This window comes from Watersipora subatra, chromosome 6 (genome assembly GCF_963576615.1).
Source record: "Watersipora subatra chromosome 6, tzWatSuba1.1, whole genome shotgun sequence".
Classification (NCBI taxonomy): domain Eukaryota; kingdom Metazoa; phylum Bryozoa; class Gymnolaemata; order Cheilostomatida; family Watersiporidae; genus Watersipora; species Watersipora subatra.
This window is the reverse complement of record NC_088713.1, coordinates 18279422-18351510: the sequence shown is the minus strand read 5'-3', so window position 1 is coordinate 18351510 and position 72089 is coordinate 18279422. Positions and strand designations below refer to the sequence as shown.

At 33.4% G+C, this 72089-nt stretch overlaps 3 protein-coding genes across 6 annotated transcripts in view; all 3 read right to left on the bottom strand.

Annotated features, from left to right (window-relative positions):
• Positions 1-18368: 18368 nt before the first annotated feature.
• LOC137398462 (microfibril-associated glycoprotein 4-like) lies at positions 18369-35179 on the bottom strand. Of its 4 annotated transcripts, XM_068084577.1 has the most exons (11): positions 35110-35179; positions 33929-33990; positions 31052-31379; positions 28239-28386; positions 26892-26981; positions 26306-26487; positions 25319-25379; positions 22709-22927; positions 21910-22046; positions 19533-19662; positions 18369-19014 (listed from the first exon to the last, which is right to left on the bottom strand). In XM_068084577.1, the coding sequence occupies exons 3-11, from the start codon at positions 31079-31081 to the stop codon at positions 18863-18865; spliced, it is 1149 nt and encodes a 382-aa protein (XP_067940678.1). In that variant the 5' UTR covers positions 31082-31379; positions 33929-33990; positions 35110-35179; the 3' UTR covers positions 18369-18862. The 4 variants fall into 4 exon arrangements, with proteins under 4 accessions (XP_067940678.1, XP_067940677.1, XP_067940679.1 ...); XM_068084576.1 differs by lacking the exons at positions 33929-33990; positions 35110-35179 and adding an exon at positions 31604-31716; XM_068084578.1 differs by lacking the exons at positions 33929-33990; positions 35110-35179 and adding an exon at positions 31604-31716 and having other exon boundaries at positions 19560-19662.
• Positions 35180-46791: 11612 nt separating this feature from the next.
• On the bottom strand, positions 46792-48315 carry LOC137398089 (fibrinogen C domain-containing protein 1-A-like). The gene is made up of 3 exons (XM_068084196.1): positions 48265-48315; positions 47586-47712; positions 46792-46943 (listed from the first exon to the last, which is right to left on the bottom strand). Exons 1-3 carry the CDS (start codon positions 48313-48315, stop codon positions 46792-46794), a joined length of 330 nt encoding a protein of 109 aa, XP_067940297.1.
• Positions 48316-59579: 11264 nt separating this feature from the next.
• Positions 59580-72089, bottom strand: part of LOC137398088 (microfibril-associated glycoprotein 4-like) — a 15055-nt gene continuing 2545 nt past the window's right edge. The window contains exons 2-8 of the mRNA XM_068084195.1: positions 71169-71258; positions 70591-70772; positions 66079-66139; positions 62551-62769; positions 61767-61879; positions 60373-60523; positions 59580-59731 (exon numbers count right to left, since the gene is read on the bottom strand). Coding sequence (XP_067940296.1) covers positions 59580-59731; positions 60373-60523; positions 61767-61879; positions 62551-62769; positions 66079-66139; positions 70591-70772; positions 71169-71258 — 968 coding nt within the window. The remainder of the gene's footprint in view (positions 59732-60372; positions 60524-61766; positions 61880-62550; positions 62770-66078; positions 66140-70590; positions 70773-71168; positions 71259-72089) is intronic.

Sequence of the window (72089 nt, the reverse complement as noted above, 5' to 3'; positions counted from 1 at the left end):
ACAGTCAGTATTAGTGCAGACTCATAATGGCAACACACAAAGTCGCTTATATAAAAGCCGAGCCCTCAGCTAGAGCTTTGTGAAGTTGTTCTATCAAAACATGAGAAAAGGATTACTGAAACTGAGTGTATTTTTCAATTTTTTAAAGTGCATCGGTGGTGGGCCCTGAGAATATTTTGTGGTCCATCAACAAAACTTCATTACAATTCAACATCTTTGAGGAAGTTAAAATGGCCACGGTCAATAATAGGTAAGATGGTCTTAACTGGCTCACTAGAAGGAAGCAACCTGCTGAGCTCGATCATAATTTTGAGTGTATATAAAAAGACACATCCAATGTATCAGGATCACGAGCTCCTCTGTTACCATCACTACATAAAAACAAAAAACTTACTACATTTGCCACTCTAACTTCAAGTCGACCCATCATGCCACTTGGACTTACATGTATGCCAGATTTCTTTGTATACTCAGGAAGTGTTTGTTCAAGGATGACAGAACCAAGATGATCACACCAAATTTTGTTCAATCCACAAGAGACATCTCATCAGGGAAAATCAAAGTTCTATCACTAAGTATTGTTTTGAGAAAAGTGGTAATACTAACTAATAAAATAAAATTGAACATCTGGGAACATGCTTGGCATACTATTTACAGAAATAATCTCAAAAGATGTGCACATAGCACAGTACAAAGCCTCCACTGTGTCTATTAGGTAAAATCTCCAGTGAATTATGAGCTTGATGTTGAGAACAATATGCCCCAATCAGGGTAAAACAAGGTAAGTGGGACATTTCATTCTGAAACCTCAAACCTGGTCATGTTGCTGATGTTGCTGACTCAAACACATTGTTGGGCAAATACTTCAGAGCCCAACTACCAAAAGTATTTTTGGGTAAACTAGTTGTACGCGAAAGCTAGCTTTAAGATAGTAAAACTTTAGAGTTAGGAAAAAATTCTATCAGTACATGGGTGCAAACATTTGCTAATTCATTAAAGTGTTCAAAAACTACAATGTAGCTCCATTAGGCCTGTTTGATGAGTTCCCATAGTACATGAGTTCATGCTCACAAATAACTACCAGTTGTGCATTCTTACAAGTTTCAGTAACCGACTTTATTATTCAACATCTCCATCATTTTAATTGTGTCTTCTCATTGGCACCCTGGTCTTACAGATATTGTCAATCTTCCATTGGCATCCTACCTTAATGACAAACTGTCCTTTTCAGGATTTCAAATAGCGGTGAATCGGACATGAAGCGTTACTCATAACTGTTTTTAGTTAGATAATCAGGATTGTATTTATTATCTATCATATGCTCTGAGAAAGTTTTTTAAGTTCTGCCAAATCCACCTCTCCGGTGTTTTAGATTTGCTACAAGCAGTGCTACTGTCTGTCATTATACTAACAATTGTAGCTTTTAAGTTCGTTACAACCATTTTTATTTTCCATAATTATAATGAAGTTAGCTTTTAACTCTTGTCACTAGTTAGTTAGCTAGGCCATTTCAAAAAAAATGGTTTGCATTGTGGTAGTTTTTCAAACTTTCCCTTTATACAAATCATAAATAAATTCTTATTTTAAAGTAAGTTCAATTTTCCATAATTTTACTACATGTTTTTTTGGACATGTTCATTGTGTAACTTTGGACTTTTATCAATAATTTTTTTATTTATTGTTAAGAGGGACTTAACTGTTTACTTCCAGGATGAATTCTATACTGAGCATTTGATCCACACACAACAGCCAGTTTTTGTTACCCTTCACTTACTCTAACTGAGGCACATTACATACTTAATAGTGTCTGAAGGGTATCTCTTCACTATTGCGAGTTTTAATATCATACCTTATGTTCAACTCAATGGAGCACTTGCCTGTTTTTTACTAATCACCTTGTATATATTGTCAATGTTTGTGTACACTCTTTGTGTTTGTATGCATGATTGTTCTAGTTTGCCTGACAGAGGGAATGACTAAAAAACCTTAGCAGATAAGCCGTCAAAAGCATATATACGTTTTTGCCATCCATTTACCTCACCCAAATGCTTACATAAACACACACACACGCACAAACACGCACGCACACACGCAAACACGCGCACACGCACATACACACACATACATTGATCTCAACTTAAGTCAGTTTCCACATGTTGCACGATTGTTATAATCCCTTACTAAACAAGTACAAATGATCCAGAAATGTAAATTAACTTATATTATATAATTAATGTATCCTTTTTTATACCAACCATATAATACTCGTAGATCAATTTAAAATTAGTAAAGGAAAATATAAAAAGCACGGAAAGAAAACTTCTAAAGCAATAGTCAGCGGTGTTGTAATTATTAATGAAACCCAACTGAAGAAAAGAGACCAGCTAAGGGGATATGAAGTATTTACATGTACCCGAGAATAATGTACTACATTTTCTGCAAGCCAATAAACGCATGGTGACATCTTCTGCTGTCCAACCAAGATTATTCACTTTCTAATGACTATCATGTTGTACTTTTGTTCCATGTGCTTACATCTTATTGAGACTACAAAATTCTCAATAAATGATGGACTAATAGATTTGGTCCATCATTGGCTGTCAACTATCAAACCAACAGTTGTCATTTTGTTGTATGGATCTACATCTTGACAATACATCACAAAATCATCAAAATATAATTAACAAATATATCTTTACAATTCGAAGATTTCTAAAGTTTTAAATACATAATTTTTTTGTGGCAGAATGAAAATGGGGGAAGTTTTAAAGATATCAAAAAGTTCACCAAAGTTTACACAATTTACTGATAGTAAAACTTTTTAATTATTCAAGCAATAAGTGATTATAATGAAAAGTAGGACCTTTTATTTAACCAATCTCAAATTGGAAAAATATTGTTTCATCCTGTCTGTCTGTTCATTGAATATTTGTGATTTTTTGTGGAGCTGCTAGATAAATTTTGTCATTGTTAAACAAATGATTGGTTGTGACATGTTATCATGCCGAATAAAGTGCAATTATAATGGCTGACAACACAGGCTGGCCTGCACTAATAGTAATAAAATTATTCAATTCGTGTGTATATTTATCAGTGTGTTCATTTCTTGCTAGTCAAAAATACTCAGCTAACAACAATAACCATGTTTCAATTACTGTACACTCAATTTCAGAAATGTTGCATGGTACAAATTCAAGGGAGAGGCAAACCACCAAACATTGAAATGAAACAAATAAATTGCAACAATTCCTACAATTACAAAATATTATTTTTTTAATAAAGCTGACTTCGTCAAATCTAGATAAACGCCAAAGTTTAAACAAAGTGAATAAAGTGAATCATATTCTCTAACATACAGTGGTGTTCATAATAATTGGACAGCCTAATAATTTCATAGCAATCTTTCTTTATTTATGGCATAGAATCCCTTTTTTGTAACCTTAAACCATACATATTATCCTACAGGATAAAAATATTCAATGGTTATAAAAATTCGCGATTTCGCGAACAGTCAATTCTGCGAATTATTAAATTCCACAAAAAATTAGTTCTATTTTTAATCACAAGGGCGAATAACTGCTGCCTCAAAATTAAAAAGTAGCCGCTACGCATAAATACTAACTGTTGAAGTTCAAAAACCTTTGTAAAATCATTGATGGGGCTTTGAGTTAACCACATTGCCAGTGCATCACATTTCTTTATAAAATTGTTCAAGGTTGTCACAAGATATGCAGAATGGTGTCATCACAAAAATATCCGCTAGGCAGAAGTACTAAACGTAGCCAAGTTCCAAACCTTCTTTAAAATCATCACCAGGGCTTCGAGTTTTATTGCGAGTTGCATCAAACTTCTTTACAAAATTATTCAAGGTTTTCACAAGTTATTCGGCATGGCTTCGGAAACGCAAAAATCTTTCCTACACTCTTTTTACATTGAAATCAACTCCATCAATCTCTAATACCATAGTTGAAGACGATAATGGTTCTGATTTAGACATTATGGTATGTATTTGATTTGCAGTGCAGATAGGTTTTTCCAAAATTAACTGTGTTAGTTAATTCTTTTGTTTAAAAACTGATCGCTTTCATCAAATACTTCAGTTATTGTTTTTGTACTTCATTAACACTTATTTTTTTGTTTTTTGTGTGTTTACTGGAAATTGAGAATAAAATATAATATATTCCGATTACGACAACTAGAGACAAATAGTAATATTCAGCAAGGCCGGAATATTGGCAGAGAAGCAACCAGTCAGCCTAGACCCCTTCATCAACAACAACTCCTTGATATCTCTGCAGCAAATATGATTATATTACGTATATTTCTTTTCATGTATAGATATATTATAAGTTATTACAAACTTGAGTGTACAAATAAAATATTTAAAATACAAATGATATTTTACAAACAATGAATGGAAAAATATAAACAGTTTAGTCCATATGGCAGGTGTCTAGCAATTAAATTAAACTGGTAGTCTTGATAAGTGAATACTAGCGTATAATGGTGCTCTCTGACTAGTTATTTTGGTAATAGCAGCTCTATATCACTGGCACTGTCTTGGGTAGATGTTATAGGCGATTGTCCGCTACTACATAGCTGGTAAGGAAGTTATCATCAGAATTCTTCTCGTGGCTTGCTATTGCAAAGTTCTGCCGGTTGGCCAAAACTTTGTACTCGTAAAGGCTATTTTGTTCCTCTTTTAAAACAGATATATTCTCTTCGTTAGCAGCTGCGGTCACTTTTACCTCAAATTCAAGACCTCCCTGAATGGTTGGTAATTTTCGAAGAATGACATCTACTACCCTTGCAGTCATTGTGCCTACAAGTATGATGAAAAATCTCTCTCTCACACTAAAACAAATAACAAAGCGGTAAAGACGGAAAAAATAAACACTGCATTTTACCGAAAAAATAAAGTAAAATTCAACTAATTTAGTAAATGGTTCCGACAAAACTCATTACTTACCGCAAGTTGTTGGTTCATCAAAGGCCACAAAATCAATGAACATTGGTGAAAACCTATGAACGCAGCAAGAAATTTATAGCTTGGCACGATCGACTCGTAGTTGCAAGCTAAATAGAAACTGAAACACGCAATGTGCGCATGCGTAGGGTTAACTCTATTGCTAGCCACAATAGAGTTAAATCTTCATAGAGAGTGACAGTGTTCAGCCGCGAATACATTAATCCGCGAATATGCATGAAATGGCAATTTTCGCGAAACTTAACCCCGCAAATAAATTCATCCTCTAGAGTATAAATATTTGAAATGCAAACTTTCTAGACATTCTGTCTGCTTCCAAAGCTACAATATGGTGATAAAATATGTTTAATGTGCACCCATTATATCCTATCAGGTCAGTCTAGGCTTATGATGTCATATTAAATACTAGCAAGTTAAAATACTCTGAAGGAACTTAAAAACACCACCAAATGACCTTTATAGATTTATGCTCCAAAATTATGTCAACTTAACTTGCGTTTTTAACAAAGTAAAAAAAATTGTTTTGTAATTTTGGATCACTTTACATCAAAAATGGCAAATCGTATTAAAATTTCACTTAAAACACAAATACTAGTTAGATTAACATAATATTCTTATCCGGTAAGTTCTGAATTTTCTATTATTGGACATATTGTCATAATTTGCATAATACCAATGAAACATAATATGAATTACCAAGCAAAATTTTTCCATGACCAAAGAAGAATATTTGGGTTTATCACCTCGTATAATGTAAATCAACAATATAATCAAATGAAAGATTGGACAACAAGCTGTAACATAATAACAAACTCAACAAAAAACTAGTATATAACATGAATATGGGAGTTACTAGTTTTAGTTACTCTTTGTTTCTCAAAATAATAAGTTTGTGATTTGACAGCTATATTTATTTCAGAAAGTTGAATCTTTTGAATGTAGCAGCAATTACCTTTATTTGATCTTCTAATAAACTATAGTTTTTAAAATAATTATATCAATCAAGCAAACTCTTTATTTTGTAGGAATTTAACCCAGAAATCCCTTATGAGATTGCAAGGTACACCATGAATGCATCTGACAATTCATTAACATTATGTACAGGAGACAATGAAAATGCAATTTTGGCATCACCACCTTGGTTAGCGTAATATGCGTGCTCACAAATTTTCTCCATTTGTACCTACTCAGCACTGCTAAAACGCTGCGCCTAGAAAACAAACGAAACTATTTCTTGCTTCTACTCAGCTTAACACTAGCAGATATTGTTGCTAGTTGTGCATACACAGCAATGTACAGCCCGCAACCACCTAGTTTATTGCAAAAATACTACTATACTGCAAGCATTTTCTTGCAAGGAGTAGCATTGACTGCCGCATGTGGTCGCTATAGCTTTTTTGTTTTGGTGAGTTATGAACGATACTATGCAGTTTGCAAGCCTTTCAAGTGCCAAAACAGTTTTGTTTTGAATCACTTTGGTAAAGTTGTAGTCGTCATCTGATTCATAAATCTTTGTACTTCAATGATAATATCTAATATGTTTAAAGATTTGTCATGCTTTTTGAATGGACAGCTTCCTCCAGACATTCCTGATGTTTAAAGGATTCTGTTCGTAGTTCTTTTTTCCCTTACAAGTACTGGTACCAATAGTATTAACCACAGTATGGCTCAGTGCAGTGTTTCGGGAAATTAAGAAAATGAAAAAAAGATCTTTGCAAAAAGAAGATAAATTTTTGATAAAAACATCATACTATATCACTGGTAATATTGCCATGTTTTATGTTACTGTTGTTCCTCTTTTGGTGCACCTAGTCATATATTTCCTTGCTTCCGCTGAACAAAAAGTTATATTGTATGTGAGTTTACAGACTGCTGCTGCTCCACAAACACTCTATGGTGGAGCTAATATTATTTTCTATGTTTACTTAAACCTTGAATATATAGTACAAGTTAAGAGTCTGATGACATGCATCTGTACTTCTAAGGTGCATCCAGTTGAACAGACACCGTAATTAGAACAATATCGCTAGCTCAAATGGAGAGTGAATGTGACAATTAGTGTGAAATGGTAGTTTACAATGTATATTATTTGTTCTTTGGTCATCTCATCTCAGATTCATCAGCTACTTAGTACATGTAATTCTAACTATTGTTTGATGTTGTAAGTTTATATTACTGTGGTTTGTAATAATAAATTTTTATCCACTCTTTGCAACGTCCGACTCCGTTGTTATGCAATCCCAGCATCATTTTTCTGTGAAAGTTTTAACCAAGATATGACAATTATTCTGTTTTGTTTAGTTTACCCATTTAATAGTTGACCTCTCTAGTACAACTTAATTAAAACTATGAAATAGGTATAATATCAATATTACGCTTAACGATTAAACTCTCCTAATTTATATCAATGGCAGCACATTTTCCTACTTTGACACTATCATAATAATAATAATAATAATCAAAATATAGTGGCTGATAAACTCTACATAAATATATGCAGTGTTCGAATTTATAGCCACATTATTATAATAGAAACACTATTGATGTGTAATTTTTTAAATCAAGTGTTACAAACATACAAACTTTTGACATTGACAACTCGGTTTTCTGTATGGTAGGAGTTATTGATTTTTTTAATAAAAAAAGTAGACAACCCTTAGCTTGGTATTTTTACACTTAACAGAGCACAGCTTGTAGCAATTTTTATAGCTAATTACCACTTAGCTGTTGCAATTTGCTACTGCAAGCACCAGTAATGAATAACTGTAATGGGTAACTGTGATGAACTAAATTAGATATTCTTTTAATGATAGCTGATTAACATTACTGATATCTATACCTACAATACAGTAGAAGCACTACTTGATGTGTATTCCATAAAACTGAGTGTTACAAACATACACATTTTTGACAATGAGAATTTGTGTTTTTATTGTTTCCCATGACCAAACACGAGCTGAGCAAATGTTTGAGAGTTTTATGATAACTGCATGCGCACACAACTCACGAAATTTATTTATCAAAAATGTCGCAAACCCTTGTACCGAAATCTCATCAACAAATTTAACTGTTTTTCAGTGGTGTAGTTTAAGTATAATATCAATACGAAACACATAAAAACCTATTTAAATATGTTAAAAAGTCTTTGTAAATTGTCGATATATTCTTAAAACATACCCATCTGATCGGATTATTCACAAATAGACAGATTACTTTGGCCTAAACTTGTCAATAAAACTTGCCAAGCCTTTTTTTGGTCAAAATTAAGACCGGCAAACAAAACTCCGAGCGACAGAGAGTAGAAGAACCATTAAGTCGTGCGAATTTCGCACAAAAAAAACGAGCAGATTTCACCAGTCTCTAGCATTGTCGAATTGCCGAAGGTTTCTGTAATTCAAGTAGAATTACAGAAACCTTTTTCAGAAACCAGAAATCAGTTTTTTTGCCGATTTCCAGGTAACTGACATTTTGGACACTTTTGAGTACTTTGGTATTCTAACCGATGTCCAAAGCAGTAAAAGTAAAAGAAATGACGATGATATTTTTTTCTAACAATTCTTATGAAATTATTACAATATTTAATTATAAGTTTGGATGACTATTGCAGTGTTATAGTCACACTAACGACATCGATGTTGGGCAATATTTTACTGTTATTATTTTTTCTGAATAGTTCTGTTAAATAGATTTTTAAAAAATCTATGTAAATATCACAACTTATTGATATTGTTAGCTATGACATTTTGAAATGCAAACAAAAATGTGCATTGGTTTTCTATTATTACCGTATTACTATGTTAATAATATTGCATGTTCTAATAATATCAGTGCATTTTACTTCAAATATTGCATTTCTTCTATTGCAAAAGAAAGATATAAACACATAATCTTTTCCTTTCATTATTGCTGTTTGTGGTACATAATAACACCTACACCCAAAACATTACAGTTACCATTGCAGTTATCTTATTGCACTGCAGTGCCATTTGACTGCTAATATTGTATTTCTCAACCATCAGTACACTTTCTTTTTTCCAATATCACTTTGGTCATGGGCTGTATGACAGGGGAATTTGAAACCATTGAAAGGTCAATTGAGACCATTGAGAACCATTGAAACCATCGAGATGTCATAGGTCTCATTGAAACCTATGACATCTCAGATTCATAATGCAATATACAAACCAAGTTTTGTTCAAGTATTTGTTGTATTTTTGAAAGCTTTCGAAAAAGTCCCATTATAGCAGTTACTTGGCCATGAATGAAATATTAAAAATGAATACATGTTTTTCAAAACATATTTGAACGCATAGATGCAACTTTTTTGTGACAGACTCTTTAAAGCGCACAGAAAAATCGAATCAAACAGTATCATGTTGTTATCTATAATACAGGATGTTTGTAAGGGAGCCAAGAGTCAAGTGAAAAAATCTTTGCATTAAAAATTTATCCTCAATAATAATCAAGTTGAGCCATAGTGTGTCATCTAAGGAAAATAAGAATTTCTTTAGTCTTTAATATCATGGTGCGCTTGGAATAAAGTCGCTGTATTAACACAAATTGCCAAAGTATGCAAAAGCTGTTTGTTCGATACCCATTTATGGTAATATTTTTTTCCAATGTTTCTTGATATAGCCCGGACAGGGTGATAGACACAGCTTTTGTAATTGCCAAAAAAGTGATTTGCTGTGAGGAACAAATTGTCAGCAACTTAATTTGGACCAAAAAACCTTACACAGTCATCCGGAAAATTATTTTTTTAAATAGATGCGCATTTATGGGCCTTTCAAAACGCGACAATTTGTGTAGCAGCGACAAACGACAAATAAATTGGGTCCTAATTAGTGCGATTTAAACTCGCAGCTTTCAACAGAAGCCTAGGCTCGAGATATTTGAGTCAAATTACATACATCAAAAGGAGAGAGTTTTGCAGACGACTGGTCCCGCTAAGGATTTGCGGTAATGCTGGCAAATTAGCGACTAAGTGAGATTGTATGGCAGAGGACTGATGCCAAAAAGGAATAAACTGATTCCTTTGCACCGGTGATGCTCGCTTAAGAACTGTTATGAAAAAGTGTGAAAACCCAAGTTTTGTTATTTTTCACTTGCCCATCTGACCTACTTTAAAAAATTCTAATGCCGAAGAACTTCCGGCAACCTAACATCAATCACAAAACAAGGTTCAAAATACAGAATTAATAAATGTACTTATATGATTTGATTACTAATAGCTATAACAGATAGTAGAAATTAACACTAATTTAACTAGAAAAGTTGTTGTAATTTTAATGGTTTTGTAACCTTTTGGTCTAATAAAAAACTATATAGTATGTACTCTGTTGAATGAGGGGCGTAGTCACGCTGTAGTCAATTAGTAATTTTGTTCATAGAATCAAAAGTCAGAGTCCAAAAAGAGTTGTATAAAGGTAATTAGAATAAAACTCTTGAAAGGTTATCCAGACAGTTTAGATTAATATTTAGAAATATGATAGAAAAGTGCAAATATAAAAATTTATACAAAAATAAATAGTCTGCTCATTGAAACCTATGACATCTCAGATTCATAATGCAATACACAAACCAAGTTTTTTTTTTCAAGTATTTGTGGTATTTCTGAAAGCTGTCGAAAAAGTCCCATTATAGCAGTTACTTGGTCGTGAATAAAATATTAAAAATGAATCCATGCTTTTCAAAATATCTTTGAAACCATGAATGCAAATTTGTTGTGAATAACTTTTTAGGGCGCACAGAAGAGTCCAAACAAACCGTTTTTGTTATTATCTATGACACAGGATGTTTATAGTAGAGCCAAGGGTCAAGTTGGATAATCTTTTCATTAAAAAGTTATTCCAAATAGTAATCAAATTAAGCCATAGTGTGTCATCTAAGGAAAATAAGAATTTCTAGCAATAGTGCTCACACTCAAGCCTATACATTAATGTATAATTGTTTTGATAGCTGCTACTGTAGTGGGGGGTCTAAGGGTTAAGGAAGTGAATTCATAGAATGAACAGCTTCATCTATTCTCTGCATTTTTTGAAGTTTTTGGAGGGTAAAGGAAACACAGCTGCCAGACTGACATAGTCATTAGCTTTTGTTCCATATGCTTCATCAGCAACCAGCCCCAGAAAAAAACAGGTACAGTTTGCATTGCGGTACAAATAAGTGAGACAGTTAAGACCGAGTAGTCAGACGCGCAGCAGCCCACCTGCTACCTACACCTAGAGAGCAACCAAGACATGAAGAACTGTCAATTGTTTAAAAAACTTACAACTGATGGGAAGTGCAAAAATCTGAAGGAGAATTATGCTTGCTTTTGCTGCCTCATTGAAATTCCATAAAAATGCAGAATTTGCAAGTGTTCAACATTTGCAAAGAATAATCACCGTACACTCCTCAGTTGAAAGGCTGAAAAACCGCCTTCAGACATTTTTCAACGACATAATTCTCAGGATAAAGTCCCCGCTGTCAACAGCAACTACTGCCTGTCTGGCTAATCAACCTTGCCCATCCACATCGTGCAGCTGGACATGAACTCAAAACCTCTGACTGTTTTTTTTACAACGATGGTTCTAATGCCTCATTGATCACTCATGCAGCTGCCACCCGCAAACATGATCACAGGGTCTGCTATCTAAAACTTGATGTGCAGACTGCAGGCAATGTTAACTTGTAACACAAAACCATGTCTATGAGGTCGTTCTTCAAACAGCTACTGATTTGCCCATCACTGTTGAAGCTTATGAATTAAATGGAATCATGAGTAGGGTATGTAAGCTCGAATTGTAGATGCTGATTCAACTCTTTTCATAGAGGAGCGCCCGCAAGCTGGCCAAGAGTGAGTGTGTAGAGCTTTTTCAGGGTTGCAATTACACTGGGTTTCATCCTAAAAATATCTGGATGGGACGGGGAGCAACTTGTAAATTTTTGATGAGCCTCCGTGTTTATGTGTACAAAAAAGACATCCCAGACTCAGTCTTTCTTGTCATCTAACTTTCTTTAGTATTCACTAAATAGCCGCTGTATGTGATGTTTCTAGACCCAATCCCACATAGTTCTTTTCTTTCCCCGTGCACTTCACCAATGTGTAAGAGTCTCACATTACTCAGTTTATTTAGGGTTAAAACATGGGTACTAAGTTGATCAACAGGTGTGGTGCTGGCAAGTGCCCTGCTACGGAGCACACATATTCATGTGCAGAATAGCAGGAGTTGCAGATGATGAAACGAAATCTCTGGCATGATAACGTAAATCAGTTGTGGAAAACATTTTTCTTCTCTCAAAGATCCAAATGATCTTCCTGACAACTAAAATAATGCCCCTGCTACCCTTCAGAACAATAAATGAACCCTACGGGGAGACCCGCAATGGCCTAAGGTCTACTCGGGACAAATACAGGACATTATGAATTGTAAGCTGGCAAGGATCCTCACTATGGAAGAGCTTACTAATTGGGAAATACCTCTTTTTTACATTAGCTAGCGAGTCATGCAAAATCCTAAATACACATCGACCCCTGTTTGTATTGCATTTAACTTGAATCAATTTGTACAGGAAAAGTCGCTGAACTCATTCCTAGCAAATGGCCCTGACGCTTATATAAATACCTTCCTAGGCATCATCTTTCATTGGCATCAGAAATTTCTTGTTATGATAGCAGATATTTGCAAGATGTACAACTTCATACATATTGGACAGGCTGAGCAACACAGTCATCATTTTCTCTAGCGAAACCTGGATAATCGGCAACCAGATACTTATATCATCACTACAGTAGAAATGAGGATTAATCAGATGCTGTAATGAGTGCTGATGTAATCTACAAAACATTGGAAATCGTAAAGGATCAACATCTTGATATATCCAATTTGCTGAAACAATCCACTTATGTTGACGATACTGTTCGCTCTATTGCCTTAAATAAGACAACTGAGCCTTTGAATTGGCGAGGAACACAACTTGTGTACTTGTGTACGAGCCTATCACTGTAGGCTTCCCTTACCAGCACTGTAGAGAGTTAAAACCCAAGATCTCTAGTCAATTAGCCGCTGCCATCGTTACATCCTAACTGTAGAGTTCGGAATTTTTAACTATATGATTCCTAACCTAGATTTTGAATTTAGGTTGGGACACCCTTCTCCCAAGTGATCTGACACAGCGCTAGGAATGCTAATTCTACGAGCTGTAATAGGTCACTCAGCAGGAGTTTGATAAAAGCCTGGTTTCCCAGATTGACTCTAAATTTGCTACAAGCAGCGTTATTGTCTGTCATAATACTAACGACTTTCAGCTTTTTTGATTCGTGTCAACATTTCTATTTTTCATCATTCTAATGGCTTTAGATTTTAACTCTAGTCACAAGTTAGTTTGAAAGGCCCCTTCAAGAGATTAGTTTGAAGTGTGGAAGTTTCTCAACCTTTTTCTACACACATCATAAAGAACATATATTTTTAAAATATGGTCATCTTTTTCGAGTTTTACTACATGTGTTTTGGGGCATGTTCATTATGTAACTTTGCACTTTTATCAATGTATTTTGACACATTTGTTAAGATCTACCTAACTGTTTTACTCCCAGATGCAATCTTCAATGGCCAATTAATCCACACAAAAGCTAGTTTTTATTATACCTTACCTACTTTAACTAAAACAAATTAGTGTTAGTAGAGTCTGGAGGATTTCTTAACATTTAAAGTTTTAATATGATAGCATATGTTTAACACAAATGATGAATTTGCCTGTTTTCTACTAACAACCTATTTCTTTTAGTATTTGTACATTTTGTGTGTGTTTACATTTTATATGCATAATTATTCTAGTTCGCTGGATACAAGGCATATCTAACCAAGTTAACACAATCAACTGACGGAAGCTTCTGTATGTGTGTTGTCATCGGTTTATCCTACGCAGATACACTACATACCACCATGTTTCTATAAGTACACACATACATGTATCTTAACTTTGATCAGTTTCAAAATTTAGTACTGTTGCGGTAAATCTTCACCTGAAATTTAAATATAAGTAAAAATATATAATGAATAGATCCTGTTTCTATAAAAATACATGACAGAATAAATTTAAAATGAGTAAAAGATAAGACCTAAAAAGTGCAGAAAGAAAAAGTAAAAAAAGCAGTCAGTGGTGTCATAATTATTATTGAAAGAAGATTGAAGTGAAAAAAAGCTAAAAGAGATGAAGTATTTAAAACCCCGAAACAGTGTACATACTATATCCCTGCATGTCATTAAATGCATTAGGGCACAGGAAGATGTGCTACCGAGTTTTTTAGTGTCTTATGACTATCATGTTGTCCTGTCGCATGCGTTTACATCTTGACATCTTACATTACAAAATTGTCTATATACGATGGATCGATGTATTTAAAAAGTTTTAAAAAATTTTAAAGTTCTAAAAATATAATATGTTTTAATACGACATGCTTAAACTGGAGAAAGTTTGAGAATTTTTAAAAAACTCACTAATTTTTACACAACATAATAAAAGTAAAGTTTTGTACACATTCAAGCATCTCTTTGGTCTTAATAAAATATTTAAACTCTTTATTATAGTAATTTCAGTTTGGTATGATATTAACTCATAATGTCTGTCCATTAAATAATTTTATTTTCTTGGTTGAGCGGCAATGGAAATTTTGTCATTTTTAAACGAATGATCAGTTTTGGCATATAATAATGCCAGATGAAATGCAATTATGTTTTCTGACATGACACAAACTACCCTGCACCTATAAACAAAATAAATATTTTTTTGAAAACCTTTTTTTTAGAAAAATTTTTGAGAAAGTTTTTTTCGAATTTTTTTTAGAAATTTATACTACTCAACTGTGCATATTGATCACGGTGTTCATTTCTTGTCAGATTATTGTACACTCAATTTAAGCTATATTGTCTCATACAAATTCAAGGGAAAGAACAACCACAGAATAATAGGTAAATAAAACAGTTCCTACAAGTAATAAAGATTAATCTTTTTATTTAGCTGAGCTCATCAAAATTGGAAAGTCTGAATAAATGGCAAACTGTAAACGAAGTAAATAAAATTGATCATCTTTTATAACATATTTGTTTGTCTACTTCTACTTTACCTTCTTTTGATGATAAAAGAACATTATTTGGGTTAATGTTGTAAAGCAAGAATAAAATCAAAGAAAATAATTGACAATACGGCGTAATGTAATGACAAAATAACCAAATAACTTCACTCCAAAATATGCACAGCACAATTTTCACATATCTTTGATTGTGTGGTAGTATAAGTAAATGGTTTTAGTTACTCATTTTCTTAAAATAGTTAACTACTTATTTAAAATTATTCTCTATTTTAGTTTATTGAATTTAGTAAATTTAGTGGTTATTAACTTTAATTAATATTCTTGTAAATTTTAATGTTCATAATATATCAGTTAAGCAGTTTTGCTTCTTTGTAGGAATGTGACCCGGGAGACATTGGATCAAATTAAAAGGCACACACCATGAATGCTTCTGACAGTTTATTACCATTATGTTCTGCAGGCAATGCTACTGCATTTTAGTTGTCATCATTTCTGTCAGTGTAATGTGCATGCTTGCAAATGTTCTGCTTCTGTATCTACTCAGCATTACCGAAACACTGCGTCAAAAGAACAAACGAAACTTTTTCTTGCTTCTACTCAACCTAACATTAGCAGATATAGTTGTTAGTTGTGCATATATAGCAATGTACAGTCCAAAACCACCAAATTTATTGCAACAACATTACCATCTCAAAGTGATTAGGAACATAACTATTTTTGGACTGAAAAGACTTGCAGACTGCATAGTATCTTTCATAACTCGCTAAAGCAAGAAAACTACGGCGGCCATATTCAGCAGTTAGGGCTACTCTCTGAATGAAGGTGCTTGTAGTATTGCAACAACATTCCCATACTACAAGCACCTTCATTCAGGGAGTAGCCCTAACTGCTGCATATGGCCGCTATAGTTTTCTTGCTTTAGCGAGTTATGAAAGATACTATGCAGTCTGCAAGTCTTTTCAGAACAAAAATAGTTATGTTCCTAATCACTTTGAGATGGTTGTCACTGTCATCTCGTTCATAAATGTTTGTACTTCAATGAACATGTCAATTGTATTTGAAGATGTGTCATGTTTTCTGAATGGTCAGCTTCATCCAGATACTCCTAATTTTTACGGAATTCCGTTCGTAATTATTCTCACCATACCCATATTCATACCACTGGTGTTGACTACCACTGCTGGTTCACTGCAGTGTGATGGGAAATCAAAAAAATTAGAAACCGATGTTTCCAAGAAGAAGATACTGTTTGATAGCAACATCAAATTATATAAGTGGCAATATTGTCATGTTTTATGCTATTGCTGTTCCTGTTTTTGAGCCTCTAATCTTCTACCTATTTGCTTCTGCTGAACAAGCAATCCTACTGTATGTGATTCAATAGTTTGCAGCTGCTCTACAAACACTCTATGGAGTAGGTAACATTGTTTTCTATGTTCACTTAAACCCTGGATATCTATTAAGAGTTAAGAATATAATGGCCTGCATCTGTACTTACAAGATGCAGCCAGTTGAGCAGTCATCGTAATCATATCATTCTTTCTAGCTCAACTGAACTAATAAACTGTATTTTTATGTTCTAAATAAACATTTTGTGCGTTTTTTCTATGTGGTTAAAAACTTAGGCGATTAGAAAGAAGCAATTTATACAACACCTTGACAGACAGTTGTCAGCAAAATACTGAAAGTGAATGTGACAACTTGTGTGAAATGGCAGTTTGAAATGTTTATTATTTGTTCTTGGTTATGTCAGCTATGATTCATGAGATACTTAGTAAATGTAATAAATGTTTGATGCTGTAAGTTTATATTAGTGTAGTCTGTAATAATAAATTATAATATGCTATCGGCAACCTCTGATTCACTTCTATTGCAAACTTAACTCAGAAATTTTATTCAGAAATGACAATTATTCCGTTGTGCTTGGTCCACCTTTCAAACAGTTGAGCTTTTGAAAGTAACTTAATTAAAGCTATGAAATATGTTTGTATAAAAAATATTTAGCAAAACACAGTCTCAAGTTTCCTGATTTAAATGAATGATCGCAAATTTTATCATTTTACTGCGAAAAACTTAAATAATAATCAAAAGATTGTGGTTGATAAACTCCACATATATATAAGCAGTATTTATGTTTAGAGCACAGTTTGTAGCCATGCTCAAAATATAATTACCCCTTAGTTGTCTTAATTTGCTAACTCAAACATCCAGTGCCTTTCACTTCTCTGATAATGTAGAAAATTAGCTATAGTTTTAATTATAACTGTTTAACCAGATGAAAGGATGTAACCTACACTTTCAACTCATTGAACCTGAAGAATATTTAGCACTACTTTGAACTCAAGTGTCACTGGTTAGTTGGTGTATAAAACGTACATCTGCAAATCTTTGCAAAGGTTTCTGAGGAGATTATGTAGGAAGTGTGATGTTTTGTACAACGGCTACTACTAAATATTCCTGCAAAAGAGGTGTTTTTCAGTGCAAACCTAAAATTCCATTTTTCATATTTTTCTGAATGATATAAAATATGCCAATCCTAGCTAAAATTTTAGCAATTTTTACATCCGTAAGGACAGTGGTATCATGTGCAACTAGTACCTGGCTGACGGAATAGAATATGTATGTAATGTAGCAACTTTTTCAGGGCTCTATGGCTCTTTTTCTGCATCAATAAATTTACTCTCCCACATTTAAACTTTTGAAACAAATTCATTTTTTCCCAGTGTAACTATTTTTAATAAAAACAAGCTAGGCTTCAACTTCAAAGCAATTGCAGCCAGAAAAGAATTATTTTCTGAAACAGTATCTGTATGTATGTCTGTACTTCACGAGTCATGCCATGTACTCGCTTGTAAATGTTATGTACTGTTTAATGTATCTGGCTCAATGGTCAGTCAGAAAGCTTGGAAACAAGAAACTGATTTGTAGTGACTTTTAGGTAAGTATTTTTCTTCATATCTAAATTATTATATTTATAAATAGCATTCGATGACAGTATTCATGTTTTCTTAAACTAAGATTTTCAGAGCATTCAAACATTCTAAATTACAAAAAAATTGGATTGATCAAGTTTATTGTTATTACAAATCTTTGCAGCTTTGTTTTTAATAGTTTAAAGCAATTCTAGTTACCATTAATATTGTATGAGTCGTATGTTACTAAATAGGCGCTCCTTCAACTGTAGCAAATTGTATTTCTGTAGCTGAGTCGCTATCACTTGTCACACTTAATTACTTATTTTGGTCTACAAGATGCAAAGATACTAGTGACTGAAAAAAATCACTACCATATTCACGATCACCACTTATATTATTATAATAAATATATACTTTAGAAAGAGTCATGGCACTATGAAAGAAGTGTTCATGTCAGGTTACAGGGAAAAAGTCAAGATATGCAAAAAAGAGCCATATTTGAAACTTTGAACCTTTGCTTTTAATAGTTTAACACAATTGCAATAGCCAATTAGTTAACAAGTTACCATAACACTAGGGACTACATTATTATCACCAAGCAATTTTATCGCATATATTAATATAATAAACATCTACTATTAAAAAGTTCATAGAGTAGTGAAATGATTAGCTATCAAAGATAACCACGAAAAGGAAAATGTTATCTGATGTTGTTATCACAAAATAGTGCTAAATAGAGACAATAGATACTTAACAGTAGTCCAAAGTTAACACGCAACCAAGTAACAGTTCTAATTTACAGAATATTGCTATAGGTATTACAAAACCATTACCTTGTTGTCAGTGTGCAATATTGACTATGTTTGTTGACAACTTCTTTGTACACTAGTGCCCGAGTTTTAAAGTAATAACTTTGAATGAATAACCAAAACCTTTCCATTTTGCCCAAACGATGCCGGTACCATGTTCTGCAATGCCTCCATCTACCCAATTTCCATTAGGGTTTGAAAAATGGCAATTTTTATACCACCAAGCTCCTGAAAAATAATATTCAGTTAGAAAGTATAAGTTTTAAGCGTAACAATGATGTAACTACAAACCTTTAAACCCAGAGCTTAATATATTGCAAATATTATACAAATGTTTGAAACGCAAATCTGTAAATTAGAGTGTAAGGTGTGGTGATTGTGAACAATTTTTGTTTATTTCACTTTATGTTGTATAATGCGTTCTCAAAATTTGTAAGTTCAGAGAGTTTGCTACACATTTGCTAATTGAGCTTTTTACGCTGAAAGAAACAGGAAAATATGTGTAACTATATTAATTAGATGTACATCTCAGCATTAGATAGAATAATAACTGAGATAAATATAGTAGTTTTATAGTGCTTTCTGTAACTGTTATCTGACTGACTTAAAAATACTATTTAGGGAATATATGTTGTGGGCAAAATTTATTCCTGTGATAGTTGAACCTAGTGCCAAGCTCTGCTTAACCAAGAATTTCTTAAATCATAACTTTAATACAAAATATTAGGTGTACAAATTACTCTCACCATGATATGCAACGGCGCAGTTGGTACCTTCTGAGTCATTTTCATCATTGTCATTATCAAATGTAGAAAATTTCTTCCCATTATGTGGTACAATCAAAGAGTCACCAGCATTTCCGGTATAACCAGCAACCTGCAGGTAGAATACAGACTTTTTTTAAATAGAGCGTAAATACCAGTTGTTTGTTTACCCATAACAAAAGCTTTTATTATACTAATGTCATAAAGGCTATCTAATACTAACTGCATTTAATTATCTAGTTTTCTCTAAAAGAGCATTTCAGTAAAGCTTAGCAAGCAAATCATAAAGATTTTACAGATTAAAACACTATTTTCATTCTCACTTGGTACCTCACTATGTTGAAACAATATAAAGGATTATATCAGTTTTAAAGATCAAACATTCAATCTGTGAGTAATGCAGTTGGTGTAAAATCAGGGGCACACAAACTTTATTGGTCATTGGACAACATTCAAAATTAACAGAGTTGCATCTCTTTAACTTTTGATTAAAAAATATACAAATTTAGATGCATGCAAACACTGCACTAAAGTCTTTTCCAATTATACTTAACAAAACATAAATTAGGCATAAGAAACCATCAATGACTTGTTCATAATTCAACAATTTTGAAAAGTTTGACACGTTGACAACGCATTAAACAACAGCGGTGCATCTTAGGTCAGTAAAACGCGCATACAACGCATGCGCAACGTACATACAACGCAAGCGCAACGTACATACAATGCATGCGCAACGTACATACAAGGCACTAGCAACGCACATACAAGGCACTAGCAACGCACATACAAGGCACTATCAACGCACATACAAGGCACTAGCAACGCACATACAAGGCACTAGCAATGTACATACAAGGCACTAGCAACGTACATACAAGGCACTAGCAACGCACATACAAGGCACTAGCAACGTACATGCAAGGCACTAGCAACGCACATACAAGGCACTATCAACGCACATACAAGGCAGTAGCAACGCACATACAAGGCACTAGCAACGTACATACAAGGCACTAGCAACGTACATACAAGGCACTAGCAACGCACATACAAGGCACTATCAACGCACATACAAGGCACTAGCAACGCACATACAAGGCACTATCAACGCGCATACAAGGCACTAGCAACGCACATACAAGACACTAGCAATGTACATACAAGGCACTAGCAACGTACATGCAAGGCACTAGCAACGCACATACAAGGCACTATCAACGTACATGCAAGACACTAGCAATGCACAAACATTGCAGATACAACCCCCATACACTAGCATCGTAACAAAAAACGTACTAAAGAGCTCAGGGTTGTCATAAACCAAGGAGTTGTAATGTTTTAGACCTGTTTTAAAACATATGATAAATAGAATACTTTGTGCAATGTTTTAGGCATAATTCATTAACAGACTATAAATATAAATATTTGGCACTGTTAATTACTTGTGTCAGGGCTGTATCCACAATGTTTGCGCATTGCAAGTGCCTTGTATGTGCGTTGGTAGTGCCTTGTATGTGAGTGTATGCGCGTTTTACCGACCTAAGATGCACCGTTTCCCATTAAACATGGCGTTGTCAATGTGCTGTACATGATTGACGATGATTTGTTAAAAATCTAAATGCTTGCTTACATCAGAAAGGATAAAACGAATGCATCGTTTATTTACTAAAATTATGAATTATTTTTAGAATGATTTTGATTTAGTTCGACTAAATTTTTTGTAAACTAGTTTTGATCACAATTTCCTTCAAAAAACAATGTCAACCACTTTTTATGCAAAATAATATTCACGTGATAAAAAAATGTTCACATTTTAAAACACATATGAAATTCATTAGTAAAAACACACTGGTAAAATGCAAAGTAAGTCTACCCATTATACCACTCATTACAGCCAATTAAAACATGGCCAAATAAGGTAAGATATATGCGATTTGATTTGATATGAACTTACAAAAAGTCTGCATATTTATACAGAACATACTGTTTTTGCCTACACACATGATATTAATTGTTTATGATAAACTATAGCCAAACAAAACATATTGTTTGTTAATGACACACTATAGCGACAAATGGCATATTGTTGTTTAACAAAAATATAGCAGCACAAAACATGTTGTTTGTTTATGATACACTATAGCAACACATAGCATGTAGTTTGTTTATCATCAAATATAGCGGCACATACTATATTATTTTTTGTTCATTTTAAGCTATTGTAGCTCACAGCATATTATTTGTTTATACTAAACTCTAGTAGCATACAAGCATTTTGTTTAGGATATTTTATACAATAACAGCCAACACATTGGTACTGATGAACTAAATGTAGTATTTTGTCAAAAACACTTACATGAAGTTTGTATTCCTCTTCAGCATCATCAATGTAAAATTCTGAGTAGTTGGCAGTCCTTGACTCACCATCATGTGCTTGTATATAAACACTCAACTTCTGGTTTCTTTGAGTCAGATGATAAATTGAGTCTAAACCTATTAGCAAAAATAAACAAATATCTATACTAAACATAAAAATATGGTACAAAATAGTCCATACCTTTGATTCAGTCAGTCATACTTTGTGTCAATACATATTGTGCAATGAGTAGTATGCTTTTTAGAACGTTTTTTGTAAGGAAAATAAATTTAAAGAAATTTTTTAAATATATACATTAGTGTGGGTTTATAGCGAGCTTAAGAAATCAGTTCTTCTCAAAACATTTGGTCACGAAAAAGAGGAGACATATTTTCTATATTTTTCTATCTAGTTTAATTACTAAGCTTATTAATATTGTTTTGGTATGCTATAACCTGTTTGACGTTGTGTTGTGAAGTAAGTTTACCAATTAAAAATGTAACAGCATTTGAAGTGCAGAAACTAAGAAGTAACGCTATGTCATTTTGAATTGATTTTTACACAGTACTGAAATACAAATCATTTAGTGATTTTAGTTAGGTAATGTTAGGTAATTTTTAGGTAATGTTGTCAAGCCAAGCCACCTTAACAAAAAACTGTATTTAAAGCTGACTTGAAGCAAATACAAATTGGAATTTACCACCGATTAGATAAAAAAGCTACATCATTTAACTGCAGTTTATGGAAAATAAACATGGAAGAAATATCAAATGTTTTTGAATGATTTAGCAGTTGTTACCTATCCAGTATTCAGATTTGAGATACCCAAATCCATGAACATACTCCCTCCATCCTCTGTAGAAGTCTACACTACCATCTATTCTCCTCTGTATGATAGTCCAACCAGAAGCATGATCGAACTCACAGACAGCCTTTATCACTCTCCATGCGGAATTAGGACACAGGAAGTATATTGCTCCAGAATTTCTCTCCCCATTGTCAAACGCGTCTTGGCAATCTGTTGGTAAAAAAATTTTATTTTTACTTTTTAAAATATTTGTATTCAAATAACGGAAACTACACAAATTCTGGTACCCAGGCTATTGTAAATAGCAGCATCAAAATTGTAATGATGTATTCTGCATATATATATATACCGCTTCAATTGTTAGACTGCACAAACTGTCTTATATACAAGTACCTAACTAAATGCAAAATTAGTGAAGTTTTATGCTCAAAATGAAATTATGAAATAAGTATTCATAATATTCTACGATGGTTAATTGGTTTTCTTTGTTATTTTGTCATTACAGTGTTAGGGAATTTTTTTCAGATTTTTGTCCATATTATTCTAACGTTCTACAGACAGTTAAAAAATAAAATTTACCAACATTATCACAATTTTTTAAAGAACATTGGTATTGAATGTCCGAGAAATGATCTATGAAGGTTACTTTTTAACCTGTGAACATAAAATTCTGTAAAACATAGACAAGCAAAATAACTGGAAAGTTATTTTGCAACATTAATTTTATCTACGAATGAATGTCTAGGAAAGGTTACAGAAAAGTTAATTTGAAATGTTGGAGTGTAAAAATCTATATAACATTTACCTGTATTGTCAAGAGAACATTGTGGTGTCTACTCTCAACTGAACGTCACAACCATGTTATGACAAAGTTTTTCTTATGTTGGTTGATAACATCTTTACTGTAAAATTTTACTCTTCTTTCAACAACAAAATTTTTTAAATGAAAATAGATGAAATGAAGCAAAATAAAAGTTGCATTTTTTTTTCATTACAAATAAAAAAGCAAGCAAAATAATGTAAACAAATTTGGCTAACATTTAACAACATATGTAAAGAAAATCTAGGGTTATTTCAAATTCCAAATTTCATTCTTAATTGCAAACAGTGCAAAAAGGTTCTATTTGAATTTATTCTCCGTTAGAGTGCATTTGTTGTAGCGTATTATAGGGATAACCAAGTCAAATTTAATTTTTATAGCTATATTTTGATCGTGTTTCATATAATTTTTTGCTATTGCATCATGTTACTTTTTGTGTATTTACAAAAAGTACAGTTTGAGGAATAAATAATGTGGGAAGTTTATATTTGATATATTATTGTATGGTTGAACAAAAATCATTAAAGAAGCTTTTTGTAAAACATCAAAATGTTTGAAAGTAGGTAAACATTTAGATCTCACTGATGTTCTGCACATAACACTCCTACTTTTCATAAAGTAATAGGTTTATTTCTTTTGCATTTTGCATCTCTTAATTCATCTGAATGCTAAGATTGCTAAAGATAAACTGCCCTCACTATATTCAGCAAGGTGATGAACAAGTATGCTGCAAGACACCGTAGCAACAGGCAAAAACAACAGGTTATTGAGTGCAACTAAGCCACATCATGACATCCCAACAGGTCATTGAGTGCAACTAAGCCACATCATGACATCCCAACAGGGAAATAAGTGCAACTAAGCCACATCATGACATCCCAACAGAGAGTTCAGTGCAACTAAGTCACATCATGACATCCCAACAGGGAATTGAAGGCAACCAAGCTACATCATGACATCCCAAAAGGGAATTGAGGGCAACTAAGCCACATCATGACATCCCAACAGGTTATTGAGTGCAACTAAGCTACCTCATGACATCCCAAAAGGGAATTGAGGGCAACCAAGCTACATCATGACATCACAACAGGTAATTCAGTGCAACTAAGCCACATCATGATTTCACAACAGGGAATTCAGTGCAACTAAGCCACATCATGACATCCCAACAGGGAATTCAGTGCAACTAAGCCGCATCATGACATCCCAACAGGGAATTAAATGCAATTAGCCAAAATCATGACATCCCAACAGGGAATTAAGTGCAACCAAGCTACATCATGACATCACAACAGGAAATTCAGTGTAGCTAAGCCACATCATGATATCGCAACAGGGAATTCAGCGCAACTAAGCTACAGTGTGACATCACAACGTAGAATTCAGTGCTACTAAGCTACATTGTGACATCCCAACAGAGAATTAAGTGCAACTAAGCCACATCATGATATCACAACGGGAAATTCAGTGCAACTAAGCTGCATCATGACATCCCAACAGGGAATTTAGTGCAACAGAGCTACATCAAGACACCTACTCAACTAATACTCAATTCACAGAGTTTATAATTCTGTTTGAACCTACTTTTTTCAAATTATATATGTAAATGTATATATATTTATATACATTACAATAATTATAGTAAAATAAAATACTTTATTTATAATGCAATTTAAAATTGAAATTTGTGCCCATACCATTGAACGAGAAAAATCAGCAAAGAAACATTGCTGTTAGATTTCGGTTAAACATTTTAAACATGCTCACAGTGTATGTCCTACCTTGATACACTGTTAGTGGAAAGTTGGTACAGCTGTAGCTTTCAGGTACAAGACAGCAAGCCTACAAGTACAGACTTTCAAATCAGTTGGTATTTCAGGCAGCTACATAAGTCATAATATAGTTGACTCAATCTAGTTGCTCAAAAATAATATATCTGATGCTATACTGAAATAAATACAATGTTGATATTTGGTTGGCTTACAGCAGTTCGATGGAAACACTAAGAACCTAGATTAGGATTATTTTTTTCTAGTTTACTACCGCTCACACATGTATCAATAGCACGACTCCAACTCAAATCATAGAATTTAGTCATTTTACTTACGACGCTTACTGAAAAAACTGCATGTAAATAAAGGTGCTTTTGTTCCTTTATTCTATAACCTTTAGTTGTTTATAGAGTGTCTGAGCATCTAGTGCCTATCTATTTCAGCACCAATAACTTATTTCTGATCAAAGCATTTACTAACCTATTTACGGAAACTGACATCTGGCCTTTTATGAAAGTAAGAAATCTGAAAATGTTAGGTCGATGCTTGTACTAGAAGAGTTTTACTTAATGCTTATTTAGTTGAACCATATTGATAATAGAAAACAATTTGATAGATAGATATAGATACAGGTAGATAGATTTATAAAATATCACATCTACCAAACAATACAAAAATGCAGTATATTATTTTAAACTTTGTTTATTAACAATATTAGCAGTTTATTACTAACTATAGTTGTTATTAAAATTAATATGTTATTAAAGCACATAGCTTTTACTATTAATAATATTATTTTGTCAAATATTTTGTTAGTTTTTTTAGTGCCTCTTATCACTCCTATAGGTATTAAACATTTTTCACTTTGTAAAATGCATTAATACTTAGTTCAAGTTACCATAAAATCAAAACACTCAAAAATTAGACAGCAAACAAGTCAAAACTGTAGAAAGTAAATCATGCTACATATAACCAGTATAAGTTTGTATAATTTACCTCCACGGGTATGTATGATGCTGTTTTCTCCATATAAACTTTTGTAGAAGTAGATTCAATTGTGGCCACATCCAAAGCAGAATTAAACAGCAGACACTCTCCAGAAACCTCATCTCTCAAAGCAGAGAAACATGTGCTTTCAGAGGTACACTGTTGTACACAGTGTGAAAGAGAAAAGCTTTCTGTAGAATAAATTAAGTACTTACAGTTATGACAGCAAAATATAAAGTTGGTGGCTCTATCCAAATTGTTAAAACTAAAATTGGCTAGTTACTGTAATTTTCGTGATGAGAGTCATGTATAATATTTTGAAAGTAGATTCAACTAATTAGCATAATTTGATTTATTCATGCTTTTTAAAAATTTTAATCATGATATCTTCCAAAACAACAAACACAACTAAATTTTATGTAACTTTGATTCATTTTAATAAACCAAAGGCTATAAAATGCTTGTAGTTTGTGTTAGTCACCTAGTCTCAAATAAGTTCCTTGTAAGCAATAAGTCTTTTAATAAGAAAGAAAATGGTGATATCATCTATCATAATGTATTCCAGCTTTTTATTATATTTAAAAGTCATATTTACCTTTGTTATCATATGCAGATATGTTATTCTTTCCAACAACATTGACCACATTTCTTGTTACTGTATACTTCTGTGTATTTCCTGCATCCGCTATAAAATACAGTGTGGCAGTAAATATTACTTTTACAAATAAACAACTTCTTTTCATGATGAATGCTGACTGTACTAGTGAAAGTGTTGATATGATATGTATATTTATATGATAGCGTTTTATAGATTTTTTGATATGACATTTAGGGTGATTGCAATGTTATCTTCAAAATAGATATGCAATATTAATAATATTGTACGTTAGTTTAATTAAACTTGGTCAGCCATGTCTAAAAATCAATAAAGCAGCCCATGAAGTAATCCCCATTTGAGTCTGACATGAATATTCATAAACATGTTAGACAGACTCTAAAGAAATCAATAACACTAGCTGTTAGTAATATATAATAGTGTTGAATATTCCATACTAACTTTATACACAAACATGATGCATGACCGGGTCACATTTAATAACTACTAGCACTAAGTTCAATATTGCTTGATGTTTATTGCATTTTAACACAGATTACTACAATGCTCAATAAACCCATTGCTTAGGAGAAATTGTCCTTAATACATGGAAATGCTCAAGTTTGAATTTCAAATCAGATGTGGCAATTTTTTAAGAAAACTAATGTTCTAAAAATTCCAATTGCACCCAGTCTTGCTTGGAGTGACAGTTGGTAAAGTTTCACTACTCAATACTGAACATAAAAGTTAGAGAAAGCTTTATAATTTTGCTATATACATGTACATATAGCAAACTCTATTATATTAGTTGTTCTATATATAGCAAGTTTTATAATCTTGCTAAATATATACCAATATTTTGCCATGTGCTTTCATTACCTTTTATGTTATTTTATCAGATTTTCTGTATTAAGCAAGATTCAAAAACCGGGTTTTTTAAGTAATCTTTTGGAAATCTAGTACACTGCAAGAGTTGGGCAGTCGGGCCAATAAGGCACCGAGATTACGTCTACACACAATAATACTAAACCTTGATAGCTGTGTGATGAGTTTGGGTGGTAAAACTTAGTGTCTCATAATAAAATGTTGCCTGATAAAATCGTGCTTGGTGTTATTTTTTTCCTAACCTTGAAATGTGGCTTCGGATGTAAGATAGAGGTCAAATGCAATTTAATAACACTCTATTTTCTATCTTACGACATTCATTTAGTTTATACAAAAGCTTAAAGTCAATTACGAGATCCGGTTGGTTTTCACCACACCACTGATACATCCGACACATTTGGTTAGACTGTCACTATCTAATTGATTGTATAAAGATATTTTTGCCAGTGGAACAATAATTACGTGGCATGATGTTTATGGAGCCAGCTAAAGAAGTCAGCAATATTTTCCTCTTCATACAGTTATCATCGAATTTGTTATTAGACATGTTGGTTCTGGTTTGCCATTGACATTCTCCTGAGTCATTCAGTGTCTTTGTGTCTTGCAATCTCTATAAACATAAGTGTTTTCCTATTTAATTAATTGTTATTGTAGCAATACAATTCTGGGATTCCAATGGTTTTTATGTATGATATATATAAGAGCTGCATCTTTAGAATCGAGGTTGTGTGCAGAATACAAAGTGCTTGAGACGAATATATTACCAGATTACTAAGTCGAGATTATAATACAATGAAGTTTTGCTGCAACCTGACAGTTCAATTATTCGATTCGAAGATTGATAGTAAAATAATTACGCCGCACACAACCATCACATTGGTGTCAGAAGAAAACAACACAATGTCGAACAAACATCTAGGCAAAAACTCACTAAGACAGGATGATGTAGAAGGCGCAAGGTCATGTAGAGCGGACACAGAAATGCAGGAGATGTCACAGGCGGTGACCGCAGCAAACCAGCGAATAGCCAGATTTGAAATGATGATGGAAAGAATGATAGAGAGCAAAGACGACAGGAGAGCAGACAGAAGAGGCTATGGCAGGGGAACCTACGACGATGACAGGGTAGGTGGAGATGTATCTATAAATGGTGGTAGATGATTAAGAGGCAACGGTTCCCAAAGAGATTGGGTAAGATTTGGCTTGTCATTTGAAGGAAAGTCGGGAGAAGATTTCAAATCATTTATAACAAAACTTCAAACATGTTGCCTGTTAAATGATGTGCCAGAGGGGTCATGGGTGTTGGTACTGGGATTATACCTTAAGGGCTTAGCAGCTGCCTATTTGAGAGAGGCAAGGGAAACTCTAGGCAATGACTCCTCATTCTTTGCAATTAGAAGGTTGCTAAGAGATTGGTTGTCAGCAGTGAAGGGCGAGGAACAGATCGCAATGGAAATCTCATCTGTTAAGCAGAGAGAGGGTGAGTCTGTGAGAGAATACTATGAGAGATTTAGGATGGTTGTGGCGAGCAGTGTGAGCGGTGAAGAGAATGCGTTCATTCTTTTGCATTTTAGAATGGGTTTAAAGGCTAAAATCAGGGAGAGCATTATGGCATTGCGAGGCAAAACCTTAGCTGAATTGTTAAAAGCAGCGATTAGTATTGAGACAGGATTGAAGGCTGAGAGTCTAGCTAAAACCAAAGATATTGCAATGAATTACAGGGCAGGTCTTAACCCTCCCCAAAATAAAAGGTTTGACGTTAGAGAGAAGCGTTGCTATGGATGTGGCAATACATCGCATCTTATAAGCCAGTGTAGGAGTAGTACAGCAGTAGGTAGTAGAAGACAATTTTATTGGAGAAAAAGTTTTGGGAATAACCTTGAGAAAAGAGGGAATGATCAGAAAGCAGGACTGAGTGATAGTAGGTTTGGAGGAAGGCAAAATTATTTTAGACCAAACAGGGACAACGATCGTAGAGGCAATGTTTCAGACCAGATGCCAAAATGGTTTAGACAATTTTTGACAGCCACACATTCAGGTTTGTCTAATGCTAGGGATCAAACTGTAGCAGCAAATGCTATCACCGCACAGCCTCAGCCACCTGTGCTAGTAAGGCAAAATGCAAGCAATCAGGAAGTTGCAAACAGCATTGTATTCGACAATGTAGCTTTTGATTGTGTGAGTGATGGCGAGGGTGCAAGTGGACAAGGTGTGATTGTTGAGCAATCTGAGGTTGAGAGAAATGTGGATGTGGTTGACTTTGTTAGCGAAAGCTGGGAGAGCGTGCAGTCAGGGGTGATCAATGAGGAAACTGATAATAGCGTGATTTATGAGCCAATAGTGGAAAAAGTGGAGAATGTTTGTTGGGAGCACATCATTGATGAGGTTGAGAGTGTTTGTTCCGAGACAGTTGCAAAGGTTGAGAATGTCATTTGTGAACCATTGTTGGAAAGGATGGCAGATGCTAGTGCTAGTGTATTGTGTGAGCCAGTGTTTGAAGAGGCTGTGAGCGCAGCCGCTCAAGCTAGCGTAATAAAGTACAAAGTTTAAATTTGGAAGAAGCTGTGATTAGGCAGGAATGCGAAGTTTTGATTGGTTTGCGGGACAAGGAAGCGTTTAATGACGGTATCCAAGCCACCTAATCTAGCTATGAAATAGCAATTAATCACAAAGATGTAGCAGTGACTGGCAATACTTCGTTTGTGGATAATACACCAGCTGACAGGACTTACGACTACAACATCACACCCCAGGACGTGACTGTACACAGAGATAAAAGTAGGCCACCTAAGAAACCTAATTTCGACAATTGGTTAACATTAATGACTCTTTTACTGCTATTCACTACAGTAAAGGCTCAGACTCCAATTATTTGCAAGACTGACCACGTAATGGCAACATTTAAAATCCCTGATTTGCCGCCATGCATATTGCCAGACACAACTACTGCTCATGAGCCAATACCTCTGACACTGAGAGTTTTTAAGCTGAATTTTATTAAATATAGAAGCACTGCATATCACTGCAAGGTAGTGAAGACCGTGACAACAACTCAAGCAGGTTTCTTTGGCGAAAATAAAAAGCGACCTGATGACTACTTAGACCAGATTGTGACTATGGACACGTGCTATGGAATGGTTACTTGGAAAACTAGCCCATATGGAGACCTGACTCAAATAGGGACCTTACATCAGACTGACAATGTAGTTGACCCGACATACCATACTGGATTTAAATGCTGTACTGATTATGAGTTTGACGTGACTAACGCTTACCTTTATGAGACGATTGTTTACAAATGACATGGGAATTCTGAGCTGATAGAAAGTCCAGCAGGCGTTACCAGTCACTGTGAATATTTATCAGGTTTTTGTGCTCTACGTGATGGTTCAGCACTTTTGTGGCAACCAGAGGGCCGTGAGGAGTGGCAATATATTCCTCACCGTACTTTTCTAGGCAGGTTGCAAAATAGTACTTGGCTTAGTGACAGTGGTGAGCTCGTGTTAACTTTTACAAAGTCAAGGGTCGTGCAGCAAGACCCGATATGTGGTGGTACAGTAGAAGTCTCAGATCAAGGTATGGCATGCTCTCACGCAAATGTTACTGAAAATAGAAATAGACGGGAAATAGATGGCAGAGTTACAGATGCAGAAGTAAATGCTAAATTGCAAGCGTTGGAATTACGAATTCAAACTAATTATAATCATCTTTTTCAGAGTTCAGTTAAAATCAATTGCCAAGCAATGCAGTCGATAGTGCAGTTAGTTGTAACAGCTTTAGAACACAACTCTACTTTAGCAGCCCGACATTTACTGAATCACACGTACCTTTATGCACAACTGACACATAACTTGATATCGGTTTATCCTTGCGAGGAAATACAGCAATACAGTGTAACTACAAGTGACACTTGTTCAACGCGCATCCCTTTGGAGGCATTGATTGCTGGTGAATACAAGCGAGTATGGCTTGATGCACATACAGATATTATAACTAACATGCCCAGCCTGGATGATTGTTCAATGAACCAAGAAATTCCTGTATCGCTAAATGGCAAACTTTTCTATTATCACCACATCAGTGGTAACCTGACCCCAATTACTAGATTTCACGACTTAAACTTGATTTATTGAACTATTCTGCTAGCATACTAAAGAATGAGACAGTGATCCATGAACTTTTACTTTACAGATGGAACGAGTTTAGTGACAAATTCTCACTAAATGACATGACTGGCACTTTAAGCCATCAGACTAAAATACTGGAACACTTAGGAGTAACTTCAGGATTTAGTTCTGACCCATTGAAACAGGCAGGAAACCTTGCGAATAATGTGGTCGATAAAGGCACCTTTTAATTCCTAAAATCCTATGGTGTATTTGATGTTAAACAGGTTTGGATATTTGCATGTTGCCTCATTGTCACAATACGCGCTCTCTGTAGTTGTTTTCTTGCTTGCACAGATGCCAAAAATTTTGTGAAAAACCCAAGAGATAATGCAATGCACTACATTTTTGGTAGATCATATCCAGTACATGAACCAAAGAATACAAATATTGCAATAGCAGTACACCAGACTACAGGTTCAAACAGACCAATTTCTAGTGAGATGACTGAGGAGGTAGTATGTGAAGTTATTGAAATGGAACAGGCTACACAGGCAGAACCTTTACTAGACCAAAACAATGTGACTGACCAAACATCTAAGGACTTAAAACCTGTAGTTTCTTATGAACCAACCAGAAGACCAGAAACTAGACAGCTGACTGCTAGTAGACAATACGCTAGAAAAATAGAGCAGGCTAGGTCGAGACGTGATCAAAATACGAGAAGAGCACCTACACTAGCTGATTTAATGTGCAACACAGCTAAGGCTATTCATGAGTCTACGGTTAGGGTTTGGATTGGCGATGCTGAGATAAGTGGGTCGTTGGATAGTGGTGCACAGACAAGCACTATTTGCCAATCCTTGTGCAATGAACTAGGCCTGAACGCTTGGATTAAGTCCAAAATGAAATCAATACAGGGCGTTAGTGGTGATATAGTAATAGGTATCGGTGAGGTATATGTGACATTACGGTGTGAAGGCCAACAACCAGTGAGTGTGTCATTGCTAGTGAGTCCTGAGTGCAGATACAGAATGATATTAGGAGTGGACTGTTTAAAAAGCATGGGCCTGCTATGTTTGGATTGTACATCTGGTAGATTAGTAATGGTCAATTGCAAAAACAATTATCGCCAGCGAAAATCAAGTGGGACAAGGAAAACATTAGACAGCTGTGTGGTTAGTGATACACAAAAAGGGGATTACTGCAGTGTACTAGCAAATATGAACTTGTTTTTCCCACCCATGAGTGACAACATGCTTTGTTTGCCATGTCCAAAGGTTGCTAAGCAATGTATTTTTGAGTCTGTAATGGCTGATCCTGCTTTAATGTTTGCATAAACCTTAAGTCCATGCAATGGTATGGTTCGCTGTAGAGTTGTGAATACATCAAAACATTGTATTCAAGTGATCACGGGAACCCCGTTGGGTACGTTACAGTAATTACCAGAAAAGAGAATGGTTGATGTTAATTTGAATGACATTCTGACAAATGATCAATCGTCTGACCCGATCAGCAAAATTGATTTAAGTACATCTGCTCTTTCAGTAGCCGGTCAGCAGAAATTCAGAAAGTTTTTAAAAAGCAAGCACATGGCATTCGCTAAGCATGACCTCAGTAGGGTTTCGGGAGTTTCAGGTAGAGTCTGTGATACGAGGGACGCACAACCAGTCCGTACAACACCTTACCGGGTGCCAGTGGCGCATAAACAACCATTGGATAAAGAAATCTCCAAAATGTTGGCGGCTGAAGTGATTGAACCAGCCCCAGACAGTGCGTGGGCATCTCCTGTTATCTTAGTTAAAAAGCGCAATACAGATCAAATGAGAATCGTAAATGACTATAGAAAGGTAAATGCAAGCGCGCACACAATTTCTTTCCCTGTGCCTCATCAAGACAGCATTAAAGAAATGTTGTCTGATCAGGCACTTTACACAACCCTAGACTTGCAAAAAGCCTACTGGCAAATTAGTCTTGATGAAGAGGATGACAGGCAAAGATCAGCCTTTGTAACATACAACGGCATATATCGCTATAAGGTTCTACCATTTGGCTGGTCAAATTCACCACAAGTTTTTCAACGCGCAATTTCCACTATTCTGGCTGGCCTACAATGGAATACTCTTCAAGTATTTTTTGATGACATGTTGATTTTCAGCCCTAATGATGTTGACGTTCACATAAGCCGTGTGGAAGCTGTTTTGGATAGGTTTATAGCTAATGGTATCAAGATAAACCCAGAAAAATCCTCTTTTGCGAAAAGTGAGGTACAATATTTAGGAACTGTTTACAGCAAGTGTGGTAGTAAACCAGCACCAGGACTAATCGAGAAAATTGTAAAGTTTCCAGCACCTCATGATTTGACTTCTCTTCGAAGAGCCATAGGCATGTTGAACTTCTATAAAGCGTACATCCCTGTTTTCTCAAATCTTGCTAAACCATTGTTAGATTTGCTAAAGACAAACAAAAAGTTTTAACTGGACAGAAGAATGCGAAACGAGCTTTCAAGCATCGAAAACAAAATTAAGTGAATTTCCTGCTCTAAGACATCCAGATCTCAGCAAAACTTTTTTTTTACACACAGATGCAAGTGGATTTGCGATAGGCGCGCAATTGTGCCAGGAATTTGGTGGCAAGCTACATCCTATCGGTTACCAAAGTAGAGTTTTGAACAAAGCAGAGAAGAACTATAGCACCTATGAAAGGGAAGGTTTGGCTTTTGTGGATGCGTGCAAACACTTTAGACATTTCATACTTGGGCATGAAATAGTATGCATAACAGATCACGCTCCTTTACGCTGGCTAATGTCATGTGATCATAGAAGTTCTAGGTTAACCAAGTTTTCTTTGAAATTGCAAGAGTACAATCTCAAGGTAGTTTACCGGCCTGGTCAAACTAATGTTGTTCCAGATGCCCTGTCAAAAGTTGAAATAAGTGAAGCTTGTGTCGTGGGTATCAGTGAAACTCATTTATCATCGGTAGAACATGATTTGCTGATTTTTAAAGAAATGCAGGAAAAAGATCCGTTTTGGTCTCAGTTGATAAAAAAATTACACTGAATAAAGCCTTTGAGAATAGTCTTTCTATGACCCAACAGCGGCACGTACAGAATCAACTTCAGAACTATTTAGTTCAGGAGGGTGTCCTGTATTATTGCCCGCCATACGCCATTAGGCCGGTGCTCTGAGTGCCAGAGAAAATGCAATTTGATTTGTTAGTGACTTACCATTCTGGTCTGTTTTCATGCCACGTAGGTAGAACAAGGACATATAAGCGACTGGCTCAAAAATACTTTTGGTTGAGTATGTCTAGAACTGTTGCCGACTTTGTGGCTGAATGCGTCCCTTTCAATCAAAGGAAAGGTTCTTATGTTAATCCAGTTTACCCTCTGCAATCGATAGAATGTGAGCGTGTGTGGGGTAGAATAGCCATGGATCTTCTTGGGCCGCTATCTGTAACAGAACAGGAAAACAAATATTTGCTTGCATTCCAATGTAGTTTTACAAAATATGTGATAGCTAAGCCAATAAAAGACAAACTTTCATCGAACATATCATACTACCTACTGGGGTGCCTGATTCAATTTTGGCTGATGGTGGTTCTGAATTTAGCTCTAATCTCATGGCTGAATTAGCCTCTATTCTCAACATCAAAAAGTTGACAATAAGCCCATACCATGCAGCAAGTAATGGCATGATAGAACGTTTCTTGTCTACGTATTCCGGATTAATGTCAACAGTTATCAATAAGCAACAAACTAACTAGGATCTCATGACAAAATTCGTACTTCATGCTTACAATAACACCGAGCATGCGAGCACTGGTTTCACCCCGACCTACTTAGCATTTGGTAGGGAAATTGACATTCCGTATGATATCTGTGTGCCTTTGTCAATGCCACATTCCTTTTATGCGAGTGATAAGGACAGTCTGCAAGTCGTGAGAGAATCAATGGCTACGGCATGGGCAATAGCTAGGGATAATATTGAGGTAGCTCAAGCAAATTACAAGTTTTATCACGATGCGCATACTAAGGGGCACCAATATCAAGTTGGTGACACAGTTTACATTCTGGTGCCTAGACTGTCTGGTGTTGGTCAAGTTAGAAAATTCACATCTATGTAGCATGGGCCATACTGTATCACTAAGCTGCGAAGGCTCAATGGATATGTTAGAGCTATGGGAACCACAGGCCATCCAACTGGTGTAAAGTTCATTACTCGTCTTGAGCGCTTAAAAAAGGCCAAGTCTCCTCTTACCGTGGACACTCCAGTGCCCAATTATGTTTCAAACAAACGAGACCGTAACACAGCAGCGACTTTGGCAGATATATCAAAGAAGCCCATAGTTTCTAAGCATAGTTACAACCCGAGAAGCTCTGCTAAGAAGTAAATAACCAATTAAAACGTTGAAATAAAACTTGTATTTAACTTTAATTATAGTGATTAAAAAAAGGAAACAAATGGTTGTATATTGATGCTAATAAATTGTTAAATTTCAAATTCGGAAATTGATGATAGATCATCGATCTGGTCTAGAGGGATCACGGTATTAATAAACGGTGCAGGTCTATGTTTAATAATAAGATGTCCAGTGCGTCGACGATAATAAAATTTGTATATAAACCCAAATAATAGCAAAATGATTAATAGGGAAATCGGTAGGGCAAGCCATGTCCAGTAAGAATTAGTTTTTGTGTTAAGTGGATAATCAGTTGCTGGGGAAGTAGTGTTGTTAATCACGTTGGAATTCCTGGATGCATCGTTGTATAGTGGAGTGTTGAGATGATCTGTTGCTAATTCTGGGTAATTGTAGTATTCTAAAACAAATATTAGTTAAATACTTGATAGTCTACTTACATAAAACATATTATAGCTGGGATAACCGTAGATGCCAATCAAAATAAGCAAAAGTTAGGTTTTAATTATTATAGACCATTTTAAAAAAAAACGTAACTTGTCTCCCTGACGAATTTTCTTTGTCGTTAGCGAGTCAAGTCAGAATTTATGCTTTAAGAATAAACGGTCTAAGTCGAAGTTGTGCACTCTTGTCAGTAAATGCAAGTAACTATTTGAAGGAAAACACAACTACTTACCGATTTGGACAACTGCGTCATTGAATAACTTGAGTCCTATTGGAGCGCGAAATTTTAATGTTGACGGGAGAAAGCTATTACGGATATCGAGAGTTTTATAATGTCCTAGGTAAACATTCGTTAAATCACAAATATTCAAAGTAGTCAGATTTTCATTGGAGCAATCAAGTTTAAAAATTATTGGCAAACATAAACAGAAAGCCAAGATACACGCCATAGCAGATAAGGTGGATATAATGTACGTCCTTAATAAATTAATCACTTCTGCTAAGAGACGATTTTTGAATACCCCAAAATACATATTGTTGTTTCAATATTTTCTTGGATAAAAATAAATAGATGAAACATTTAAATAAAAAATAAAAAAATCACACGCATTTAGCTTGCTGTGAGCCAGTAACGTGAGTACATATGGGAAGGCAGCCAAGTTTCGGCTTTCTAAGTTCTCTTGTAGTGTATCAGGAGCTGTCCTTACATATGCGGAACTACCTGTCCTAATGTCTCCATGACGACGGACATAAGATATGATTGAATGCCGTGCCACACAATGCCATGAATGCCCTCTGCCAACACCATACGCAAAATCTAATCATCAAGAAGCCTTCCAACCAAACAAGTTCTTAGTTAAGTTATCCTTCCTTGATATTTCTTCCTTAAAAAGTTTCATGCATTAGTTGCTTCTTTGTCACTCTAATGCAATCTTGCTGAAACCCAACAACCTTTCACTTTTCCTATAGCAATGAGTTGGGCGTGTAGCAGTCATATATTTTTTTCAAACTACTTTATGGGGAAAGGCATGTGGCAGTAGATAAGAGCTAGTTTAGATTTTTGAAATTTGTAGTTTTTTTATACTTGATGTAATTAGTTTGAGATCTGATCAGTAGTAAGGATCTCTGATTTTTGATTTTCTTATGCTATTGTTTTTATTATATTTTATGTATAAAGTCTTTGCTAGTTGCATCAGCTTACGAGTCATTATTCTTGTGATTTCGGATTATGAAGTCTTTCGATTATCAATCTAAATACCAGTCTACAAGTCCCAGAAGTGAATTGCTACATGATAGAATAAATAAAATTATACGCGAGTTTGGACATTACGCGAAGTGAGACACAAAGAGTATGAATTACTGATACCCCCACTGGCTAAATATGACAAAACATTACTTCATCCAAATTGACCAAAGATCAACTTCTTCACCGTCAGCCATCTGGTTTCCTTACCAAGTCAACATCACTGCAAGCATCACAAGAGATGTCTACAATCACGAAATTTCACCTGGAAGCCTTCTTAATCGGGGAGGTGTAAGATAGAGGTCAAATGCAATTTAATAACACTCTATTTTCTATCTTACGACATTCATTTAGTTTATACAAAAGCTTAGAATCAATTACGAGATCCGGTTAGTTTTCACCACACCACTGATACATCCGAGACATTTGGTTAGACTGTCACCATCTAATTGATTGTATAAAGATATTTTTGCCAGTGGAACAATAATTACGTGGCATGATGTTTATGGAGCCAGCTAAAGAAGTCAGCAATATTTTCCTCTTCATACAGTTATCATCGAATCTGTTATCTGACATGTTGGTTCTGGTTTGCCATTGACATTCTCCTGAGTCATTCAGTGTCTTTGTGTCTTGCAATCTCTATAAACATAAGTGTTTTCCTATTTAATTAATTGTTATTGTAGCAATACGATTCTGGGATTCCAATGGTTTTTATGTATGATATATATAAGAGCTGCATCTTTAGAATCGAGTGTGTGTTCAGAATACGAAGTGCTTGAGATGAATATATTACCAGATTACTAAGGCGAGATTATAATACAATATAGTTTTGCTGCAACCTGACAGTTCAATTATTCGATTCGAAGATTGATAGTAAAATAATTACGCCGCACACAACCATCACACGGACAGGTGGACATAACTCTTGTTATAGTAAATATTTAGATGAATGATATAGGCCTATATTTCTACAAAAAAATGCTCTTGTTAAATTGAATACCAAAAGCTTCAAAAGTGCATGAAATTTGTGAGTGCATAAAAGTGTTATAAATTTTTTGTTAACGTAGTTTTCTCTACATAGATGTAAACGTGTACTGTAAAGATACCAAAGTGTGAGATATACTGTTACTTACAGGTATATTAATAACGAACTAACCACTAAGTGTGCACATATATAGATATACCATTTTAATTTTTAATCCTTTGTACAAAATACAAATTGTAATATTTAAATTGAATATATGATAAACCCTGCTTCTACAACTTTTCATTAACTCTCTATTTTAGATTAGTTGATGTACCGAATAAAGATAAAGATTTAAGAGGACTAATGAGTAAGCTAGTAGGTAATGCTAGTTACTCATGACTCTGAAAAAGTCTATGCTACCTTCTATTCTCTTCTGTATGATAGTCCAACAGGAAGCCTTGCCAAACTCACATATAGCCTTTACCACTCTTCATGCAGAATGACATGAAGAAAATTTATTGCATCAGAATTTGTCTCTCCTCTGTCAAACACATTTTGGCAGTCTATTGGCAAATTTTTTTTATTTTCATTCATTAAAATACTGAAATGAAAAAATCTTTAAAAGTTTGTATTGTCTGAACAGCATGCACCGAGTCATCAAGTTTTGCAAGTTGTACCAATTCATTAACAGAAAACTTCAGAACGTGTTTTCAATCGTATATTTTTTTATACGGTTTTTAATGGTAAGAGTACATACAATAAAGTTTCTACAACATATAATCAAATGATTTTTTTACTTCAGCGTATTTTTTTAATTGTGTTATGAACTAAAAATTGTTTAATCGTTTTTACCGATTTTTCACAATAATTATTTTTGATCAAGGATCATATAGTTTTGAACTAGCTGTCAAGTTATACTTGCAACTAACAATTTAAAAAAGGGGTAAGTTTTACACAAAAGCTAAAAATGTTTCTGAGTTATAAGTGTCAGCTACTATTTGTTCAACTTCCAAATTTGAAGAGAAAGTTTTTAGGTGAGTTATAACCTAGAAACAAACTAAGTTTAGCAGATGTTTGGGCTGACTCAGTCTATTCATAGCACTGATTGTGCAGGATTTCGTAAAATACCCATAATGCTCTGATAAATAAACAGGATGTGTTTCAGTAATCGCGTGTGGGTTTAAATAAAAAATTAATAAAATATCTATGCTGATGCCTTGTTGTTTTTAGTGATTGTTTTCTTAGCAAATGTTTGCCTTATTTACTTTTTGCAGTAAAACAGGGTTCCAAAAATGTTTATTGTTGTTATAATTGACATGCAATCTTTGAGCTCATTGTTTTAACAAATGATTATGTTCACAAATGCTGTTGTCTCGGCTTCTCTATTTTTACGAAGCTAATATTCAACAGGCTAACATTAAGTGTTGAGCTGCGCATTTTTGTTCCATATATTTCTATAAGTATTTTGTCAAGTAACATTCATTATTAATAAATTAATTTTCTTCTGTCAGTGTTTCATATGTGCTTCTTGCTCTATGCTTAACATATTTTCATATTAACGAAAACATGAATACATATAATATTCTCAGTTATTATATATTCATATTGTTTAATACAATAATATATTTTATATAATATGAACGGGTATACTCATATTTTATAATGACATGAATATATTATATAATATACTAGCTGCATTACCCGTGTTCGGGAACAGATTTACGTAAAGCAATAGTTTTATTGAGAGTTGTCTTTCATACCGTAAAACAAGTCCAAATATGCAATCTACTGAAATTTTTGTGCTGATCTGACTGCTTACACATATGCAGTTGTACATGTCATTAATGTTGGAGAGCCCATTGGAGATATGCAATGTGTTTTACAGCTAGTCTACAATGCATCAGTCTCGAACTACTCAAATCGGCATTGTCCTAATTTTGTACACAGAACTGATAATGAAATTGACAATGCTAGGCAAACTGACGCTCTTCAAACTGGCAGTATGGAAAAGTTTTACATATTTTAAGAAATTCTAGAAAGTATTATGCTGTTGCACTGCTTAGCTATCGCCAGCTTTTATTGAATTGAGACTTCTGTATGCTTGAAACACTAATCATGACTCACCAGTTTTTCGTCTATAGCCTGTGTTTTGACATGGTATATACAAACTGTGCAGCAGTAATGTGGTTGTTGATAAAATTTATTATCATTAAAATCTACTATATAAACTACATATATAGACTCTCGCCTTTTCAACGTAAGGCGTTACATCTGGAGCATTTTTGGACATTCGTCCCTTAAAAAAATTCAACTCTATACTGTGTTGCATGACTGTAGTCAAGCGCAAAGTTTTCTGTCCATACACGGCGCCTGGTAGCAGCTGCTGTAGTTAGTGCATCTCGCTGTTGTCGCCGTTTCATCCGCTCCGAAAATTCAGCTCGGTGAGCAGCTGTTGTAGCTAGTGCATCATGTTCTAGTCACCGCTGCATCTGCTCGGAGGTTTCTGCACGTCTGGCCAATGTAGAGGCTGCTCTGAGCCGTTTGAGTTACTGCTTGGATTGGTTTAGTAGTCTCTGCACTTCTAACGGCTGCAGCATCTATTCTGGCCTGCTCTCAATGTACCCGTGTTTGTTCGACGGTTTCTGCTCTTCTAGCAACTGCAGCAGCAGTTCCGTTTTGTTGTGGGCGTAGCTGCGTTTGCTCTGCAGTTTCAGCTCGTCTTGCTGCTGCTTCGAAAATTTGATCTCTCTATACGGGAATCAATCTGTTTTTGCGTTTGGGCAGTAGGCTTTTTGGAAGGCATTGTACTGCTTCAAGCATTTCTAACATTGAATGAGATGGTGTGCTTTTTGTAATATACGCTGCTCGCTTTCTTCTCACCGCTGCCTATCGCCAGGCTCGGAGTGCCCGTGCAAGTTTTGTAGTTTCTGTAGTTCTCGTAGCTAGAAAAAGAAGTGAAAGTAACTCAGCTGCGGAAGGAAATGAACATGTTTATTATCACAAACAGTGGCAAATCCAACATTTTCAACCCTTTCACTGAAGTAGACTCCCTCATGCGTTTTCTATGGTCGACCGCCATAGACACATTTTTGCGACTTTCCCAGCAATTGCTAGTAACTGAATTCTATTATTCGTTGATAACATAACCAACGGTCTTTAAGACTTTTATAGTAGTGACAGTGTTGTCCAGAGATTTCTCTATAAAATTAGCCTAAAATTTAATTTTAAATCTTCGTTCGAGAATTTCTAACTTAAAAGCAAAAATTTTTTGTGCGAGTTCATTAAATGCGTCCGAGTTAAAAAAACAAATAACTACTTATGTTGATGACACATGACAGATAATAAAAATGCACAAAATATAGATACAACTATTTTTTGTATAGCAGTGCTTGTAAACATGTTGGCAAAATGAAATATATAACCAAAACAAACAGTATAGATGGAGTTTGAAATTGAAAAAATATCGCATACATATTAAGCAACATCGGCAAAATGGCTGGCAGTAGGCCGATAGCTAAATTTTTACACGGACGCAAGTGAAAGGTTTATGTAGTGGAAGTGTGGCAATTCATAGACAATACAACATTGATTAAGAAATACCTACCTTTTTATGTAGAAATGTAGTAGGTGAGAACTGCGTTTTCCCGTGACCGCAAGAAATCAACGTTCGTGTGACCTTCTCGGTACACGTTGGCAGTAAATATTAATCACATGTAAATTACTATTCATTAATTTATTTTATTTAATGATTAGTACATTTTTATAGCTGTATATGCTGCCGAACTCAGAACGGTGCTTTTTCACACGGCCGCAACTTTACTGTTCCGATTGCACCAATGTCATTGGGCGCCGTAAAGAGGCGCGCTAACCAGATATGACGTGCTCTGTGTAAAACTATGAATAGGTTATGTATAGAGGCGTGTAGTAACCGAAGACTCCCATTTATGCGCCCTAGATACCTAGTAGCGGCTAATAGTCGGAAAAGTACGGTACTCTATAAAGCGGACAGACAGATAGACAGATAGATAGACAGATAACGATTGCCGTTTATATAGTAGATTGTATTATATAATATGTTAAAATTATTTAGTAACAATATCATAATAATACTATAGTATTATAATAAATAAAACACCCGATTTTTTATGTAGTAGTTTGTATTGTAGTAGATGATACATACAGTTTTAATCTTAGTTCGATCACACTATATTGATAAATAGCTATCAATATATTATAGGAAACTTGGCAAGTAGCGAGACTTCATCCTACTCAGTTTAATCGGTTTTAAAAAGAAAGAACACAAGTAACACTTTCACGAAAGCATTTTCATTATTTACTATACGAAGAGCCATGTTCATACATTTGTTTAAAGCATCGGTTGGTAGAACAAAAATAAGATTGCTAGCAGCTCGCAACTTCCAGCAACAAAGAAAACTGACACCCAAACAACCGTGTCACTCCACTGCTCACTGGATGCATCAAACAATTGCTGATATATAGTTGTTGCACCTGACAATCCATTGCATTACCTATAGACTGCAAAGGTGCTGGTGAGCACAAATTATATAGCCATATTGAAATCAGTGAGCAATGTTACACGCGTAGATAAGTTATTAACAGACTAATTTGAAGTTTTCTATCTACTGACTGCTATAAGAAATCTTTAATTTTTTCTGTAATACAATGTTCACATGTACATTGATTTATATATATAATGCTTTATCCTGATAAAGATAAAGAAGAGTTTTTAGCGAGTAAACCTGCATTAAAACATATAAGTCTATAATTTTACTAGTTTATATACTGGTAAAACATAAAAATATTCTTACTTTCAGGGAATGTACGGTTTATTTGGTATATTAATTGCTTTTATATACTCTCAAAAATATCATCAGAACGCTTTTTTCACCACTAACCTGGAGTAAAATTTAAGAAAAAAATATTTTTCTTGATTGATACTTTCTTTTTGATGCCTTTTAAATGCAGCACTTTCAGCTAGACAGCAATACACAATGCTGGTGAATTAATATTTAGCATTCCATTCAGAGATCATAGGAAGCCAAAGTTACTGTAAAACCTCTAATTGAACACTACTTCTATTTGAAGGCCACCTCAAATTGACCGCCACCCTGAGAGAAGGGTTGAAAAATAGACCGCCACTCTCCAATTGAAAGCCACCTTTATTTGACTGCCACTTTGACATTACTTGATATTTAGGAGCCCATAATATTAACTGATCCGTAGAAAAGCGTCCAAAATATTGTATTAATAATGAATCATTTATATCAATAACAATTAATTCTCTCGTCGTCCAATTTCAAAGCTTTTCGTTTACTTGTTAAAACTTTGAAAGCAGCCCCGTAGAAATAATCCATAACGGTCTCAGGCTGGTAGTAGCTTTCTGTTTAACGCGGTCTTTCTACTTGAAGTAGCATACATACATATAAAAAACGGCATAAATTTAGAATTAGAAATAACCACTAACTGTCTTAGGCTAATAGTAGTCCCTTGTTTACCGCGATCCTAATACTTTAAAGGACCTGCATACAATTACTGGTTTGCAAGTTTTGGACTGAAGGCTACGTTAGCGAGCAGACTTTTACACGTTGCTTCGGTGCTACATGTAAATGCAGCGCGTGAAAGTTTTGCTCTGCTAAAAACTGTTTGGACATTAATATCGACTAGTTCAACAGTTCAGAAGAAGAGTTTAAACCAGAAAATATTGTAGAACATTTTGCACAACTATAAGATGTTTTTTCCATCGAACACAAAAATCGCAACGCAGCTCTCCGACCAAACGATAGAAAATAAAATTGTTTTAAAAATGTTAATTTTGTTTCGGCATGTCATATAAGTATGGTTCGTTTATTTTACTTGTTCACGAATATATATTTGTATTATTTGATAGATTCTTGTTGTCTAATTTAGAAATATGCAAAATTAATGCATATTATTTAAAAGCATTCTTGCGGCTATCGTAACATGGCTTAAAATTGATCGATGCTCAGAACTTCACTTCTATTGCTCATGGAAAGCTAGTTTTGGCTGCAAACTGTAGCAAACATAGCAATGGGTGCAATGAGCTCTTATTCAACTGTGTTGAATATACAAGTAGATATAAAATGAAAATATGTCTTCAAATTTAGGCTATAATATCATCGCAGGTCAATTGCAAGCAATAGATATCAACTGCTAAAAATATTTCTCAGTTTGTCAATAAACATTTATTAAGAGATTTTCGATAAGTAAGACGTAAGTTAGCAGATTCATTGCATCCAAAAGGTTTAATACTGCTACAAAGAGAGCAAAATATAGGCGACATTTGCTTGGCCCGTAATTGGGTTAAATTAATCTTCCAAAAATTTGGACAAGCCGTTTGAAAATTAGACCACCAGCCTCTATTTGAATGCCACTTCCAATTGACCGTCACTATAGAGGAAAGGTTTAAAAAATAGAGCGCCGTGGTGTTCAATTAGAGGTTTTACGGTAAGTTCAGGTAAGTTTTCCTTTAAAATAAACTAATCTCTGTATAAAAGTTCCATGAGCAAATGTAGTAAAAATAAACCCTGCAAAATACAGAGCATTACCGGACTTCTGAACTCCTATTATAGTTTCTCTGTTGTTACGTAGCTAGCCAAATGAAATGTATATATAGTGTCACACCTTTGTTTGGGCACAATTTTTTTTCTCTCTGTATGAATAATCTACTCTTTTATATTTAATATCTTGTAACAACTACAGTTAATTTTAAGTGTAACTACTGTTAATAAAAACAAATTATGTTTCAACTTATAAGCGCTCACATATGGAAAAAAGTAATTTTTTGAACCAGTATTTGTAGGTGTGAAATTACTTCATTAGCTATGCCACGTACTTGCTTGTAATTAGTATGAATACTTTTTGATGTATCCGGCTCATTGGTCACTCAAAGAGTTTGGGAAAGTCGAACAGATCTTTAGTGAATATAAGGTAAGTATCTTTCTTCCTATCTGCATGTAAATTAATATATTTATAAACCACATTTGACGAAAAGATTTCTATTATTTTTCCATTAATACTTTTGAAGCAAACACACCCTGTAAAACACAAGCGATTTTGTGTTGTTTAAGATTATCATTGTTACAAATCTTTAAAACTTTTATTTATGTGTTTAAAACAATTGCAACTGTTATTATTGTTATAGGAGTCGTGCATTACTAAATAAGCGCTTCCTCAGCTATAGCAGACTGTATTTCTGTAGCTGGATTTTTATCACTTTTTACACTCCAATACATATTATGATCTACAAGATTCAAATATACTAATGACTGAAGAAAATCACTACCATGATATTATACTATCACCTATATTATTATAAGAAACATCTACTATAAGAAGGCTCATAGCAATATAAAGGAAGCAGTTATTTCAGGTAACAGCAAAAAGTAATAATACGCAAAAAGAACCATATTTGAAACTTTGCTTCTAATAATTTAACACATTTGCAAGTGCGAATCAGTCTACAAATTGCAATGATACTAATGACTAGAGAACATGATCAAGCAAGTTTATTATCACTTAGATTACTAAATCATAAACGCTTACCGTTAAAAGTTCATAATGCTGTGAAATAAGTAGTTCTCACAGGTAACAACAAAGAAGTAAAAATGCATGGAAGAAAAATGTTTATCTAATGTTATGATCACGAAATAGATAACAACACTAAACTCTAGTCCAGAATTAGCCCTCAACCACGCAACAGTTCTACTTTGCAGAATATCATCATCGATAGTACAAAAACCACGAAATTGTTGGCACATATGCAATATTGACTACCACAACACTTTCTTTGTACGCTAGTGCCCGAGTTTTAGAGAAACTGCTTTGAACGAATATTCATGACCTTTCCATCTTGCACAAACGATGCCTGTACCATATGTTGCATTGCCTCCATCTACCCATTTCCCATTAAGGTTTGAAGCATGGCATCTATCATACCACCAAGCACCTGCAAAAAGAGCATTTGTTTAAAAAGTCAAAGTTTTAAGTGTAATTATGATGTAATTATAAACCTTAAAACTTACCTTCTGCAATCAGTAAGTTTGGTAAATCATCTGTAAGTAATATTCTTTGAATTTTTTTCACGATTTAATCAAAGTTTTAATTGCTTATGAATAAACAGGAATAGCTTAAAATATTGCATATAAAATATTGCCTAAGATATATCAAATGCAAATGTTTGAACAAAAATCTTTTAATTAGAATACAAAATGCAACAGTGGCAAAAAACTTTGATTTATTACATTTTATGCCTTATATTGCGCTCTCAAACATCATAAGTTTAAAAAGCTTTGCTACACATTTGCCCATCAAGGTGTTCATGTTAAAGGTAACAGTTAAATAAGTATAACTATATTAATTAAATGTACGTCTCAGCATCAGATAGAATAATCACTGAGTTGAACCTAGTAGTTTTGTTGTGCTCTCTATAGCTTATTAACCCAGCTGACTTGAAAAGACTGTTTAGGTAATATATGTTATATGTAGACTTTATTCCTGTGATAGTTATGTGAACCTAGGGCCAAGTTCTGGTTAACTACGAATTTCCTAAATCTCAACATAAATACAAAATGTCAGGCTTACAAATTACCCTCACCATAAAATGTAGAGGCGCAGTTGATGTCTCTAGAATCGTTGTCATTATCAAATGTAGAAAATTTCTCTCCATCATGTGGTACAATTAGAGAGTCTCCAGCATTTCCGGTATAACCATTTACCTGCAGGTAGATTACATACTTGTTTAAATAATGGCAGCGGAAAGTTGAGCTGTTGGTTTATCACATACCAGACTGTCTAAATATATCAATGTCATAAGCATTATTCAATACTGAAACACTAACTACAATTGTTTTTTCCCAAGTCCAATGAGGATTCTAGTAGAGCACAACAAGCAAATTATTACCGTGTTACATATTAAACACTATTTCCAATTGCTTTGTATTGTAACTCAGTTGAATATTTTAGAAATTTATATGATTAAAGCAGTAAGTAATGTAATTGTTAGAAAATCAGTGGATCACAAAGTTTATAGGTCAATGGAAGACTTCAAAATAAGCAAAGTTGTATTTCTTTAACTTGTAATGGAAAAATATATTTATATATTTTGATGTATGCAAACATTTCACTTTAGCCCTGTTTTGATTATACTTATAAAACAAAATTTGGTCACATGGAAACGGCTTACTGGTTTTCTCAGAATTAAATAACTTTTAAAAGCTAGGTACAGAATAATTCGGAATATCAAAATGTGCGTATACTTTTAGACTTACCGTCACCATAACTGCATGACTCTCTGCATCTATTGATTCCACTTTCGTCATGGTCAATGCGTTTTCAACGCGCTGTTAATGTGTCGCCGATGTTTTTTTGAAATCTAAATTTTAGTCTACATAAGTATGGTAAAAATGGATGCATCCTTCATTCATTGAAATTATTAATTATATTCATAATGATCTTGACTTAGCTAACTAATTTTCTTTGGAAAATTGTTTTGACCATGATTTACCATATAAAAAAATGACAACCAATTTTCATTCAAACTAGCGTTTACAAAAAAATGATCAAATTTTACAACACATTTGAAAGTAATAAGTAAAAATACACTGGTCATACGCAAAGTAAGGTCACTCAAGATATTACTCATTACAGCCAAATTAAACATGGCTCAATTAGTTAAAGAATACTCTACTTCATTTGACATGAGTTTACCAATAATCTTTATATCTATACAATACATAATGTTTTTATTTATACACACAATATAAGTTGTGTATCACAAACAACAGCAAAACAAACATGTTGTTTGTTTATCATAAACTGTAGTAACACACAACATATTATTAGTTTATAATAAACTTGAGTAGCTTATGAGCATATCATTTGTTTAAGATATTTTATACAATAACAGCCAATAAACTGGTGTTAAGAGATAAAGGACACAGAATTTTGTTAAAGAAACTCACATGAAGTTTGTAATCCCCTTCAGCACCATCTATGTAAAACTCTGAGTAATTGGCAGTCCTTGATTCACCATCATGCGCTTCTATATAAACGCTCAACTTTTGGTTTCTTCGAGTCAGATGATAAATTGAGTGTAAACCTATCAGAAACAAATAAACACCTCTCTGTATTAAACATAAACAAGTTGTATAAACTAGTTTACAAATTTGAGTTGGTGGTTTAATTTTATAATAGTAACTGTATAATGAGTAGAAGGCCTACACTATTTTAAAAGATTTCTGCTAATTAAATAAATTTGAATAAATTTTCAGAATATATTTGTTAATATGAGCTGGTATTAAGCTTAACAAATCAATTCTTCTTGGAAAATTTAGAATTGAAAAAAGAGACACAGTTTTTAACCTTTTCTATCTAGTTTAATTAACAAGCTTATTAATATTTTTAGTCTGCCGGGGGTTGTTTGCTGTCGTAGAGTAAAGTGAATTTAAAAATCAAACAATGTTGGAAGTACAAAAACTAAGAGGTAAATCTATGCAATTTTAAATTGATACCTTTTTACCTTAATTTACAATGACTAATGCTGAATTGAAATAGCTAAACAAATACTTCAAGTTTTATTGTTTAATTTTTTTATCTAATCTTCAACTTTGTCATGGGCTCAAAGTTTATCACTTATCTGTTTTCTAATTTGTTTTCACTATCATTTATCACAAATTACACTACACCGGAATAGCAAGCATCAGATGGGAGCCTCGTGAGAGAGACTTTGGCGAATAGGATATCAGCATTTTTCTCCTAACCAGTACACCCAGGGCAGTATCCACCTGTTTGAAACTGGTACTGCGGGGAGAGTCCAAGAGGGGTGCCAAACGCCCTCGCGGTGGGGGATTGGGGGAGAGGGGTCCGGGGGTTCTCCCACGGGAAAATTTTTAGTATAACTAGTCAAAATGGTGCAAATCTAGCACACTTGGCTCCTGATGGGGCACATGTTCTAACAACAAATTTGACATTATAATCAAGTTTTTTAAATATAAAACTGTTTAGTGAGAGTCTTTAACAACGCTTATTAAAAATATATTGTGAATGAAAGGTGCTAAAGGGGTTGGCCACAGCTAGCATGAGGTAGAATTACCACCAGGTATAATGCTGAATGGTATAGGAGACGAGTAGTCTCCTATGAAATAATTTAATTAAATAATATTATAAAGTTAAAAGGTAAAATTAATAGAGCACCATGTTAAAAATAATCCCATGACCAAACACGAGCAAAGCGATTGGTTTGGGAGATTTATGACAAATGCACATGTGCATACAACTCCTAAAAAATTATCCGTTAACGGCCGTCACCAAACCTTTGAAACAAAATCTTATCAACAAATTTATTTATTTTTCTGTAAATTCGTTTAAGTAAAATAATGATACAAAACGCATATAAACCTATTTAGAAATGTTACCAAGCCTTTGAAAAGTTACCGCAAATTCTTAAAACTAACCCATCTGATTGGATTATGCATAAATAGACAGATTTATTTGGCCGAAAATCGTTATTACAACTTGCTAATCCTCACTTTTATCACAGTTAACACCGGAAATTTAAACGCAGAGTGACAGAGAATAGAACGATTAAGTCGTGCGCATTTTACAAAAAAAATAACGTGCACATTTCACTAGTCTATAGCATTGTCGAATGTTTCTGTAATTAACGTAGGAGTACTGAAATCGTTTCATTTTTGCGGATTTCAAAGTAACTGACATTTTGGAAACTTTTGAGTACTTTGGAATTCTAACTGATGTCCAATGCAGTGTAAGTACAGTGCACCCTCGAGATACGATTACCCTGATATACGATTTTTTCACCTTTCAAAGTCAAACATTGTGATATCTTCACCTCACTATACGAATTTTATTTCACCATACAAATTTGAGAAAAGTTTCGCCCGAGTTAAAATTTGGCCGTCGGTGTGCTCATAACCCACGTCAAAATAAAAAAGACACCGAAATATAGTTTGCCGAAAACATTCTTAGAACGTTTAGAAGAGACACGATGATTGACTTCTCTCATGTCCGCGTGGAAAATTTCGTGTAAAATACACAAGCGAGAGCAAATATTCATTTGTAGCGTTATTATAGCTTTTACTATAAACTTTTAAGTCAGCATACGTATATACATGTAACTACGACTATCTCCATTTAATTCGTTATCTATGGAATCTGAGACCGATACAAACGTTACAAAACAAAGGAAAAATTATTTCTATGTCAACAAAGTTGGATGTCGTAAAGAAGAAGAAGGGACCCGTATTATTAGCATTGTCAAGGAATATGATCGCAACCAATCAGCATTTGCAATTATTATTAAAACAAGAACTCCATTAAAGCAAGCACAAGAAAGAGCTTCCGACTGAAGATTTGAATGAGCTAGGTCATGCACGCGATCAGCATTCAAAAGGAGCAACTATTTAGTAAAGGCGAGGATGTAGAAGATACAGAAAATCCCACATTTGCAGAAATATTTCAAGTGTTTAATTTACTGATGTGGACTGGTACATTAAAACAATGCATGTATAATATATATTATTCATCTCTTGTGTGGCATGTTTTTCATATTTTATTCATTTTATTTGTTTCCTTTTGATTTTATGTTATATTTTCTTATTTAACCATGTCTTTGCATATGGGCTTGTTATCTTCTACGTGAATACAATTCATCGTATGTATGTATGTAACTCATATAACTAGCTACTCAAGATAGTTGACGCATCCACATTACTTTCTGAAACTTGCTAAAGCCCTGTCCCCTCATAGGGTATAAATACGTACAAGCTTTGTATGTATGGTTACATTGATTCTTGTGCACATTGCATATAAGACAAACTACTGTACCACATTCTCTGGATCCTTTTACAAGCGCTAGCTAGCAGTTTTCTGCATTGCACCATCAATTTTTTCGTAGAAAAAGTAAAATAATTGAACAGGAATGGACAACTTCTTTTAACCTGCTAAAAAATTCCAATTCATTACGTTTTAAATTTATTTACAAGTGTACAGCACCATAATTAGCATTGATACGTTTTTGCCTCCTCTCTGCTTTACCCGCTACATGTACCAGCTAAAGCCACGTTACTCCAAAGGTATGTACGTCCAGTATAGAAAATATAATTTTATTTTTCTTTTCGGTAGCCATTAAATGGTCAAGTGTGCGAGAGGCCGCTTTCTATAACTACATCGCTCGGCCTTATTGATTTAGGTTGAAAAAGGTTTCAACCAGATAGGCTAAATTTGATAGTGAAAGTGAAGATAGGAACTGCTGAAGGATAAAAATTTGTGATAAAAATTTGAAATTCAGTAAAATAGTTCAAAATACATACTAAAACTTAGTTTTAAGTGTAGGCTTAGCAAGCTAAACTTACTTGAAGTGAATTCAAAGTTTATGTTATGCGTACCTTTTGAAGGCAAGAACTCCTTACCATACGTACTATATTTGGTACACACATTATAATTTTGCGTTTTATTGCAGATCATAACCATTAAAATACACTAAATACAATACAGTTACTGTAGGTAACTATAACTACTAAAGTTAACATACTATTTTGTTGCTAATTGTCAATATGTACACATTTTTATAAAAAAAATGGACGATTTTTACCAAGGGGTGTTTGCATTGTATAATTACAATGGTCTCTATACCCCGATATACGCTTTTTTCACCATACGATGCCAACCCTGGAACGAATTAACATCGTATCTCGAGGGTGCACTGTAAAAGAAATGACGATGATATTTTTTCTAACGGTTCTTATGAGATTATTACAGTAATTAATTATAAGTTTGGATGACTACGGAACGATGACTACGTAGTACAGATTTTATAAAAATCTATATAAACATCACAACTTCGTGATATTGTTAGCTATGACGTTTTGAAATGTAAACAAAATTGTGCATTAGTTTTATATTATTACTATATTAATAGTATTGGTTATTCTGATAATGTCAGTTGTTTTATTTGTAATAATGGCCAATATTGCATTTCTCCTATTGCAGAGGAGAAATAAAAACATATAATATTTTCCTTTCATTATTGCTGTTTGTTGTACATAATAACACCCAGTACATTACAGCTACCATTGCAGTTATCCTATTGCACTGCAGTGCCATTTGACTGCTAATATTGATTTCTCAACATCAGTACCCTTTCTTTTTTTCCAAAATCACTTTGGTCATGGGCTGTATGACAGTGGAATTTCTAGTGCACTTATACTATAGTCTATAATACTGAGCAAGTAGTAGTAGATTTAAGTTTGAGCTATGCATTTTACATGCATAGCTCAAACTTGAATTCATTTCTATGAACATAATATTGTGTACATAAGCATTCATTTACATATCTACTACTACAAAAAATACAACCATGTGCAATTGTCTCTGTATGAAATGCTTGGAAGCATCCCTTTTGGTGGAGTCCAACACTATGACGTTGCCGCGCGAGCTACCATAATGATCGGTTTTCTCTGTAGATTCCAAGTATAACAAAAGTCTAAAAAGTTTACATCACTTCTATCGTCTGAATTATTGTTATTCTAATCAGACACAAAATCACTTACGATCGGAGGATCAAATAATATTTTATTTTACCGTTTTGAAAGTCGAGCCAATGTTGACTGGTATTTCAAGCTTTTATTCTTTTCCAAGGGGGCGCGATTTCTATAGCACAAAGCAATGCCTTTCGGATAATTGTTTCATATTTTAATTCATCAACTAATATCTTGTTAATGATATTTACAACTTACTAGCATTCATATCCTTTGTTATGAGACTGGCAGCTTTATAAACGTCTATCGAAAGCGACATGCCGTTTCCCCACGCAACCGATAAACGAAATTTTGATCATTTCCTCAGCCAAAGTGTTAAAATCAAGCAGCAATGACGTGAATTCCAGAATTTTGAGCCTCCAAAAATGGTACTGCCATGGCAGTAGCTGCAGTATAGGAGAATACGGCCCTGAGTACACCTGACTACAGAATTTTAATTTCGAGTAAAAATTGTGTTCATATTGTGTGGCAGAAAACATTCTTGCCCTTTTACGACAAGGCTAAAAAAGCATCGTGTTTCCTAAAATAAGGCTGACAATTTTATAGCAGAGTCGTGGTAATCTATGTGTGCACTATATTAATTAATCAGATAGCTTGTGCAATTGCAAAAGGTTATACAGTAGATGCTAAGAGGGATGAAAATAGTAAGAACTGTGGTACCTTGTGGTCAGGTGCGCTTATTTCAAGTGTGTATAGATGATATTCAGGAGTTCCAATCAAGTATGAAGCTCATTTTTTCATTTCAAGATTTCAACCAGCTATAGTTATGACAGATAAATAACGACAAAAAACTTTACGACTTGTAATACATTAGTTCAACGCGCAGCTTAGCCTGGGTAATGGAAAGTCTTTGCGCAGAAAACTTATTTCTATTTAACATAATTATGCAACATTTAACATCCTAACTTTTAAACTTCATAGCATGAAATAATCGTTTTTGTGCAGTTTACGAAAATAACAATAAACAATGCTTTTATGGATTGGTGTATAAGACAGGATACTGTTGTACCACAAACTTGTTGTAATCAAAATTTTGATTGGGAATACTGTTACCTCTCAACACTGGTAGAAAAGTAAAAATGAGATATCAGACTTTATTTGTCTGACACTTGGCTGACCAAACAGAAAGAGAATGTAGAGATAAATAATTCGGTTTTTCTAGAGAGTACAATGGCCAATGTGAAAGCACTCAGCTTTGGCATATTGAACCAAAACAAAAAATATGAGTGTAATGGCATTCTTTAAAATAAAACAGAACACTTAAAAAAACCTATTTAAAAAAGTGTGATAGTGGAAAAATCACTTTTTGAAAAGTGATGAAAACCCAATGCAAAAGGTAATATTAGTTAATAAATGTGTGGACCCTTGTCATACAAATTCAATTTCTCCAGTGTTGGCATCGTAAGATGAATATGTGGTATAGATGGGTATAGGAACGCACAGCAGTTATGTAATGCATATCAATATCAATAACACATTGAAAATTTAGTTATTTTGTTGTAATCAGTACACCAGCTGCAAAATTTTCCGTAGTTTCAAGGCAAATTTTTGATGATATAATTGTATGGCAGAAATTCACCTTAAGATGACCAGAATAAAAAACTGTCGTAGGTCCAAGAGTATGGTTAAAGAATCTTACAACAAGGGCATTGTAAACTTTGGGTGCACTGTGTCAGTTGATAAGTTCAAGTATTCAATTGTATAAAAGATATAAAAGATACAGTAATAGTGATAGAAAGAGTAGGAACTGTGTAGCATGGTGATTAAATGCGCTTGCTTACAACCTTGTGATTGCAATCTTTGTGAGTTCAAATCTAGTAGTAAGCTTTTTCTTTATTCTTAGATATTAATTGATAAAACTGGCCAGACACTGAATGACGGCAGACAGTAAAAAAAGGATAACCGAACTATATAAATATGTATTTCATAAAAATAATGTATACAATGATATAATGTTAATTATTTGATTTTTAAATAAATTACTTGCACCACTATACCACGCATTACAAAAAATGTACATGGTTGGCTATGAATGCATACTGTACTTTGCAGACAGACACCGCAGTAATATAAATAAATAATCTACACTTTGAGTGCTGCTGATATGCTTAAAATGCTGATAATTTAAAAATGATCCCTTTAAATGATAATATATAATAATCAAATAATTTTAAAATGTTGCACGAGAAAAATAAACATTCATACTGCATGTCATGGAGCAAGGAAAATACTGTATACATACGCTATACATTACACAAATTATTTACAGTGAGATTTTTACATATGTTTACATAATCTAAGGCACACTGTATATGTGTTTCATTATTTTAATAAGGTTTACCACCATCATTACATTAATTATATTTATTACAAAATAGTTCTGCAATGAAACCTGTTTCTATTCAAAAATCACAAGGAATCTCAGCAAATAGGATTTGTAGTTTCCAGGTACAATACAGGAATCCTACAAGTACAAACCTTCAAATCAGTCAGTATATCAGACTACAGGAGAAATAATATACATGTAGATCGCTCCACCTTGTTAATCAGATGGAAATAATCTCATTCTATACTAATATGAGTAGAATGTTGATGTTTGGTTGGTTAAAAGCAGTTTAATGAAAAAAATCAAAGAGCCGAATCAGGCTTCTCTTTTCCTAGTTTAATACTGCTTACATGGCATGACTTTAGTTATAATGACAAAATTTGCTGAATTTACTTACAGAAGAAAAGGCTGATAAACATGAGAACTTTTATACTTTTATTCTAAAATTATTTGCTAGTTACATTTACTGCATTTCTAAGCTTTGCTTAGATTAGGAGTTGTCTCCTGCCGACATATTCACATCCCACCATTTTAATAATTCTGATACGTGCTTTATCAATCATTCAAATACTAGCGATATACTTCTCTGAGCAGAACTTGTAGAGTAAGCTATCTCTTGCTATCCAATAGTAATAAGCTTTTTGAAACAGCTTAACCCTTTCACTGCCAACCATGTACAAGTTCGGCTATCGGCCTGGTGCCAACCATTTACCGAATATTGCCGATATTGCTTCATGATATGTATACAATAATTTTTAATTTCAAACTCTGTCTAGAACATTTTTGTTATATATTTTATTTTGTCAACATTTTAACTAACGCTGCTATGCAAAAAAATCAATGTACCAAAAATCAAATCGCCACGAAGCTACGCCGATCTTCCTTAATGTTCTCTTACTCTTACAAAATTATTTTTTCACCACTATCAGAGTCACTGTTACTACTTTAATTATCTGTATAATCACAAAAATCTAAATCTGAATTGGCTATAATGTCATAAACATAGGTAATTACCTGTTTTATGACTTGCGTGGTACTTAGCAATACTTACATCAAAATTGTTCGTTTTTAAGTAAGTAGTTCTCAAACAAAAGTTTGAAATTGCATCGTTATTTTAAGCTAATTTTATAAATATATCTTCAGTCAAAATTTTCAGTATGATAAAAGTCTTAAAGACTGTGGGTTATGTTGTCAACGATTAATAAAATAAAGTTACTACGCAACTGCTGAAAAAGTTGCAAAAATTAGTTTGTTGCACTCGACCTTAGAAAACGCATAAATGTGTCTTTGGCAGCAAAAGGGTTAACTAAAATTTTGAAATATTTCTGTATAAAAATACTGAATTCAGCAAAACATTCCAAAGTTTGTAAATTTAAGTCAAGGGCAGCAAATTGTATCATTATGATGCAACCAATCAAATAATAATAAAAAATTGTAATTGATAAACTCTACATAAATATATGCCGCGCTTGTACACGTATATACGAGCTATATATAGCTCGTATATAGCTCGTATAGCTACATTATAGCAGAAAAACTACTCGGTGTGATTCCTTAAAATGCAGTGGTCAAAATATACACACTTTTATCATTTAAAAGTGTTTTCCTTTTGTAAGGTAGAACCTATCGACTCTTTTTATATGATACTAGGCAACCCTCAATTTTTTAATTTTACATTTCATAGAGCGCTACCTGTAACTATGCTTATAACTTAATTACCGCTTCTCTGTAGTAGATTACAACCGCAAGCATTTGGACCTTTTGCTGCTGTAGTAGTAAGGGAAAAGATGAGCTATATTTTTAATAATGGCTGAGTAAGTTCATGGCAAGATATAACTTAAACTTTCAACTCTCTGCACTTGCACTTTAGCACTTTCTTGAAATTAAATACTGTTGAATAGTTCATGTTTAAGGCAAACACCTGCAAATTTATGCAAATGTTTCTGGAGAGATTGTGTATAGAAGGTAGCTACTGTGTGCCCACTGGCTGCAACTTAATCTAGGTGAAACAGAAATGTTTTTCAGTGCACATCTAAAATTTTCCATTTTATAATTTTCCGAATGGCAAACTATACTAATGTTAGCTTGAGTGTTGAGTTTTTATTTGCTATGAGACCCAGTGTCAGGTCAGCTATGTGTTGTGGTCGGGCTGTGGCTGGCTGCTCCAATGGAGGCAGTCTGCCTACCTTTGTGATTGAGGATCCGGGTAGCAACACCTGTTTACTTGTCAGTTTTTGTCATTAAAAATATGAAAATAACAGTTATAGTCTATCCTGTACCCAACTACCACTTTAAAATGACTCAGTTTGCCTTTGGATGCCAATACAGCAGCATCGAAATGTTTTCTTGCAGTCAGGCATCTCACTATATATCAAAGTTTTTCTTAGCAAAATTTTAAAAGGCTTGTGCTATCCATTATATAGTCAAGCAAGTATTTGTCATCAGTCAGGGAGTGTCAACTCCAAAACCTAATCACTGTTTTTTTCTGGAATCACAAGGTAAATTTCAATATAATTGTAATGTTTTCATTTTGTTAATTCTGCCGTATGTAATATGCTACTGTATTGTGGTTTTATATCAATTCCAGTTTCTGTAATTTTATTGTTCAGTCATGCTATGCAATGTGTGCACTCACTCTCAATTAATATTTCCTACATGTATTGCGCATCATATGTTATGTTTGTTTATCATGCTTTATTAGTGAGTATTATCTATTCACATATTAGTACATTTGTGTAACCTTTTGACATGTTTCACGGTCAAGCTAGATTACTCCCAGTTGTATTGTCAGCATATAATAAAGAAATAAAGTCAGCAGTAATCTACAGTGATCAGTGCACTTTTCTCTCGACACAATAGTGATTAGCCAGTCAGTCTGAGAGCTCCGGCTCTTACATTGAGTTTTATCAATTTTTACTTCTGTAAGGGCACTTTTATCATCTGTATCATCTGTTGTTTAAAATTACTAATATTACAAGTCTTTAAAACTTTGTTTTAGGTGTTTAAAACAATTGCAACTGTTATTATTGTTATAGGAGTCGTGCATTACTAAATAATCGCTCCCTCAGCTGTAGCAGATTGTATTTCTGTAGATAGATTTTTATCACTTTTTACACTCAAATACATATTCTGGTCTACAAGATACAATCATACTAATGACTGAAAAACTGCACTATTGTGCATATCATCACTTTTATTATTATAAGAAACAGATAATATAAAAAGAACCATAGTAATGTGAAGGAAGCAATCATTTTAGATAAAATAATAAGTCATGATACACAAAAAAGAATCATATTTGAAACTTTGCTTCTAATAGTTTAACACATTTGCAATTGCTAGCTAGTCTACAAGTTGCATTTACACCAATGGCTGGAGAGCATGATCAAGCAAGTTTATCACCACATATATTACTAAATAACAAAAGTCTAATACTGAAAGGTTCATAGTGCTGTGAAATATGTAGCTCTCACAGGTAACAGCAAAAAAGTCAAAATGTATGGAAGGAAAATTTTTATCTAATGTTACGATCACAAAATAGCATTAAATAGAGACAATAGATAACAACACTAAACTTTAGTCCAGAATTACCACTCAACCAAGTAAAAGTTCTACTTTACAGAATATCATCATAGCTAGCACAAAACCCATTACGTTGTTGTCACATGTGCGATATTGACTCTGTCAACAATTTCTTTGTACGCTAGTGCCCGAGTTTTAGAGAAACTGCTTTGAACGAATATTCTTGACCTTTCCATCTTGCCCAAACGATGCCTGTACCATATGTTGCATTGCCTCCATCTACCCATTTCCCATTAAGGTTTGAAGAATGGCATCTATCATACCACCAAGCACCTGCAAATAGAGCATTTGGTTAGAAAGTCAAAGTTTTAAGTGTAATTATGATGAATTATAAACCTTAAAACTTACCTTCTGCAATCAGTAAGTTTGGTATATCATCTGTTAGTAATATTCTCTGAACTTTTTTTCACGATTTAATCAAAGTTTTAATCGCTTATAAATAAACAGGACTAGCTTAAAATATTGCATATAAAATATTGCTTAAGATATATCCCATGCAAATGTTTAAACAAAATCTACAAATTAGAATACAAAAGGCAACAGTGGCAAAAACCTTTTATTTATCACAATTTATGCCTTATATTGCGGTCTCAAACATTATGAGTTTAAAGAGATTTGCTACAAATTTACCCATCAAGGTGTTTATGCTAAAGTTAATAGCTGGATATGTATAACTATATTAATTAGATGTATGTCTCAGCATTAGATAGATTAATAACTAGGTTGAACATGATAGTTTTATAGTGCTCTCTGTAGCTTGTTAATCTAACTGACTTAAAAAGACTACTTAAATAATATATGCTATATGTGAACTTTATTCCTGTGATAGTTATGTGAATCTAGCGCCAAGCTCTGGTTAATCAAGAATTTCATAAATTCCAGCATAAATACCAGATGTCAGGCTTAAAAATTACTTTCACCATAAAAATTAGACGCGCAGTTGATGTCTCTAGAATCGTTGTCATTATCAAATGTAGAAAATTTCTCCCCATCATGTGGTACAATCAGAGAGTCTCCAGCATTTCCGGTATAACCATTTACCTGCAGGTAAAATACATGTACATACTTGTTTAAATAATGGCAACAGAAATTTGAGCTGTTGGTTTTTCACATAACAGCCTGTCTAAATATTCTAATGTCATAGACATTATTCAATACTGAATTGCTAACTACAATTGCTTTTTTTTTAAAGTTTGATGAGTATTTTAGTACTGCACAACAAGCAAATTATTACTGTGTTACATATTAAACACTATTTTAAATTGCTTTGTATTGTAACTCAGTTGACTATTTTGGAAATTTATATGATTAAAGCAGTAAGTAATGTAATTGTTAGAAAATCAGTGGATCACAAAGTTTATAGGTCAATGGAAGACTTCAAAATAAGCAAAGTTGTATTTCTTTAACTTGTAATGAAAAGATATATTTATATATTTTGATGTATGCAAACATTTCACTTTAGCCCTGTCTTGATTATACTTATAAAACAAAATTTGGTCACATGGAAACGGCATACTGGCTTTCTCAGAATTAAATAACTTTTAAAGGATTAGCACACAAAAGATTCGGAATACTAATATGTGCGTATTTTTTTAGATTTACCATCACCATAACTGCATGACTTTCTGCATCAATTGATTGAACTTTTGTCATGGCCAAACGCGTTGTCAACATGCTGTTAATGCGTCACCGATCTAAATTTTATTCTACCTAAATAGAGAAAAAACGGATGCATCCTTCATTCACTGAACTTATTAATTTTATTCATAATGATCTTGAGTTAGTTAACTAATTTTCTTTGGAAAATAGTTTTGACCATGATTTACCATATAAAACAATGACAACTAATTTTTATTCAAACTAGGGTTTACAAAATAAATGATCAAATTTTAAAACACATTTGAAAGTAATAGGTAAAAATACACTGGTCAAACGCAAACTAAGGTCACTCAAGATATTACTCATTACAGCCAAATTAAACATGGCCAAATTAGTTAAGGAATAATCCACTTCATTTGACATGAGTTTACCAATAATCTTTATATCTATACAATACGTAATGCTTTTATTTATACCAACAGTATTAGTTGTTTATCACAAACAATAGCAAAACAAACATATTGTTTGTTCATCATAAACTGTAGTAACACACAAAACATTGTTAGTTTATAATAAACTCCAGTAGCTTATGAGCATATCATTTGTTTATGATATTTTATACAATAACAGCCAATAAACTGGTGTTAAGAGATAAAGGACGCAGAGTTTTGTTAAAGAAACTCACATGAAGTTTGTAATCCCCTTCCGCATCATCAATGTAAAACTCTGAGTAATCGGCAGTCCTTGATTCACCATCATGCGCTTCTATATAAACGCTCAACTTTTGGTTTCTTTGTGTCAAATGGTAAATTGAGTCTAAACCTATCAGAAACAAATAAAAAAAACCTTTGTATTAAACATAAACAAGTGTTATAATCTAATTTACAAATTTGATTTGGTGGTTTAATTTTATAATAGTAACTGTATAATGAGTAGAAGGCCTACACCATTTTAGAAAGTTTCTGCTAATTAAATAAATTTGGATTAATTTTCAGAATATATTTGTTAACATGAGTTGGTATTAAGCTTAACAAATCAATTATTCTTGGGAAATTTAGAATTGAAAAAAGGAGACCCACTTTTTAACCTTTTCTATCTAGTTTAATTAACAAGCTTATTAATATTTTTAGTCTGCCGGGAGTTGTTTGCTGTCGTAGAGTAAAGTAAATTTAAAATCAAACAATGTTAGAAGTACAGAAACTAAGAGGTAAATCTATGCAATTTTAAATTGATAATTACACAGTAGTGGCATACAAATCATTCTGTGATTTTATTAACTTAATGTTACTTAGTCGAACCATTATAAAGAAAAACTGAATGAAAAACTGGTTGGAAGCGAAAGTTATATTTTACATATTCCTAACATATTACTATTAAAACACAACAAAGAATTTACCAGAGAACTAAACATAAAGCTACAGAAGTTTAACTGCAGTTTAAAAAATGAAATGGAGCAAACATCAAATGTTTTTGAATGAATTAATAGCTATTACCTATCCAGTATTCAGATTTGAGATATCCAAATCCATGAACATACTCCTTCCATCCTCGATAAAAGTCTACACTACCGTCTATTCTCCTCTGTATGATAGTCCAACCAGAAACATTGTCAAACTCGCAGATAGCCTTTATCACTTTCCATGCGGAATTAGGACAAAGAAAATATATTGCTCCAGAATTCCTCTCTCCCTTGTCAAATGCATCTTGGCAATCTGTTTGCAAATAAATTTTTCATTCAGTAAAGAACTGAAATAAAAACATTTGAAAATACTGGTACTCAGGCTATTCAAAATTCCAGTCTTGGAATTGCGATGACTTATTCTACTTGTATAGGCCATTGCAATTATAGGACCCCACTGCTATATACTGTCTATGCTAAAGAAATGCTCGGTCTTGCTCAAATAATGAAAAGTTTTTGCACAGAAAATTATTTTTTTCTACATATACCATTCTAACTTTCAATCTTCATATTATAAGGAAAGTGTTTTGTGCAGTTAAATAAAATTGAAAAACAAATTTAACAGCTTAAAAGGTTTCAAACTGTTTAAACAGCTGTAGCTTTGAAATTTCATATCATGAACAGAGGGTTCTGTTGAAATAAATTAGGAGAAACCATAAAACAACTGTGAATGTGTATAAATGTGGGCGTGAAACAATTAGTAAGTGATGGCTAAATAAAGTCTGTTTTGCTACGATAACAATGAAAAAGTTATTAGTATACGATTATATGATTTCAACTCATTTTAGTGTTGGCATTGTAAGGCGAATATATTGTATAGAGTGGTATAAAAAGCCTTAGTAATTACCTAATGCAAACACCCCTCTGATGAAAATCATCAAACTTTTATATATGTACTGTCTTTTGAAAATAAGTCACGAAACATTACTTTTACCTTAAAAACTATAGTTGCCCACAATAACTTTAGTGTACTTAGTAGTCTGCAAGAAATGTAATGATCTGCAAAAAAATGTAACAACACAGTTTACTAAGTGCAGTATGTGCCGTGGGGAGGTCTAACATTTGAGACAGACGTACAACATAAATGTTGAACTTAACTTAAATGAGTTTGCTCTACTAAAAAAATCTAGAAGCAAAGTTTAAATACGTATTTTACTAAACTAAATTTCAAGTTTGTCCTAGGCTAAAATTTTATAAATCATCTGCTTTCAAATTTGCTTTTACCTTAATTTACAATGACTAATGCTGAATTGAAATAGCTAAACAAATACTTCAAGTTTTATTCTTTAATTTTTTTATCTAATCTTCAACTTTGTCATGGGCTCAAAGTTTATCACTTATCTGTTTTCTAATTTGTTTTCACTATCATTTATTACAAATTACACTGAACTGGAATGGCAAGCATCAGATGGGAGCCTCGTGAGAGAGACTTTGGCAAATAGGGTATCAGCACTTTTCTCCTAACCAGTACACCGACTACAGAATTTTAACGTTCGAAAAAAAATTGTGTTCATAATGTGTGGCTGAAAGCATTCTTGCCCTTTCACGACAAGGCTAAAAAAGCATCATGTCTCATAAAATAAGGCTGACAATTTTATAGCTGAGTCATGGTATTCTATGTGTGCACTATATTAATTAATAAGATAGCTTGTGCAACTGCAAAAGGGTATACAATATATGCTAAGAGAGATGAAAATAGTAAGAACTGTGGTAACTTGTGGCCAGGTGCGCTTATTTCAAGTGCGCTTAGATGATATTCATGAGTTCCAATCCAGTATGAAGCTCTCTTTTTCATTTCAAGATTTCAACCAGCTATAGTTATGACAGATGAATAACGACAAAAAACTTTACGACTTGTAATACACTAGTTCAACGCGCAGCTTAGCCTGGGTAATGGAAAGTCTTTGCGCAGAAAACTTATCTTTATTTAAGATAATTATGCAACATTTAACATCCTAACTTTTAAACTTCATAGCATGAAATAATCTTTTTTGCGCAGTTTAATAAAATAAAAAGAAAAGATAAACGATGATTTTATGGATCTGTGTATAAGATAGGATACTGCTGTAGTACAGACTTGTTGTAATCAAACTTTTGATTCGGAATACTGTTACCTCTCAATACTGGTACAAAGGTATAAATAAGATATCAGACTTTATTTGTCTGACACTTGGCTGACCAAACAAAGAGAGAATGTAGAGATAACTCTTTCTCTAGAGAGTACAATTGCTAATGTAAAAGCATTAAGCTTTTGCATATTGAACCAAAACAAAAATTATGAGTGTAATGGCAATCTTTAAAATAAAACAGATCACTTAAAAAAATCTATTTAAAACAATGTGATAGTGAAAAAATCACTTTTTAAAAAAATGATGAAAAACCAATGTAGAAGGTAGTATTAGTTAATAAATGTGTAAACCCTTGTCATACAATTTCAACTTTTTCCAGTGTTCGCATCGCAAGATAAATATGTGGTATAGATGGGTATAGAGACCCACAGCAGTTATGTAATGCATATCAATATCAATAACACATTGAAAATTTAGTTATTTTGTTGTAATCAGTACACCAGCTGCAAAATTTGCTGTAGTTTCAAGGAAAACTTTTGATGATATAAATGTATGACAGATAACCAATTCACCTTAAGATGACCAGAATGAGAAACTGTCGTAGGTCCAAAAGTATGGTAAAAGAATCTTACAACAAGGGCATTGTAAACTTTGGATGCACTGTGTCAGTTGATAAGTTCAAGTATTCAATTGTGAAAAGGGTATAACAGATATGGTAATAGGGATTGAACAACAATAGTGGTGTACCCTAGTGGTTAAGTGCGCTTGCTTACAACCTTGTGATTGCAATCTTTGCGAGTTCAAATCTAGTAGAAAGCTTTTTCTTCATTCCTAGATATTAATCGCCAGGACTGGCTAGACACTGAATGATGGCAGACAGTGAAAAACTCTTGAAATGATAACCGTACTACATGTACATAAACATGTACTTCATAAAAAATACATGTATACAAAAATCGGATGTTAATTATTTGATTTGTAAATAAATTACTTGCACCAATATACCACGCAATACAAAAAAGATACATTGTTGGCTATGAATGCTTAATGTACTTTGCAGACAGACACTGCAGTGATATAAATAAATAATCTACACTTTGAGTGCTGCTGATATGCTTAAAATGCTGATAATTTAAAAATGATCACTTTAAATAATAATATATAATAATCAAATAATTTAAACATGTTACAGGGGAAAAATAGACATTCATACTGCATGTCATTAGCGTGGAGAGATTACTTGTATACATATGCTATACATTACCAAAGTTATTTAGTGATATTTTTTGTACATAGTTTTACATAATCTAATGCACACTGTATATGTGTTTCATTATTTTGATAAAGTTTACTCCAATCATTACATTAATTATATTTATTACAAAATAGTTCTGCAATGTAACTTGTTTCTATTCAAAAAAAAAAAACTCAGCAAATAGGATTTGCTATCAGACATTCAGGGATACAATTTATGCTCACAGTGTATGTTATACCTTGATACACCGGAAGTGTAGAGTTAATGCAGCTGTAGTTTCCAGGTGCAATACAGCAATCCTACAAGTAAAAACCTTCAAATCAGTCAGTGTATCAGACTACAAGAGAAATAATATACATGTAGATTGCTCCACCTTGTTAATCTGATGGAAATAATTTCATTCTATGCTAATATTAGTAGAATGCTGATGTTTGGTTGGTTAAAAGCAATTTAATAGAAAAAAACCGAAGAGCCGAATCAGGCTTCTCTTTTCCTAGTTTAATACCGCTTACATGGCATGACTTTAGTTATAATGACAAAATTTAATAAATTTACAGAAAAAACGGCTGATAAACGTGAAAGCTTTTATGCTTTTATTCTAAAATTGTTTGCTAGTTGCATTTACTGGAGTTTTAAGCTTTGAATGGATTAGGAGTTGTTTCCTGCTAACATATTCTCATCCTGCTATTTTAATAATTCTGATATGTGCTTTATAAATCAGTCAAATGCTAGCGATGTACTTCTCTGAGCAGAACTTGTAGACTAAGCTCTCTTTCGGGTGAAGATCACATTTCAATTTATGCTTTGTATACTTGTTGCCATAACTCAGTCAAGATGGTTGATGAGTAAAAACTCTTTTTTAATACTATAAATATGAAACTTACAAAGAATTCAACACCAATGCAGTAGGAATCTTTACAATTGATAAGTTCAGTTATTTAATGAATAAGGCAACAAAATGGGCGAAAAGCTAATTACCTCATCGCTGTCGTATGAGCTACCTATCGTAAACTATAGTAGTTGGAAAATACTTGTGTAGAGGTGTGATGCAATACACTGAACTTATTACATTCATTAGAAAAGCTTCGCCAAATATTATCAATTATAAGTTATTAGCAGTGAGTGTTTCTGTGACGTCGAAAAGTAGTTTCACTGCGAGTGCCTTCGCACAAATTTGACGAACTGAAATTGTATTCACTTCATTTAGATTTTATCATTTTTATAATTTGAAGCTAAAATAGTTCTGAATCTACTTTAAGCATGAAACCCCAGTAATAGTGTTTACATAATTTTAGGACCAAAGGCTTATTTTTAATTAAACTACTTACTCACCTAATTATGGAAACATGTAACTAGTTTTTTAATGGAAGTGTAAATTTTAAAAATCTGTTAATTATTTACTCGATACTTCCTTATTTTTTAAGTTGCATAAAATTAAAAAGACATCATAATCTGATAGATATAACTATTAAAACTTGACAAGACAATTATGAAACACAGTGTATTATTTTAAACTATATTTGTTAGTAATTTTGCTAGTTTTCCAATGACCAAACATGAGCGAAGCAATTGTTTGGGAGATTTACGATAAACGCATATCTGTACACAACTTACGAAAATTATTCATGAACGGCCGTCCCAAACCCTTGTGTCCAAATCTCATCAACAATTTCAACTATTTTTCTATTGAGACGTTTAAAAATAATCACAATACAATTCACATATAAACCTATTTAAATATGTTGCCAAGTCTTTAAAATTTGTAGACAATTTTCTAAAACTAGCCCATCTGATCGGATGATACATTAATAAACAGATTAATTTGGCCTAAAATCACCATTAAAACTTTGCAAGCAATTTTTAATCACAATTAAGACCGGCCAGCGAAACGCCGATAAGGCCGTGCGGCAGAGAGTAGAACCATTAAGTCGTGTGCATCTCATATGTAAAAGTGCACTTTTCGCAAGTCTATAGCATTGTCTAATTGCCGAAGGTTTCTGTAATTAACATAAAATTAATCCTTTCTTTTCTGCCAATTTCATATTAAATAACATTTTGGACAATCCTAATAAGTACTTTGGTATTCCAACTGATGTCCAAAGCAGTGAAAGTAAAGGAAATGACGATGATATTTTATTAACAATTCTTATAAGATTATTACAATATTTAATTATAAGAATAATTATTCCATTTTTTAAAATTATTATAAGACCTAATAATCAGAATAATGATTTGAATTTACAAGATTGAAGTATATAGTGACCGACGTTGGGCAATATGTTACTGTTATTGTTTTTTTAACGATTTTGTTGATGATGTTACGGCTGTGCATAATATCGCGGTACTGCCAAGCGGTTTTAATATCTGCAAAATTAAGTTATAGGCCTACACTTTTTTACTGATACACTAATATTTTTATGACAATCAACTAATATCTGTTTACATTTTTAAATTCAGCATAAATTTTTGCATATAAATACAAAAATCTGGATAAATATCACAACTTATTGATATTGGTTGCTATGACGTTTTGAAATTTATACAAATATGTGCATTGGTTTTCGTTTTGCATACTTTAACACCAGTTTTTTCATAACTGTGTTTTTGCGCTAATGGTCATAATGAATTCAGTTTATTGACCATAAAATATGCTGTAATTAAGCTGGAATTATTTTTTTGCAAAATAACTGAGCATTTTCTCCTTCTGCTTGTGCAGATAACTCTAAATCTCACACACCGGAAGACCATGATTGCTGTGATCATGACCCATTTCTTCACTTTGGTTACAGATCGCTGTCAAAACCATTCTGCATTCAACACAACTAACTTTCAAATGAGTATATTAAACAAGCGGCTTGCTATTTTACTTCTAATATTGCATTTCTCCTACTTCAGGGGAGATATATTAACATATAATCTCTTCCTTTCATTTTTGCTGTTTGTTGTACCTAATAAAACCCAGTACATCACAGTTACCATTGCAGCTACCATTGCAGTTATCCTATTGCATTGCAGCACTATTTGACTGCTAATATTGCATTTCTCAACCATCAGTACCCTTTCTTTTTTTCGATATCACTTTGGTCGTGGGCTGTATGGCAAGGGCATTTCTAGTTTATTAAATATATTTGTTATTAAATTCAATATGTGATAAAAAATTGTGTTTTTAATTAGTTAGTAGTATACTATTAAACATATTTTAGTAACTAGAAATTTCCCTGTCATACAGCCCACAAACAAAGTGATATCGGAAAAAAGAAAGGGTACTGAGAGTTGAGAAATGCAATATTAGCAGTCAAATGGCACTGCATTGCAATAGGATAACTGCAATGTACTGAGTGTTACTATGTACAGCAAACAGCAATAATGAAAGAAAAAGATTATATGTTTATATCTCTTCTCCACAATAAGAAAAATGCAATATTAGCGGTAAAATACACTGATATTATTAGTATGACCAATATTATTGATATAGTAATACAGTAATAATAGAAACCAATGCACAATGTTGCTTACATTTCAAAACGTCACAGCTAACAATATCAAAAAGTTGTGATATTTATATAGATTTTTAGAGAATCTATTTAACTAAGCTATTTAGTAAAATAATAAAAATCACACATTGCACAACATCGGTCACTATATACTTTGATCTTGTAAAATAGAATGCTTATTCTTATAATAAAATCTTATAAAATCGAATAATTATCGTTATAATTAAATCTTATAAAATCGAATAATTATTCTTTTAATTAAATATCGCAATAATCTCATAAGACTCATTAGAAAAAATATCATTGTCATTTTCTTTACTTTCACTGCTTTGGACATCAGTTAGAATACCAAAGTACTCAAAAGTTTCCAAAGTGCCAGTTACTTTGAAATCAGCACAAAAGAAACTATTAACTCTTTAGTACTTCTACACTATTTACAGAAACCTTCGGCAATTCAACAACCCTATAGGCTGGTGAAATGCGCACGCTTCTTTTTTCCGTGAAATGCGCGCGACTTGATGGTTCTATTCTCTGTCACTCGGGGTTTTGTTTGTCGGTCCTATATTTGATAAAAATAAGGCTTGACAAGTTTTAATAACGATTGTCGGCCAAATTAATCTGTCTGTTTGTGTATAATCCGATCAGATGGGTAAGTTTTAAAATATTGTCGACAATTTACAAAGACTTGGTAACATATTTAAATAGGCTTATATGTGTTTTGTATTGTTATTATACTTAAACGACTCAACTGAGCAGTTGTTAAATTTGTTGATACGATTTCGGTACAAGGGTTTGCGATGGCCGTGAATGAATAATTTTCGTGAGTTGTGTGCACATATGCATTTATCATAAATCTCCCAAACAATCGCTTTGCTTGGTTGGTCGTGAGAAAGTCATATGTTGTTGGTGGAAAATTATGCTATCAATAAGTGCTATCAAAATATGCAATTTTTATTAAAAAATGTATATTTTTATTGCACATATTTTTTTAGTAAAAATCCTATATTATTACCAACAATGCTATTTATTAATATTACTCAAATGTCTTCAAATAGTTTGTCATCAAGTGGGTTTGTTAATTTTTTCAAATAAGTCTTATTACTCCTTTACGTAATAATTATTTTTCAACTTGTAAAACATTGATATTTAGCTCTAATTCCCATAAAACCAATTTTCAGAAACTAGACAGAAAATAAATCAACCCTGTAGAAAATGAGTCATGAGTAATATAATCATCATAAGTACATGTAACTTACCTCAACAGTTATGTACAATGCATTTTTCTCCATATAAACCATTTTAGAAGTAGATCTGTTTGTGATCACATCCAAAGCAGAATTAAAAAGCATGCACTCTCCAGAAGCCTCATCCCTCAAAGCGGAGAGGCATGAACTCTCAGATGTACACTGTTGTACACAGTGAGAAAGAGTAAAGCTTTCTGTAAAATATATAGTTTTCTTACAGTTATAATAGTAAAATGTAGTGTTAGTGACTTTTATTAAAATTTATAAATCATTAATTTTTGCAAAACCTTTATTGGCTAACTGATGTGATTTAGTGAGGGTGATTCCTGAATATTTTTAATGCAAAAAAAACATACATATTCTGATTCACTACGATATTTTCTCTCAATTTAATCATGATAAAGCTTTCAGCAACACACACCACCATTGCAACTTTTTTATTTCAATAAACAGAAGCTATAAAATATTTGTAAGTCAAATAGCCTGAGTTACTTCCATTGTAAGCAAGACATGCGTTCACTAGAAAAATAACGATAGTGTGAGCTCTCACAAGGTATGGCAGCTACTTATTACATTTATAATATAATTACTTTTGCTATCATATGCTGATATGATGTTCTTTTTAACAACCTCGTCCACATTTCTTGTTACAGCGTATTTCTGCGCACTTCCTGCATCAGCTGTAAAATACAGTGTCACAGTAAATATCATCTTTAAGAACAAATAACAACTTCTTTCCATGATGGATGTCGACTCTACTACTAAGAGTGCTGATAAAAGATCTATATTTATATGATAGCGTTTTATCGACTTTTATATTGTTATACGGCATTTATGGTAATTGGATTTTATACCTAAATTGAAAAATGCAATATTAATACTGCTTAACCTAATTAAAGCTGGTCAGCTATATCTAAAAAATCAATGAAACAGTCCATTAAGTAATTATCATTGTTTTCTGACACAAATTTTCATAAATATATAAGACAGACTCTAAAGAAATCAATAACATTAACTAATGTTGCTATCTAATAGTATTAGATATTCAACATTACCTTATTGCGTGAACTTGGTACATGACATAGTCACATTTAATAGCCACTAGCAATAAGTTTCACATTGCTTGAGATTTAGTTCAATTTTAACACGAATTGCAACACTTCTCAATGAGGCCGTTCAGTAAAAGCAATTGCCCGTAATAAATACAATGCACAGTTAGAGTTTGTAATCAGACGGTGGCACATTTATATAAACAAAAAAGTTATAATTTTGCTAATCAAGCTCAGCATTGCTTGGAGTAGCAGTTAGTAGAGTTTGGCTAATCAAAGCTAAATGTATTGAATTAAAGTGTCATATATAGTAAATTTCTACACTGATTTCAAGACAAAAATATATGAATGCGTTCATTGAGAACAGTTTTCCTTAAAGATGAGACTACAAAATAATATTTTTGTACACTTTAGTAAGAAGTGCGGCAATATTTTTGTCATGTGCTATTGTTTTAGATGTTT

Coding starts and splice junctions, on each gene's coding strand:
- LOC137398462 (XM_068084577.1), bottom strand. CDS start 31,081: ATGTCATTTGTAAACAATCGTCTCATAAAG. Junction 26,488..26,891: donor ATCTGCATATGATAACAAAG/GTAAATATGACT, acceptor TTTATTCTACAG/AAAGCTTTTCTCTTTCACAC. Junction 19,015..19,532: donor CTGCGCCGTTGCATATCATG/GTGAGAGTAATT, acceptor ATTATTTTTCAG/GAGCTTGGTGGTATAAAAAT.
- LOC137398089 (XM_068084196.1), bottom strand. CDS start 48,315: ATGACGAAAGTGGAATCAATAGATGCAGAGAGTCATGCAGTTATGGTG. Junction 47,713..48,264: donor GTCATGCAGTTATGGTGACG/GTAAGTCTAAAA, acceptor ATCTACCTGCAG/GTAAATGGTTATACCGGAAA. Junction 46,944..47,585: donor CTCTACATTTTATGGTGAGG/GTAATTTGTAAG, acceptor CTCTTTTTGCAG/GTGCTTGGTGGTATGATAGA.